The sequence below is a fragment of the Narcine bancroftii genome, chromosome 5 (genome assembly GCF_036971445.1).
Source record: "Narcine bancroftii isolate sNarBan1 chromosome 5, sNarBan1.hap1, whole genome shotgun sequence".
In the NCBI taxonomy this organism is placed as follows: domain Eukaryota; kingdom Metazoa; phylum Chordata; class Chondrichthyes; order Torpediniformes; family Narcinidae; genus Narcine; species Narcine bancroftii.
In genome coordinates this window covers 217853491-217925579 of record NC_091473.1, presented here as the reverse complement: position 1 = coordinate 217925579, position 72089 = coordinate 217853491, and the positions used below count along the sequence as shown (strand labels likewise).

Here is a 72089-nt window from a genome sequence, read left to right as displayed (position 1 = left end):
TGGGGGGGGGGGGTGGTAGGGGTCCTTTTTAAACGATATATGCGCGTATTTACTGTGTAGAGGTGCCGTTTGTCTATGTTTTGCACTGTTCAGCACCATGGACGCTGTCTCTTCCGGTTGTTCTGGTATATTCGGATGACAAATAAACTTGAACATGAACTAGATATTTAAATCTGAACCACTCCTGGGATCTTAAAAAAAACCCCAGGTTTAAAGAGTCAAGAACTGGATTGAATATTCATCACTTGTCTGCAAGAGTGGCGCTCCAGCAATATCCAATCAGTACCACACCCAACTAAACAGCCTTCTCCATTCGCATTCCATCCTATCGTTCTATTACTAGCCTTCCCAAGAAGCATTGGCTACATAACATACATTCATTCATTATTTTAATCTAGGAAAGCAGTTGGAGGATCTGGCCAGCTGCAGGGGTGAAAGGAACCATCTGATCTCCACCTTCGAGGGGCGTTCTAAAAAAACAACAGATTGTTCCTCCTGTTCAATGCATTAGTCTAAGAGAATGCTTCACAATTTTTCTGTCTAACTGTCCAGACGAGATGAATTTCCATCTGTTGCCAATTTTTTTTTATATTTCAGTTCTCATTCTATTTTATTTTGGTCTCCCTGCAGAAGGAAGGAAATCTGTCTAAACTTTTTCATTCTCATATGTAGTAAATAGGATCAAAATCGCCTCTTTTCCTAAAACTGGGTTTCTCTGAATACCCGAATATTTCTTTGATTCTGTAGCACCCATCGTGGTCTACAGATCTGCAGCAAATCGTTGAGAGTGCCAGCTCTCATTATATTGCACGAGTGTTTCCAATCCAATTTCACCAATCTATATGCACTCAATCCAGAGAGGATTTCCAGCTACTCAGGACAATTTTGCCTTCCGCATACTCCGACGTACCTGCAATTATGGGTACAATCACACCTTCGTCTTAATTTATATATACATATATGTATATATATATATATATATATATATATATGTGTGTGTGTGTATATATATATATATATATATACATATATATATATATATATATATAGAATGAGGAGTGTGTGTCTTAAAGTATTGACAAAGGTAGAGAAAGGGCACTTTCCAAACCGTGGAGTTGGTGCTTGATGATTCCTGGAACATTTGCAAGGCTTAGGGACTCCTAGACATATGTTCCAGGGACACAAACATGCCGAATGGAGGAGGGGGGTGGGGTGGGGAAGGAAGGTCGCTGAATGACAGTTAAGGGAGGGAAAGGGATCATTTGGAATATTGTGTTCGATTTGAGTATTCGTGTTATCACAAGTACACTGTTAAGCTGGAGAAGGTTATAGAGAAGGTTGAGCAGGTTGAGAATTTATTCTTCAGAGTACGGGAGGATGAGGTCATCCCATAAAAGAATAGATCAGGTGAAATGCAGAGTGTTTTTCACAGAGTAGGGAACCGAGGGCCAGAGGATGTAGGTTTAGGGTGCGGGAAGAGAGATGTAACAGGAACCTGAGTGTGTTTTTCATGCTGAAGGGAAGGGTTGAATCAAGTACTATTCCAATATTTAAGAAAAAAATTACGGGTACGTGGATAGGATGGGCTTAGAGGGTTTGGGGCCAAATGTAGGCAGGTGGGAAGTATAGAAAATTGCTGGAGAAACTCAGGAATTCCTGCAGCGCCCTTAGGAGGCAGAGATACAACCAATGTTTCGGGCATGAGCCCTTTGACATGATATTTTCATGTACGCATGATGTGAACTACTGGGATAATTGTCTGAGAGAGCACACAAAATCGTTGAGGACCCCTACCCCTAGCACCCCGCACACAGCATCTTCCAGCTTCTCCCGGCGGGAAAGAGATGCAGGAATATCAGAGCCAGAACCATCAGGTTGAGACACAGCTTCTTCCCACCTGCAGTAAGACTGCGGAGTGACTGAGTAAAGTCCGAGACTCTACTATTTATTTAATAATATTTGTTTCGTTATCTCTATGTACTGCTTGCAAATGTGTGTGTTATATCTACATGTGTGTTTGCATATTTTTAACCCCGTGACTGAAGAACGCTCTTTCATCCAGTTGGACTAACATAACGGAACGATAATAATCAACTTGGACTGTTGTGAAGGAGAACAAACACGAGAAATGGGTCGAGCACAATGGTTCAATACAGAGCCAGGGCACGCGAATAAAAGTAACTGTAGACCGACTCGGCGAATTGTGATGAATTCCCTCACGAGGAAATTGATGCTGCGGGAGTTTTCTCAGCGCAATCAAACAAATGCAGATCGTCATCCAATTACAAATATTGCCGAAACCATCGAACACCAATGAGAGGATGTTTGGGCCACGGGAAATCAGCTGGCACTGATCATGGAGGTAGTCGCGGTACGAGTCAAATTCCTGGGTGTCAACATCTCCTAAGATCTGTCCTGGAGCCTCCATGTCAATGCAATCACGAACAAGGCTCGCCAGCGGCTAGATTTAGTGAGGAGATTCTCTATATCACCGAAGACTCTTGAAAACGTCTACAGGTGAACCTGGCTGGTTGCATCACTGTCTGGTACAGAGGTGCCTGCACTCAGGATAAGAAAAAAAAAACTCCAGAGGGTTATTAACTCGGCCAGCGACATCACGGGCTCCAGTCTTCCTTCCATGGAGAATATCTACGACAGGAGAAGGATTCTTGAGGATCGAATAATTCATCACAATTCGCCGAGTGGGTCTACGGATACTTTCATTCGCATGCCCTGTCCTGGCTCTGTATTGAACCATTGTGACCGACCCATTGTGGTCTGTCAATAAAGCTTCAGGTCATTCAGGACGGGAGACGATCAACAGCCAGTCGGCATCCAGAATTGAGTGGTCACATAGCGAGAAATTGATGTGGCGGGTGTGGGGCGAATTTGATCAAGTGACGAACTCGATCTTATAATGCAAAGCTGAAGTTATTGGTACACAATCCTCTTGTGATCAATTAATTGTGGAAGCAGAGTCACGCAGGCGCGAGCAATATCTTCACCCCAGAATGATCTCATTCCGCGGTGAAAATTGTTAATTAAAAAAAAATTCAGCCCACAAGTCCGAGCCGCCCAATTAACCCTTGGAAAGGTGGGAGGAAACCAGAGACCCCCGTGGAAAACACACGTAGACACGGGGAGAACAGACAGACAGCGCGGGATTCGAACCCGGGGTCGCGATCGCAGGCGGCTGTAAAAGTGTCCCGCTCACCGCTTCGCCAACCTTGCCGCCCAACCGTGTTCTGAAAAACTTGATGCATTTTCAACTTGCAGTTAGTACATTTATACAAGCGTGCTACTCCACTGTGAATGGCCAAGTCCAAAAACACACAATCTACCAGCTTCAATCCAGACTGCAATCCATTTAACATTAGAACTCCATTCAACGACGCAAATCTGTTCTGAACTCGCCTGCCCCACAGATCCGATCGGACCAGAGAGCCAAACGATAACCCGTCTGGTCTTCATCTTCAAACCTGTCCTTGACGACGCTAGAGTTGACGGCCAGGTACCATCTGTCATTCCAATTCAATCTACGGCTTCCCATCGCAACGATTCATTTGGTAATCCAGTTCTCTAGTTCCTCCCGCTCTTCGACCATGTTGTCGTCGAGACATGGTTCAATAATCACGTGAACTTCCGCTTCTCACCCTCCAGACTCTATCTTCACCTTTACACACACTTCCCTACATCCACCTCCAGCTGCCCACCTCCCATCCCCAACTCCGCATCCACCTACCACCTCCCTCCCTCTGTCTCACTCCACCATTCCTATCTATTTCCGCTATCTGACCGCTCCAATCTCAGTTGCTGCTTAACCGGTTGAATTTCTCCAAAGGCTAATTTCTGCTCGAGCTTCCAGTATCTACCGTTTCTCCGATCAGCATTTTGTAAACAGTCGGACATATGATTCCAGTACAGTCCATAAAGCAGGTCCAATACAAGCCTCTGGCAGACAAACTCGTCGAATGCACAACTGCCCAAACCACAATATGTAATGTCCATTTTTCAACACAATGTTGACAGTACAGGAGAGGTATGGACTGTCCTGGAGTGGTGAGGACTGTACTAGAGTGGTGGGACCTGTACTGGAGGGGTGTGGTCCAGTAGGTCCCCTTATCCACATCTATCCAGAAGTCTACACATCTCCAGTATAGTCCAAATCTCTCCCAGTCCACACCTCTCCACTACAGTCCCCACCTCTCCAGTACAGTGCACAGATCTCTAGTACAGTCCACACCTCTCCAGTACAGTCTACACTCTACACTAGAGTCCATAACACTCCAGTACAATGCACACCTCTTATACAGTCCTCACCTCTTCCATATAATCCACACCTCTCCACTACAGTTCCCACCTCTCCAGTACAGTTCACAGCTCTTCTTTACAGTCAACACCTCTCTAGTACAGTCTACACTTCTTCAGTAATCCACATCTCTCCACTAGTCCACTCTTCTCCACAACAGTCAACAACACCCAGCACAGTACACAATAGTACAGTCCACACCCCTCCACCTCACTCCATACCTCTTCATTACAGTCTACGCCTCTCTGCTACAGTCGACACCACTACAGAACAATCTGCACCTCTCCAGTACAGTCCTCACCTCTTCAGTACAGTGAACATCACTCGATTGCAGTACACATCTACAATCCCCTCACCTTTGCTGTGCAGTCCACATCCCTCCAGAACAGTCCAAACATCTCTGGTACAGTCCACACCCCTCTAGTACACTCCCCACGTCTCCAGTACAGTCCTCACCTCTTCAGAAGAGTCCACACCTCTCCAGAACAGTCCACCACTCTCTCTAGTTCAATTCATACCTCTCCATGACATCAACACTCCTCCACTGGTCCACACTCCTCGAGTACAGGCCCCACCACTCCAGTACAGTTCATATCCCTCCAGTACAGTGCACACCTCTCCAAAACAGTCTCTCTAGTTCAATTCACACCTTTCCAGAACAGTCCACACCGTCCCACTGGTCCACACCCCTCCAATACAGGTCCCACCACTCTAGTACAGTCCACACCACTCCAGGACAGTCCATACCTCTCCAGTACCGTTCACATCACTCCAGTACAGTCTCCACTTCCCCAGTCTAGTCCACACTTCCACAGGACAGTAAAGTCCAAATTTCTGCAATACAGACTATACCTCTGCAATACAGATCACATCTCTTCACTACAGTAATTCTCTCTCCACTGCAGTCGACACAAATCTGGTACAGTCCACATTTCTACAGCACAGTCCATACCTCTCCAGCACAATTTTCATCACGCCAGTACAGACCTCACTTCTTTAGTACAGTCCACACCACTCTAGTGCAGACCACACTTCTCAAGTACAGTTCACACCTCTGCGCTACAATCCACAGCATTCCAGGACAGTACAAACATCACCAGTACACTCCATACTCTTCCAGTACAGTCTAAACCTATTCACTCCAAACATTACCTCTACACTGGTCCACACATTCTGTACAGTCCACACCTCTCCAGCACTGTCCACACCTCTCGAGGACAGTCCACATTACTCCAATACAGTCCATACTTCTCCATTACAGTCTACATCTCCCCATTTACAATCTACACCACTCTTGTACAGTCCACACCTCTCCAGTATAGGCCACACTATTCCACTGCAATGAATTCCTCACAACTAGACCACTCCACTCTAGTAGTGTCCACACCTGTCGACGAGTACACACCTTCCAGTTCATTCCACACCTCTCCAGTACAATCCACACCTCGTCAGGATAGCCCACAAACCTCTACGACTTTCCACAACTCCTTACTAGTACACACCACTCTGGTGCAGTGCACACCACTCCACTACATTCCACACCTCTTCACTATAGTCCACACCTCCCCACTAGTCCACACCTCCAGTACAATCCACACCTCTCCAGCACAACCCACAAATTTCCAGAACAGTCAACACCAAACGAGTACAGTCCTCACCACTCTAGTACAGTCCACACCTGCTCAGCACTGCTCAAATCTCTCCAGTACAATGCGCACCTCTTCATTACAGTCCCCATCCCTTCAATATAGTTCACATGTCTCCACTACAGTTCCCGCCTCTGCAGTACAGTCTACACCTCTCCTGTACAATTCACACCACTCTAGTTCATTTCACACCTGTTCAGTAGAGTCCACACCTCTCAAGTACAATCTACACTTCTTCAGTAGTCAACTCCCCTCCACTACTGACACACCTCTCCACTATAGTCGACACCACTCCAGCAAATCCAAACATTTTCAGTGCAGACCACACCTCTCTACTACATTCCACACGTCTTCACTGCAGTCCACCTTCTCCATGACCGTCGACACCACTCCTGTACAATCCACACCTCTCCAATACAGTCCACATCTCTCTAGTACAGTCCATTTTTCTCGAGGACAGTCTACACCACTCCAATACAGTCCACACCGCCCCACTGGTGTCCACATCTCCCAAGTACAGTCCATATGTCTCCAGTACATTCCACACCTCTGTAGTGCAGACCACATCTCTCTGGCCCAGTCCACACCTCTCCAGTGCAGTCCATACCACTCCAGCACAGTCCACATTTCCCCAATACAGTCCACATATACACGGGACAGTCCATACCTCTCCAGTAAAGTGTACACTTCTGCAGTACAGTCTACTCTACACCATTCCACTACTGTCCAGACCTCTCCAATACAGTCCATTCCCCTTGGCATTGTCCACACCTCTCGACTACATTCCACACACACCCTGTATATTCCACATCACTCCACCGCAGTCCTCTCCAGTGCAATTCTCTCCTCTTGGCGCACCCTACCCATCTTTGGACAGTCCACGGGGGCAATGCAATAAACAAACTTACCCTATCTACAACACTGTAATGTCTTCAATCCCAGTACCATCGACAACCCCATGGTACCTGTACCATTACCCCAATTTTAACCCCAGTGAAGTCTAACACTTCAGTGTAATTTAGAATTACAGTAAGTCTACAAGCACGTGCGAGCTACAACACCAATAAAATGTCATTTACATCGAGACTACAATCCAGGTGGAGACTATAACCCATCTGAGCTATAATCCTCTGTTTAATCAATCAACCTTATATCCCAATTCTATCCAACAACTCCACTCCGGCCTAATTCTTCAGAAATCTACAAGACAGATCAACCTCAAACTCCATGAAGTTCTGGCTAAATTTCTACCTCTGTTGGTTTGCATGAAGTTGTAACAAGGAAGACCATTTGGCGCTTTCCACCCGTACTCTTTAAGAGCATGACCGATCTTTCACCTCATTACAATTGTTGTGACCCAACACACATCCCCAATTTACGTAACGGCTAAAATAAGAGTCGCTCTTTGCCTTGGATATACTCAACAACTTACTCCTGATGACCAAATTCCAACGATTCAGTAACCACTGGGTAAAAAAAAATCTAATTTTCTCTGTCCAGAACAGCCGTTCCCTTAATTTGAGATTGTTGTGGACATGCCAACGAGGAGAAATATTAATATCGTATTTCCCTTGTCAAACTCCTTGTATACGTTTCAGTCAGATCACTCCTCATTCTTCTGAATTGATTATCACCTGCTCAGTCTCTACTCATTTGTACCCCAGGGATCAATCCAAAGCATCTTAACTGGACTCCTCTACCTCGAGTATCTTTCCTTAGGTGGAGTGGGGGTAGGGGAGGGGTGCAGAACTGCGCACAATATGCGCAAATGCAGTCTCAGCAGGAGCTTACACAATCAGGCAAACAATGAGAGGCTGGAGGGATTCAACGTGTAAGGTGGACAGAAATTATCTGTCAACATTTCGAGTCAGGACCTTTTATGGAGAATAAGAGAATGGAGATACCAAGTAAAGGTGGGGGGTGGGGGGGGGAGAGTTTCCAGGCGGCAGAGATGGAAGGATAGGTAGGGAGTAGAGGGAGGTTGAGAGGGTAAAGTGAGCACGGGAGTAGAAGAGATGGAATGGTACCAGATAGAGGTGGGAGCTATCCTGAAATTAGAAACATCGACGAGCATGCCGCTTTTTAAAAAAAAGTATTTTTCACACTATGAACCATATTAACCAAAATACATACAACCATTTCCCTCTTGAATAGACACAGTGTCATTTTCTCCCCTTTTACCCCCCTCCCTTCCCTCCCCACCCACTAAACATTCAACATATACTATACATTAAACCCATTAAACAATGTCATCACACAATGAAAATAAACAAGAAAATTGTGTCATCTACTTTTACACACTGGGTCAGTTCATTTTGTCTTCTTCTCGTTCTATCATTTTAGGGGGTGGAGGTCTGCGGTAGGCCCTCACTGTTGTGTTCCACGTACGGTTCCCAAATTTGTTCGAATACTGTGACGTTATTTTTTAAATTATATGTTATTTTTTTCCCAATGGAATACATTTATTCATTTCCATGTACCATTGCTGTATACTCAGGCTCTCTTCTGATTTCCAGGTTGACATTATACATTTTTTTTGCTACAGCTAAGGCTATCATAATAAATCTTTTTTGTGCTTCATCCAAATCGAGTCCAAGTTCTTTACTTCTTATATTACTTAGAAGAAAGGACTCTGGATTTTTTGGTATGTTGCTCTTTGTGATTTTATTTAATATCTGATTTAGATATTCTCAAAACTTTTCCACTTTCTCACATGGCCAAATTGCATGTACTGTTGTTCCCATTTCCTTCTTTCAACGAAAACATCTGTCTGATACTGTTGGGTCCCATTTATTTAACTTTTGGGGCGTGATATATAGCCTGTGTGTCCAATTATATTGTATCATGCGTAACCTCGTGTTTAATGTATTTCTCATAGCTTTTCCCATATTTCATTTTTTATCTTTATGTTTAGATCTTGTTCCCACTTTTGTCTGGGTTTACAGCTCATTTCATCGTTCTCTTTCTCTTGCAGCTTGATGTACATGTTTGTTATAAATCTTTTAATTATCATTGATGAGCACGTCGCTTGTTTTCAGGCCGTCCGGAGGGAATATCATGTGAAGTCCCTCGAGTTTACATTTGATCTCATCCTTACGATGGTTGAGCCTAGGACAGACGTATCCGTGCAGGAATAGTTTAGGGAATTAAATTGTCTGGCCACTCGATGTTCTAGCTTGGACCCAACAGAGAGAAGCAGATAGTCCTGTTTTGCTGGTAATACATGGTAATTCGTCTTCCTAATTGCTTGCTCTACCTGCACGTTAATCTTTGGTGATTCATATACAACGCCGCAAGTCTCCCCTAAACACCAGATCCTTTTAATCTCCCACTGTTTTTTTCTTCTTCACTTTTTATTTGTTATGTCCTGTCCATTTCACATAATCTGCTAATATCCTGTTAATGTCCCTTGCTACCACGGCTTCTCCTGTATCAAACTTGGATATGTCTTGGAGGATATAAAGATAGATGGCAATTCGGCGAGGAGAGTGTCGAGGTTCAAATAACATCAACTGCTTAAGTGAAATGGAGTCCAGTAGTTTGGTGTCTTGACAACGATGTGCCCATCAATGTCAGCAAGAAAAAGGAGCTGGTCATAGGCTTCTGGAAGAGGGGTGCACTGCCCTGTCCGCATCAATAGCGCTGTCAGCTTTAAGTTTCTAATATCTTGTTCTTGTCCAACCATGTTGACGTGATGGCCAAGAAACCACACCAATGCCTCTACTGAGGGAATTTGACATGTCCTTTAACAACTTTTACGGGTGTATCATCTTGTCCGGTGCATCTGTGCGTGTGATGCGAACTGCTCTGCCCAGGAAAATATAGAGAGTGGTGAACGCATGTCAGACTATCACACACACATCCCTCTCGTCCATCGACTCCACTCGCTGCCTTAGAAAATCAAGCAACATATTAAAAGACTCATCTTGCCCTGTCCGGACTCTCTTCGACCTCCTTCCATCAGGAAGAAGATACACGAGTGTGAGATCACACGCTACCCGATTCAAGGACATATTCTTTCCCGCTCCTACCAATTGTAAAATCATGTCGCCCCTGCTCTATACTGGCTGATCTATACTGTAGTGTTTTTTTTTGTATTTGCATTATCTCTACTCCTTTTCATGAACAGCGGGACATTTGCAGCCCACCAATCCTTCAGTACTTCTCCTGTCCCTAGGGTCGATGCGAAGATCATCGCCAGTGGCTCTGCAATCTCCTCCGTTACTTTCCAGAGTAGCCATGGATAGATCTCGATTCGCCTTATCTAACCATGTTTTTTCCACACGACCCTTTTCTGCCTGCTTTAAAGTCATGCTTCCAATTGCCAAGGCTCTTGCAGCGAAATTGTTCCTAACGTGCCCTTACAGAGGAAGTTCCAGGCTTCTGAAGGAACACCATTGTGTTCTAAATCAAGGCGGTGTGTTATTTGGAAGGGGGCACTGAGGTAGTGACGTTGCTGGGTCCCGATCATTGCAGGGTGCAGGGAGGGGAGCTTTTATTAAAGAAGGCTTAAAGATTAACTGCATTGCCATCGGCCAGGGTCTAACAGTGGAGAAATGAACAACTGGCAATGTCAAAGAGTGTGATCAACCTTTCGTTCGAACCCTACATTTTCCCATTCTAATTTTCAGCCTTATTTGTACATAGAGAATGCGGCCATTTCACAGACTCGGGGGGCGAACCAAACGCGGTGAAGGTCAACAATGGAGGAGCCAAAGGTGACTGCACTTCGGATATTGCCCTGCTAATGCATGCAGTGACGTCCGACGCCAAGGCGACTCCTCATAACAAACACGTCCATGTTTGAACTAGGTAGGACTTGGGAGCAGGAGGATTTCCACCTAGTTCTTTTTAACCAGTTTTTTTTTACTTAAAAGCTTGGTGCTCTTGTCATTTAATGTTGCCTTAAAGTAGCCGCTGGTTGCAGGCAAAATCTTCGCTAGGATTTTCCTAAATAGAATAATACCTAGTGTCGCCGAAAATGTTCTCCCAGAATCACAGTGCTGCGCAAATAGAGGAACTACTGACATGGTCTTTGCCCTCAGACAGCTCCAAGAAAAGTGCAGAGAACAAAACAAAGGACTCTACATCACCTTTGTTGACCTCACCAAAGCCTTTGACATGTGAGCAGGAAAGGGCTTTGGCAAATACTAGAGGCCTCAGATGCCCCCCAAAGTTCTTCAACATAGTTATTCAACTGCACAAAAATCAACAAGGTCGGGTCAGATACAGCAATGAACTCTCTGAACCCTTCTGCATTAACAATGGCATGAAGCAAGGCTGTGTTCTCGCACCAACCCTCTTTTCAATCTTCTTCAGCATGATGCTGAACCAAGCCATGAAAGACCTCAACAATGAAAACGCTGTTTACGTCCGGTACTGCACGGATGGCAGTCTCTTCAATCTGAGGTGCCTGCAAGCTCACACCAAGACACAAGAGCAACTTGTCCGTGAACTACTCTTTGCAGACGATACCGCTTTAGTTGTCCATTCAGAGCCAGCTCTTCAGCGCTTGACGTCCTGTTTTGCGGAAACTGCCAAAATGTTTGGCCTGGAAGTCAGCCTGAAGAAAACGGAGGTCCTCGATCAGCCAGCCCCCCCACATCTCCATCGGGCACACAAAACTCAAAACAGTCAACCAGTTTACCTATCTCAGCCGCACCATTTCATCAGATGCAAGGATCAACGAGATAGACAACAGACTCGCCAAGGGAAATAGCGCCTTTGGAAGACTACACAAAAGAGTCTGGAAAAACAACCAACTGAAAAACATCACAAAGATTAGCGTATACAGAGCAGTTATCATATCCACACTCCTGTTCGGCTCCGAATCATGGGTCCTTTACCGGCATCACCTATGGCTCCTAGAACGCTTCCACCAGCGTTGTCTCCGCTCCATCGTCAACATTCATTGGAGCGACTTCATCCCTAACATCGAAGTACTCGAGATGGCAGAGGCCGACAGCATTGAATCCACGCTGCTGAAGATCCAACTGCGCTGGGTAGGTCACGTCTCCAGAATGGAGGACCATCGCCTTCCCAAGATCGTGTTATATGGCGAGCTCTCCACTGGCCACCGAGACAGAGGTGCACCAAAGAAGAGGTACAAGGACTGCCTAAAGACATCTCTTGGTGCCTGCCACATTGACCAATGCCAGTGGGCTGATATCGCCTCAAACCGTGCATCTTGGCACCTCACAATTCGGTGGGCAGCAACCTCCTTTGAAGAAGACCACAGAGCCCACCTCACTGACAAAAGACAAAGGAGGAAAAACCCAACACCCAACCCCAACCAACCAATTTTCCCGTGCAACCGCTGCAACAGTGTCTGCCTGTCCCGCATCGGACTTGTCAGCCACAAACGAGCCTGCAGCTGACATGGACATTTACCCCTCTATTAATCTTCGTCCGCGAAGCCAAGCCAAAGAAGAAGAAAGTAGCCGCTGGCATTTTACATCTGGATGTTTGCTGCTTCTACCAGGAATGAAGTCTGGAGCTAAAATTTCCACGTGAAGTTCAAACTGAACACGTGTCCATTGGTTCGACAAAGAATTGTCAGAAGAACATATCGGTAGAAATGGTCTCTGAACGTCTCGCTTCGGAATCCTTTCTCAAGACTGGAGCGAAGGGACATGATTTTGCTTATATAAAGGGAGAAGCGAAGCTGGTGATAGGACTCAGGGATAATGGGACAGAAGGTGTGAGAGGTGGAGAGAGAGGTAGAGGGAGAAGCCACTAGTAAAGGGGGTCCGTGGGAAGGTGAAGGAATAAACTAGAAATGGGAAAACAATGTTACCAGATGGTGATGGGGTTACCAAAGATATCTGTCCTGTTACATCTGGGCACTCCCCCCCCCCTTCCCAGCTTCTTGCCCCATTTTGTGTAGAGGCTTCCCGACATGTGTCCGCACCGGGGATCCACACGATGGTCGTATCTCAGAATGGTCTTGTCAGGAAGTACCTCATCTGTAATTTCACCCCTTCCCCAAAGTCTTGATAAAGGATTTTGACTGACCATTTTTACCCAAGAATGGCGTTTGAACCTCAATTTCTCCCACAATTATTTCCAGCATCAGAAAAAAAATAGTGTTTCTCGCGTCTGTTGGCTCTCGACGAACATGCATCTCTTGAACGGTATCACCTGCTTTTTTCCGTCTCTGATATTTGAAAGTAGGTCAACGGGGTTGTATCAGGAACACTCAGGTATTCTCACGCTGCCGTAGTCCTAACGTCGTTTCTCCGCGGGTGTAGTATTGCAAGAATTGTGGGCCGAAAAGGTTCTTGGTTGCTAAACCTTCAATCGCCACTGAACACGTTCAATCAGTTCTCCATGAAGCCACCACACTGTATTGCTTCCTTGGTTAATCTGTTCCTCCGTGGATCACTTAGTAGTTAATTAGTACGAAGTGAAGCGAGCAGTCGACAGATTCATCAAAAATCGCCAAAAGGAGAGGAGTCACGTGATGGAGTAGTGGCCGGTCAGGGAACTCCAGCCCTCTCCGGAAAAGTTTAAAAAAAATACACAAAACACAAAGGTACAAGAATAAAAATTAAAACAAAGTAAAAGTAAAGGTGGGAAGAAAATGGCAGCGAAGAAAGAAAAGTCGAAAGCAATGGGAAGAAGAGAAGAAGAAAGAACATCAGAAGAAGAAGGTGAAGGCCTTACCTGTCCGAGGAGGCCCACCGCGGAGAGAGAAGCCCACTCCCTAAGGTCAGTGTAAGTCCCGAGCTCGGGTGCGCATGAAAAAAAAACACTGACGGGAGGGGGGAACAGCTGAGGAGTCGATCTCCACAGCTGAGGATGACAACAGGAAAAGAACACAGAAAACAACGAGAACAAGAAAGAAGAGAGTAAAAAGAAAACAAGGAAACAACAGATGACCAACCCAGAGGAAGAAGAAGAAGAAGAAGATAGAGAAATGGAAGAAGAAGGGAAAGGCAAGACAATGGATATATTTTTTTAAAGAATATATTGAATCAGTAAAAGAATGGCAATTACAAGAATTTAGTGAAATAAAAAGAAGAATTAAAAGTGCAGAAGAAAAAATGAATAGATTAGAGATGATCATGTCAGATATAGGAAAAAGAGTGGACAAGGTGGAAGAACGAGAAACAGCCATAGAAATGGAAGTAGAGGACTTAAAAAAGAAATTAGAAGAATCTGATAAAAAAGTTAAAGAGACACAAGAGCTGTTAGCTCAGAAGATAGATATAATGGAAAATTATAGTAGAAGAAACAATATAAAGATAGTGGGCCTTAAGGAAGATGAAGAAGGCAAGAATATGGATCCCCAGGGTCCTAGGAAGACCAGAACTACAGGAAGAAATGGAAATAGAAAGGGCCCCGAAACCACAACCACAACAAAAACCAAGATCCATTCTAGTAAAATTCTTAAGATATACAACAAGAGAAAATATAATGAAGAAAGCAATGAGGAAATTAAGAGAAGACAAAAAAACCACTGGAATACAAAGGTCAAAAATTTTTTTCTATCCAGATATAAGTTTTGAACTCCTGAAGAAGAGGAAGGAGTTTAATGCAGCAAAAACGATCCTATGGAAAAAAGGATATAAATTTATGCTAAAGTATCCAGCAGTACTTAAAATAGTTATTCCAGGGCAGCAAAACAGACTATTCTTGGATCCGGAGGAAGCAAGAAAATTTGCAGAACAACTACAAAACAGACAGAGAGAGGAAGATATGTAACGAGAACAAAAATGACCACAAACTATATGTATGTGTGTATGTAGGTGTATATATATGTGTGTGTGTGTGTGTGTGTGTGTGTGTGTGTGTGTGTGTGTGTGTATATAAAAAAATTAGAATATAAGTAAGAACTAAGAAGGGAAAGAAAGGGAAGAAAGGAAGTATGGGGGGAATTAAGAGAGTGACCTTTGTTGTATATGAAAATTAAAATCTTTTCTGGGGGGTGCTGGGTGACACTTGCGAGTAAATTCGCAAATCCAAAATGGAGAGGGGAGATGTGGTTGCCCGACAAAGGATAAAGGGCAACTCAGGAAGGGGAGGGGATAGTGGGGTTAAAGAAATTTTAGATAGGAGAATAAGGGAAATATTTTATATTTTAGAAATGTTGTCTTATAAAGTGTTCAAAAAAAGAAAGCAGAAATGGATAAGAAGGAAAGGTGATGATGAGGAAACGGAAAGGAAAGATAAACAAAGTATGAAATGGCTATGTTGAACTACATGACTTTAAATATTAATGGAATACATAACCAAATCAAAAGGAAGAAACTGCTAAATTTACTGAAAAAAGAAAAAATTGATATAGCATTCGTACAAGAAACACACTTAACTGAAGTGGAGCACAAGAAATTAAAGAGAGATTGGATAGGACATGTAACAGCAGCATCATATAATCCAAAAGCTAGAGGAGTAGCTATATTAATCAGTAAAAATGTATTCCATTAGAAAAAATAACATATAATTTAAGAAATAACATTACAATATTTGAACAAATATGGGAGCCATACATGAAACACAATAGAGAAAACCTACCAGGGACATCTACCACCTAAAATGACAGAAGGAGAAGAGAATGAAAAGAACGGACGCAGTGGAATTTCTTGTTTGTTTTTATTGAGTGACAACATTGTTTGACGGGTTTAATGTATCTTATTTTCTGAACTTTAAATGAATGGGAGGGGAAGTAGGGAGGGGAGGGGGGGAGAAAACGACACTGTATATGTTCAAGAGGGAAAATGTATGTATCTTGATCAATGTGGTTTATAGTGTGAAAAATAAAAAATTTCAAAAATAAAAAAAAATAGAAAAAGTACTAATTCAATCCCCTCTCTTCAGAGGCTACTAGCTAACAAACAATCCATTAATAATAATTTTTAAAAAAAGAAGGTAAACATTGGGTTCAAAAACGAAAAACGAGTTAATCTTACAAATTATGAAAATAATTAAAAGAACCCCACAAAGAAACAACGTTAAGATCAGGAGTACAATCCTACAGGCAGGAGGTCATAAGTGGGTAAACACACCTGCCAACAAAAGAATAGGGGGGGGGGGGGGCGACCTCTGTGAATGGAGAGGGAATCACTTCTAATTAAAACGCACCTGGATAAATTCATTCTCAAATATTACACTTTAATTATTACCAGCCAAAACGTTCCCAATATATTGCCGGCTTCCCTGAATATTTACATACTGCATGAGGAGTATATCCCTGTCCCGCCTGCCATTATTGGCTCATTATCTCCCATGGATTACTTCCTAGGTGACTTGCCCTTGAATTCTGTCAGGTGTATTCGTGTCTCTGTCAATCCATACTAGTTAATCAATTTGGTATGTCAAACGAGGGCAGTCGGTCGCGGAGAAAGTTCCTACCAAGTGCTCCACAGTCTTGTCACTGTCCCTGGGTCAACATCTTGCAGCCATCCCATTCCAGCAGGAATGTTGAAAAGCATTGGCAAAGGTATTTGTTATTTCATGCATGTTACATTATAAATGTAGTATTGTAGCGTTCATGCTATGCGAGTGTGGAGAAGAAGGACACGCACACCAAAACCTTGTAAAACGAGACTGGTTTATTGCTCTGGCCGTGGCACTTTTATGGACCCCAAGAGCTGGGGGTTCCATGTCATTGGAGCACTGGCCTGGGATTGGCTGACGATCCTGCCAGAGATCCTGCCATGCGGGAGGTCACCTGGGATGACGACTGGTGTTACCCCCAGGTCTGTGAGGTCGCTGCATTCGTTGGCCATTTTGTGGGTGGGCCGCTACAATATTATATGACAATAATGGCACATTTACCTTGACTTGGTTCTCTTTCCTGGCCTCCATCGGTCGGGATCAACCATGGGTAGTTTCACAGGATTGGCTGTGGCTATGGAGGCAGATCCTAGAACGGCAGGCTCGGCCACAGTTGCTGCAAATACAGGGCATCATCGAATTGTTGCCACTGTGCTCTTCGCTTAGCTCTCTGCTCCTCAAACGGACTCAAGATCACTCTTTTACCTTGCTCTAGGTGTTGAAGAAGAGCACTTTGTCGCTGTCATCTGCTGTATCCTCCCAGCACTCTGTTGATTTTTAAGGCTTTCATGTCGCGCTTGCAGAAGTCCTTAAAGCAAAGCTTGGATCTACCAATGTTCTTCTTGCCTATTGCTAGTTCTACGTCGAGGATGTCCTTTGGCGGTCTACCATCCTTCTTATGACAGACTTGGCCCAACCAGGCCAGTCTGCATTGTCTTGAAAATGTAAACATTGTGGGAAGTCCAGCACAGGAGAGGATCTCAGAATTTGGAACTCTTCAGGTGATGCTGAGCATGCAACAAAAGCTGTACAGGTGAAAACCTGTGCAGGTTGAGTTTCCTTTCCGTCTTGGAGTAGGTGGTCCAAGTCTTGCTACCATACAGGAGGGTGCTGAGGGTAGCGAGACTTGAACCACTTACTTGATTATAGCAGAAAAAAGGAAGAGGAGCAATGCCAGTGTTCTGTGGTGGGGGGTTAGCATAAGTGAGAAACACAAAATGAGCTAAGTGGCCAAGGTGCAAGGGTGGTGGGTTACTCCTTTCCGTCCACTTCCTGGGTATAAAGGGGCTTGCCTGCTCAATTTCTCATCCCTTTTGGTGCAGTGGTGGGAATAGCAGGCTAAGAGGAGACAGACAGAGGACTTGCCATGGCTGAGAACCCCAGGGCAGAAGGGGTCGGCGAGGGGGCAGCAGTCACAAAGGAAAGGAGGCCTCCCACCCCACAATGACTGAGCATGTCCTGTCAGCAGCCACCAAGGAGCAGCACAGCCTCTCATTGGCTGCCCTCAAGGTGCTGGCAGCTAAGGGCTACGATATGGTGTGCCCCCTTTTTCCTTACTGCCTCCTTGGATCTTTCCACCCCCTGGAGGGAGCACTGCTCACTTTAGGAATAAGTGATCTATATCAATGATCTGAATGATAATGTGGTAAATTGGATCAGCAAAATTGCAGATAACACCAAGATTTGAAGCATTGTGAAGAGAGGTTTTCAAAACTTGCAGAGGAATCTGGACCAGCTGAAAAAATGGGCTGTAAATGTCAGATGGAACTTAATGCAGACAAGTATGAGGTGTTGTATTTTGGAAGGACAAACCAAGAAAGGACATGCACTCTCTCTCATTTGTACCTCTATACGTTGATTTGGAAAACTTTCCTGAACACATCTGACAAAGTCTAACCCATCCAACTCTTTTACAATATGGAAGTCACAGTCATTATGTGGAAAGTTAAAGTCACCTACTATCACAACTTTGTTTCTTACAGTTGTCTGCTCTCTCTACAGATTTGCTCCTCCAATTCTCACTGACTATTGGGTGGTTAATCATACAATCCCATTAATGTGGTCATATCTTTCCTGATCCTCAGTTCTACCCATATAGCCTCAGCGGATGGGCCATCTGGTATGTCCTGTCTGAGCATTTTTCAATGCCCAACAATGCCATCCTGGAACATTGAGCTACCAGTCCTGTCCATCTGCAATCAAGTTTTACTAAAGGCAATATTGTCAGAATTCGACGTACCCAACCATGCTCTTAGGTCATCTGCCTTTCCTACAATACTCCTTGCACTCCATGCATTGAAACAGATACCTCAGCACATTTTTCCTGCCATCCACAATCATTCAATTCCTGTCTTTCTTCACCCCCCTCCAATATCTGCATTGGTACTCTGGTTCCATGCCCCTGCAAATCTAGTTTAAACCCCTCACAAGATCACTCACAAACCTTCCTGCAAGTATATTAAGACTTCTCCAGTTCAGAAGCAAACCATCCCTCTAGTATGGGTCCTACCTTATCTGGAAACCGAGATTAACAAGCCTGAAATTTGAACTCCTCCCTTCCTGCACATCTTTAGCCATGTATTAAGCTGCATTATCCTCCTATTTCTAATCTCACGAGCACGTGGCACAACAGGGAGCAACCCTGAAATCACAACCCTGGAGGTCCTGTCCTTCAACTCCCTGAACTCTTTTTGCAAGACCTCATCACCCTTCCTCCCCATGTCATTAGTCTGATATGGACCATGGCATCTAACTGCTCACCCTCCCTCTTGAGAATGCTAGGAACATTCTTAATGATGAATGAGTCTTCATTGTTGTAATTGAAGGGTTGCACAGAATACCCAAGTCTAAAGTTAAATTATCTAATTTTTAAAAATCCTGATATGATCCATTATGATGTGTAAAATTTGTGAAACTTGATATGTTTTGAGTGTCTGAACTTAGAACATTTTTGGAAAGAGATTTTCCAAACTTTATCAATGATTCTTAAGACTAAATTAGAACCATGTTCTTTGATTGCTTTATTTGTTTTTTTTTAATCTGGAAAAGGATATATCTCTCTCCTCAAACCCAGAAGAGAATCTTAGCTTTTGCTTCATTGATAGCTCGGGACAAGCAATTTTAATGAAGTGGGAAGACATTGTTTCACCCACTCATATTCAAGGGTTACATATCACACCTTAGTTAAGTTTGGAAAAATACATTAAAGATGCATTAATGGATTATTATCATAATCTGAGGATTTAAGTGGTATGGATGCTCCTCGAATTCCCGCCTGGAGTCTGTTATTTGATTCATATTTACAATATATACAGATAACCTTGTTTACAGGGAGGGGGAATTAGTAGGGAAAACACTTTTTTCCCCTTTTCAATATTAAGACTAACAAGGGGGAGGGGTGTGTTTAACTACAAATGACAGGTCATATCACAGAACAATGTGAGCACATCAGAGAAGTACAAACTATCTTATGTAAGGGAATTTGATGTACATTATTTGTATTCAATATTGATTTTGGACACAAGTTATTATTTAATTGTTTAGTTATTGAATTTGATGCCCTGAACAAAATAAGTTAATGTAATCATTATGGTTATGCTTATATTCAATTGATCTGTGACATATATATGACATGATTTTATTTATGTTATCATTAATATACCTTGTGCAGAAAGTTTTTTGTTAAAACTCAAAAGTATTTTAAAAAAGAAAAAGAATGCTATGAACTGGATCACTGACTCCCTAGGCCACATACCATCTGAGATTCTCAAATCTCTTTCACAGAACCTCTCATCTGTTCCCCTAACACAGCTCGCCTCTTCTCCTCCATTCACTCCTTGGCCACACTCATTGTCAGAGACCTGACTGCTGTTGTTTATCCCACGTTTATCTGACTTGTTCACCTGTGTAATCAACTCTCAGCAAATATGTAAAAGGCATTTTGACAGATATGTGAACAGGCAGTGAATGGAGGGATACAGACCCTGCACAGACAGATAGAATTGGTTTGGACAGGTTTCATGGTTGGTGCAGATATGATAGGCAGAAGGGCCTGTTTTTTTTTTGCTGTAATGTGGTATGCTCCAATCATATCATAATCCATTGGGAACTGATTCAATGGTTTCTAGTAAATCAGGACATTGTAGAGTTCCAGACAAATCTTAAAAAGGTAATTATTCTCTGATTTTCCTGTTCATGACAACCAATCACTGCAGATGTTGAAAATGAGAGAGAGAGAGAGAGAGAGAGAGAGAGAGAGAGAGAGAGAGAGAGAGAGAGAGAGAGAGAGAGAGAGAGCTTCTCGTTGATAAATAATTCACAATACATTTTTGGTTTGCATTAACTGTGGAAGTTTCAAATTAGCTCGAGGAAATCTGTGGCACTGACAACTTCTGCCTCAGCTCTAGGGACCCGGATTCAATCTCAAGATTCCTCCCTCGTGCTAAAGAGATGCAGGATGGCAGGGTGATTGGCTTGTGTAAATTGTCCCAAGAATTTGTAATAGGAATACAGGAGAAACAAAAAGGATTAGTATAGTGTAAACGTGGAGTTTCCTTAGACTTGGTGGGCTCAAGGGCCTGTTTCTAAGTTGTATGATTCTTAAATATTCTTCAGGCATCACCTGAAAGGTGTCACAGAGCTGCAGCATCTCAGGGTTCCTATCCACCATTGCAGCCAAGTTTATTTTCAGATTGCAGTTAGGTGTATCCACAAAGCTGAGTTGTGTTGACATCATTGGATTACCAGGTTTTTCTCAGTGAATCAGTTCCCTGCGTTACACCTTGAATGAATTCATAAATGAATCTCTTCCCAGTAATTTCTCATCACTTAATTTCCTGACTTCCATTCTCAGATCATCAGTTAATCAATTCCCAATGCACAATTTGTTAATTGCTTTTCATGATGCACTAGATCCTTTAGTTACAGCAGCCATGTTGTCTACCTGAGTATTTGGTCTATATCCCTCTGAACCTTTCCCATCCACGTACCTGGCTGTTTTAAAGAAAAACATGCATATTGAGGCAAGGATGACAGTGCTTTTCTCTTTAAGAGAAGAATGAGACACACTGTAGTAGAGGTACAAGATTATGAGGGGTGGACATCAAGCACCTTTTTCCTGGGGTGATTAAAGCAAATACCAGAGGACATCTGGTTAAGATGAGTGGAGGAAAGTTTAAGGGAGATGTCAGAGGATTTCTCTCTCCATTCACAGTGATGGATGTCTGGAATGCATTGCTCAATGTGATGGTAAAGGCTCATATAATAAAGGGTTTCAAAAGACTCTTCAATAGGCACTTCGATGCAAGAAAAAGAGGATTATCAATGTGAGGTTGGGAAGAATAATTATGGAGTAGGTTGACAAAGGTGGGCACAACATCGTGGGCTGAAGGGCCTGCACTTTGCTGTTCAAGCTATGCCTGCTTCTGGCACTTCCTCAGATAACATTCCAGATACCCACCAGCCTGTTTGGAAAAAGTTGCCCCTCAAGCTCCCTTTATCTTTATCCTTTCATCTTGAACCTTCAGTGTTAGACTCTCTTATCCTGGGAATAAAAAGATTGACCTAATCTCATGATTTTACTTCTCTGCCCCCTTCACTTCAGGGAAAACAGTCCCCGCTTATTTACATAATTCATAGCCAGTGAAAACCCCACAAATCTTTTCTGTGCCTTTTCCAGATTAATGACATCCCTTGGGGCAGTCCACTGCTGAACAAGTCCATCACTCAGCGCACCAGTCTTCTTGTGGTTCAGTTTCTGCCGTGTGGCTCCTTAGCAGAAATGAATCACATCCCCAGTGGATCAATCTTCAAAAAAGAGCTTCCAGTAAAAAAAATCCTCTCAATCAAAACTCTTAAAATTACATGGCAAAATCAATTCCCAGTATGACTGCAATGAATGAATCCCAAATTAATCTGTCAGTACCCTGTGGGTCAGTTTGGAATTAATCAGCCCCCAGTGATCCAATGTCAGTTAATGATTCCATCCTGACTCAGTCACTTCCGGAGTCACCAACAGCAAATGAGTTCAGTGACTCAGATCCCCATTAGCCAATCTCCAGTTCACACGTCTCAGCAAGTTGCTGCTTTGCTAATAAACCTCAGCTACTCACACAGGCTAACAGCTGTTGGTGATTTGTGGTTGAAGAATTTGCATTAGTCTGTGGGCTCTGGAGAGTGGCTTATGGGTACCAGGTATCAGAACCAGGATTTGAGAGGGTATCAGGCCAAAAAGGGCACCCAAAGAGCCTTGGACGTTGAAACTTCCTGATCACATTGGAGGTTTGGATCTGGAGCTTGGGTTGCCAATGGAGTCTGTGAGGCTGAAGAAACTCCAGGAGGGCTGGAAGTGAATCAATAGACACTCAGTGTCTCTGAAGTGACTCTTTTGCTTCTCTTTCTCTTATTGTTAGATGAGTCAGGCAATGCTAATGGTGACTTTGTTTGCCTTATGGGAGACAAAAGCAAATATTGTGTATATTACTTTTTTGTATTATTACATGATACTGAAAAGGAATCTAATCTCATAAATACAAGTGCCTGGTTGTCAGAATTAGTACAACATTTGACAATAAATCAGTGGCTTGAATCAGTCTCTTGTAATTCTATCTTCAGCTTCTCAGTTCCCCATGCACCAGTTATAATCAGTTCATGTTAACAGCCTGTGGGGTGAATTTGGACTTGCTCATTTCCATTTGCTCAAGTTTCAAAGATTCCTTTTGTTGTCCCATAATACAATAAAAAAATAACATACATGATATATTTCAACCTTTGTTTGCCATAAGGCAAACAAAGTTGCTGTGAGCATTGCCCAGCACCCATAACAATAGGAAAAACATTACAGACCACCAACGTTTTAACTCTTTCCGGGGACAGTCAGTATTCTGCTGTTTGGTGAAGATGCTGCTCTTGGATCCAAAAGAAATGACATTTTGCTTACTTTATTGCTTGTAGTTCAAAGCTTTTAGGTTCCTTTTCTGTTACACTCCTATCTATTTGAAACAGGCCCTTTGCCAGTGTCTCTTTACAATTTGTATTTGGATCTCCAAGTATTATGACTACCATAAGTTTAAAAAATGTTCCCAGTAATCTCCGGTTTACCCTTTAGAAAAATCTTACCTGATCTTTGTGGTTCCACTGCTCATTCACTGCTTTTCCTGCCAGACATTAACTCTTATTTCTCTGTTCCAGGACATTTTGCATTCAAAATTGGCCTTAGGCATTTTTATATTTAATTTCTCCTTTCCCTTTCTCATTCTGCAGTAAAACTTAGCTTTCCAGATGTTTATCCACTGAAACATGCTCCATCTTCCCAAAAGTTGGTCCAGGACTGCTTAATTCCTCTCTGACATAGAAATATATTCAAAAGGAAATATTTTGAGCATATATGGTATATGTTTTGATATTTAGATATTACATTGACCATTCTCCTAAATAACTGTATTAATGATCTTCATGTCCTGTGTACACAGAAAGAATTCTCTTTTAATTTCAGAAGGAAATAACAATTTAACTAGTTGTTTTTGCATTAAACATAAAACTTTAGAATGGTTTTGCAATTTTACATAAACAAACACCAAATTGCATGCAACCATGATGGGGTTTCAGCCAAGAACCTCATGTGCGTGGTCCTCAACCAGAATGGAGATGTTCTTCACATCTGCACACCAGGCTTCTAGGCGCTGCTTCATACAAGACACCTGAGGATTAAGAATATAGGCACTCTTTCATCTAATTAATGCCAAGAGAAAGACAGCAGATGTTAGATTCTGGAATGAAACAAACCAAACTGCTGAAGGAACTCAAGCTTATGGACTGTTAAGTGAAATGCGGATCATCCTTTCCTCTCCATGGATGCTACTCGACTTATTTAGAAATAACAAATTGCTGGAGGAACTCAACATCAACACTCAGGGACAGCACAGCACTGCTAATAACTGCAGCAAACACAGATCAATGCAGGTCTCAAGAGAAGGATTATTTTTATATGGATTTGCAAATAATTTCATGGCACAGTTAAAATAAAAATTCAATTACTTCCATTAATCTAACATTTGGCAGAAATTCCACCAAAGACCCAGGATGGGGTCCATATGTAGCTCACTCAATACTGATTTAGTCAGAATTAACTGGATCATGAACAGCCCCTTTGGCCCAAGTTATCCACACCAACTAATTGTCAACCTGAGCTTGTCTATTTTCCTCCATTTGGCCTAAACCCCTCCAAACCTTTCCTATCCATGTATAGCTCTAAATGTCATTGGGACATCATAGTTGTGCCCATTTCTACAGATTCCTCTGGCAACTTGTTCCATGAAGACATCAGCCTCTGAGTGGGGAAAAGTTGCCCTTCTTTCCCCAAATCTATGCCATTTAAATTTGGACTCTGCCACTCTGAGACAAAAAGGTGGTGACCTTATTGGTGCCCCTCATGATTTAATAAACTCATTAAGGTCATCCCTCAGCCTTCTACATTCCAGGGAACAGAAGACTCAGCAATATCCTCATTCCCACTGTGCACTATAGAATCCTATAAATATTTAACATCTTACACATTTAATTAGCATTTACGGCTCAATGTGTGAAACTGACCTCCACAAGCATCTGATGCTCCTGAGGAATAATCAGATTGCATCACGAGAAACTTTGATAAAACTTGCATAACCATGACATGCCCAAGATAACAGGTCAACATGAGGACCACAAGAGACCAGGTTTAGTCAAATAAAGAGTATAAAGAACAGATAATATCAAAGATTTTCTCACATGCTTATCAGTCACTTTAAAGATCAACTTTTGCACTGCCTTTTATACAGAGGTTGTTTATACAATGGTATAACTGATAGTTGTTTCTAGTTTGGGGTGTCATAGACCTGCACAATTCTTGGACCCTATTCATTTATGTCGACGCGCCCATCTGAGCCTGTCATGGCTCATATCCCTCTTCCCCCCACCCCCCCCACCCCTGACCCTATCCTGCTGCTTCCTCCCCCCCCTTCCCAGACCCTTTGCTGCTGCTTCCTCCCCCCTCTTCCCAGACCCTCTCCTGTCCATCCCTCTCCCCCCACCCTCACATTGCACAACAAGATGGCACTGCGTTCTGATGTATTTTACCTGTTGTAGGTCCATGACTCGTGGCTGAACCCATGTCATGTGAACTTTGTGGTCTACCTCGTCAATACTGCCTTTCACCAGGCCCGCAGACAGTGCTTTCATAACAAGCATTTCGACCTGAGTAAACAGAAGAGCGAGTAAAATTGAACAGGTGCTATTTCAAATCAAATTCCTGTACCTGGAATCACGCTGGGGTTGATCTTCTCAATCTATAAAGCATCACCCTGTCAGCTCATGGTTTGTGATGGGGAGGGAAGTGACTCGCACTGAATTGCGTGAGAGAGCAGGGCTCCAATTCGATCTTAGTTCGAGTGCAGAGACTCACAGGATACTGTGGAAAATTAAAGGATTAAAGAATCTCCTGGAGGAACTCAGCAGGCCAATGAGAGAAAAACAATGAATGAGGGATTCTGGTCTGAAATGTTGACTGTTCTTTTTACTCCCACTGCTGTTGCTTGACCTGCCAAGTTCCTCCAGCAGGTTCTTCTGTTGCTTCAGCTCAAGTGTTGGTTTGATATTACAAACTGAGTCAGACGACAGATTGTTAACCTTTTAGCTGCAAGTCAGGCATAGCTGACTTAGACATCAAAGAAAGTGAGTAACCAAAGGCCATTCCTTGCAATCCCTAATTTCCTCAATCAAATCAAAACTCGACTGGTTTCCAATTCAGGAAAAGTGCAGCGTGGATTTGGAAGCCTTCTTGCAGTCACAATAACAGCATGTCAGCAATCCACACAAGTGCAGGACAACTCAACAGGTCATGAAGCATCATGGAAGCGGGGAGTCACGTGATGGAGTAGTGGCCGGTAGGGGAACTCCAGCCCTCTCCGGAAAAGTTAAAAAAAAAACACAGAAAACAAAGGTACAAACACAAAAATTAAAATAAAGTGAAAGTAAAGGTGGGAAGAAAATGGCAACGAAGAAAGAAAAGTCGAAAGCAACGGGAAGAAGAGAAGAAGAGAAGACATCGGAGGAAGGAGGTGAAGGCCTTAACTGTCCGAGGAGGCCCGCCACGGAGAGAGAAGCCCGCTCCCTCAGGTCAGTCGAAGTCCCGAGCTCGGGACTACAAAAATGACTCGCGGAGCCAAACAAAAGTGCGCAACCGCGCATGCGCGAGGAGTCGTGCATGCATGATGCGCGTGACAAAAAAAAACACTGACGGGAGGAGGGGTACCAGCTGAGGAGTCAATCTCCACAGTTGAGAATGACAGCTACAACACAACAACAAGAAGAGAACATAGAAAACCACGAGAACAAGAAAGAGAGTAAAAAGAAATCAAGGAAACAACAGATGACCAACCCAGAGGAAGAAGAACATAGGGAAATGGAAGAAGGGAAGGGCAAGACAATGGATTTTTTTTTAAAGAATATATGGAATCAGTAAAAGAATGGCAATCATAAGAATTTAGTGAAATAAAAAGAAGAATTAAAAGTACAGAAGAAAAAATGAATAGATTAGAGATGGTCATGTCAGATATAGGAAAAAGAGTGGACAAGGTGGAAGAACGAGAAACAGCTGTAGAAATGGAAGTAGAGGACTTAAAAAAGTTAGAAGAATCTAATAAAAAAGTTAAAGAGACAAGAGCTGTTAGCTCAGAAGATAGATATAATGGAAAATTATAATAGAATAAATAATATAAAGATAGTGGGCCTTAAGGAAGATGAAGAAGGCAAGAATATGAGAGAATTTATAAAAGATTGGATCCCAGGGTCCTAGGAAGACCAGAATTACAGGAAGAAATGGAAATAGAAAGGGCACATAGAACATTAGCCCCGAAACCACAGCCACAGCAAAAACGAAGATCCATTTTAGTAAAATTCCTAAGATATAGAACAAGAGAAAATATATTGGAGAAAGCAATGAAGAAAATAAGAGAAGACAAAAAGCCACTGGAATACAAAGGTCAAAAATTTTTTTTTCTATCCAGACATAAGTTTTGAAATCCTGAAGAGAAAGGAGTTTAATACAGCAAAAGCGATCCTATGGAAAAAAGGATATAAATTTATGTGAAAGTGCCCAGCGGTACTTAAAATAGTTATTCCAGGGCAGCAAAACAGACTATTCTATGATCCGGAGGAAGCATGAAAATTTGCAGAACAACTACAAAACAGACAGAGAGATGAAGACATGTAATGAGAGCAAAAATGACCACGAAGTATATGTATGTGTGTGTGTGTGTATATATATATACATATATATACATATATATACACATATATATATACACACACATATACATATATATATATATACATATATATATATATACACACATATACATATATATATACATATATATATACATATATATATATACACACACATATACATATATATATATACATATACATATATATACACATATATATATATATACACATATATATACATATATATATATATACATATATATATATATACATATATATATACATATATATATATACATATATATATATACATATATATATATACATATATATATATACATATATATATATACATATATATATATACATATATATATATACATATATATATACATATATATATATATACATATATACATACATATATATATATACATATATACATACATATATATATATACATATACATATATATATATATATACATATACATATATATATGTGTGTGTACATGAGTGTATCCGTATTTAAAAGAAAATATATAGAGTATAGATGAGAATTAATAAGGGAAAGAAAGGGAAGAGAGGAAGTAAGGAGGAAATTAAGAGAGTGACCTTTGTTACATATGAAAATTAAAATCTTTTCTGGGGGGGCTGGGTGGGGCGGAGATATGGTCACTGTGAAATCAGTTGACGCTTGCGAGTGAATTCGCAAATCCAAATGGAGAGGGGAGATGTGGTTGCCCAACAAGGGATAAAGGGCAACTCAGGAAGGGGAGGGGATAATGGGGTTAATGAAATTTTAGATAGGAGAATAAGGGAAATGTTTGATGTTTTAGAAATGTTGTCTTACAAAGTGTTCAAAACAAGAAAGCAGAAATGGATAAGAAGGAAAGGTGATGATGAGGAAACAGAAAGGAAAGAAAAACAAAGTATGAAATGGCTATGTTGAACTATATGACTTTAAATATTAACAGAATACATAACCAAATCAAAAGGAAGAAACTGTTAAATTTACTGAAAAAAGAAAAAAATTGAGATAGCATTCGTGCAAGAAACACATTTAACTGAAATGGAGCACAAGAAATTAAAGAGAGATTGGGTAGGACATGTAACAGCAGCGTCATATAATTCAAAAGCTAGAGAAGTAGCTATATTAATCAGTAAAAATGTACCAATTAAAATAGAAGAGGAAATAATAGATCCAGCAGGGACATATGTAATGATAAAATGTCAGATATATTCAGAGTTTTGGAATTTACTCAATGTATATTCACCTAACGAAGAAGATCAAAAATTTATGCAAGATATTTTTTTTGAAGATAGCAGACACGCAAGGGAACATACTAATAGGAGGGGATTTCAACCTTAATTTGGATTCAAACATGGATAAAACTGGAAAAAAAATTAACAGAAAGAACAAAGTAATCAAATTTATAATTAAATCGATGCAAGAAATGCAACTTTTGGATATATGGACGAAACAACACCCAAAGGAAAAGGAATATTCATATTATTCGGGTAGACATAAAACATACTCAAGAATAGACCTATTCCTGTTATCAGCTCGCATGCAAGACAGAGTAAGAAAAACAGAATACAAAGCTAGAATATTATCGGACCACTCACCCCTGATATTGACAATAGAGTTAGAGGACATCCCTCCAAGAATGTATAGATGGAGATTAAACTCCATGCTACTTAAAAGGCAGGATTTTAGAGAATTAATTGAAAGACAAATTAAAATGTACTTTGAAATAAATACGGAATCAGTGAAAGATAAGTTTATACTATGGGATGCAATGAAAGCGTTCATCAGAGGGCAAATAATAAGTTATGTAACCAAGATGAAGAAGGACTACAATCAGGAAACAGAGCAGTTGGAAAGGGAAATAGCAAATATAGAAAAAGAATTAGCAATGAAGGAAGACACAACTAAAAGATGAGAACTGGCAGATAAAAAAATAAAATATGAAACACTACAAACATATAAGGTGGAGAAGAACATAATGAAGACAAAACAGAAATATTATGAACCAGGAGAAAAAACGCACAAAATTCTAGCGTGGCAGCTTAAGTCAGAACAAATTAAGAGAATGGTATTGGCATCAAGGAAAAAAGACAAACAAATCACATATAATCCAACGGAGATTAATGAAAACTTCAGAGAATTCTATGAACAATTATACCAAACTGAAAATGAAGGGAAAGAAGACAAAATAGATGAATTTTTAACTAAAATTGAACTACCAAAATTACAAATAGAGGAACAAAATAAATTAACAGAACCATTTCAAATAGTAGAAATACAAGAGATAATAAAAAAAACTACCGAATAATAAAACACCAGGAGAGGATGGATTCCCAATAGAATTCTATAAAACATTTAAAGATTTATTAATTCCTCCCCTCCTGGAAGTAATCAACCAGATTGATAAAACACAAAGCTTACCAGATTCATGCAAAACAGCAATAATTTCAGAAATACCAAAGGCAGGGAAAGATCCACTCGCACCAGCGTCATATAGACCAATATCTTTACTTAACACAGATTATAAGATAATAGCTAAACTATTAGCAAACAGATTAGCCGACTATGTACCAAAAATAGTAAATCTAGACCAATCTGGATTTGTTAAAAAAAGACGAACAACAGACAACATTTGTAAATTTATTAACTTAATTCATGCAGTAGAAGGAAATAAAGCTCCAACAGTAGCAGTTGCTTTAGACGCAGAGAAGGCCTTTGACAGAGTAGAATGGAATTATTTATTCAAAGTACTACAAAAATTCAGTTTACCAGAGAAATATATTAATTGGATTAAAGCATTATATAAGGGGCCATTGGCGAAAGTGATAGTAAATGGATATATATCAAAACAATTTAACTTGAGCAGATCAACAAGGCAGGGATGCCCACTATCGCCCTTATTGTTCGCGTTAGCCATATAACCACTAGCAGAATTGATAAGAACAGAAAATAAAATAAAAGGGATAAAAATAAAAGACAAGGAATATAAAATCAGTTTATTTGCAGATGACGTTATAGTATACTTAACAGAACCTCATAAGAATTACATAAGAAATTGAAGGAATATGGAGAAGTGTCGGGATACAAGATTAACGCAAATAAAAGTGAAGCAATGCCAATGAATAATGCGGATTTCTCAAAATTTAAGAAAGAATCACCATTCAGATGGCAAATGCAAGCAATACAATACCTAGGTATACAAATAAATAAAAACCTCAGCCATCTATATAAACTCAATTATTATCCACTAATGAATAAATTACAGGACGACTTAGAGCATTGGAAAGACTTACCACTCACACTAATAGGAAGGATAAACTGTATTAAAATGAACATTTTCCCAAGGATACAATACCTATTTCAGACATTGCCAATACACTTGACGGAGAAATTCTTCAAGGAGTTAAAGAAAATAATAAGGAAATTTTTATGGAAAGGGGGAAACCGAGGATAGCACTCGATAAATTAATAGAATGGTATAAACAAGAAGGCTTACAACTGCCAAACTTTAAATGGGAGAGAAAAGAGATCAAAAAAATAGAAAATTTCTTTTCAGGAAATAAATTATTATCCTTTGAACAAATGAAGGATAAATATAATATAACTCACGATACAGTGTTGGCATACTACCAACAGAAATCCTACTTGAAGGTCAAATTGGGAAGCAGTCTGAAGTTACCAGAGGGAAGTAATTTTGAATATGTGATTACAGACAATGATAATCAAAAAATTTATAACAAACATGTATATTAAACTGCAAGAAAAGGAGAATGAGGAAACAAATGGTAAAACTAAACAAAAATGGGAGTAAGATCTAAACATAAAGATAAAGAAGGAAACATGGGAGAAGTTATGCTCAGGAACTATGAGAAATACAATAAATACGAGGTTACGTATGATACAATATAACTGGATACACAGGCTATATATTACACCTCAAAAGTTAAATAAATGGGACCCAACAGTATCTGACAGATGTTTTCGCTGTAAAAAGGAAATGGGAACAACAATTCATGCAATCTGGACATGTGAGAAAGTGAAAAAATTTTGGGAAGATCTAAACCAGATATTAAATAAAATCACAAAAAGCAATATACCAAAAAACCCAGAGATCTTCCTCCTAAGTAACATAAAAAACAAAGAATTTGGACTTGATTTGGATGGTGCACAAAAAAGATTTGTTAGGATAGGCCTAGCTGAAGCAAAAAAATGTATTATGTCAGCCTGGAAATTAGAAGACAACTTGAGAATACAACAATGGTATATAGAAATGAATAAATGTATTCCATTAGAAAAAATAACATACAATTTAAGAAATAATATTACAATATTTGAACAAATATGGGAGCCATACATGAAACACAATAGAGGAAACCTACCGGGGACATCTACCACCTAAAATGACAGAAGGAGAAGGGAATGAAAAGAATTGACTCAGTGAAATTTCTTGTTTATTTTTATTGAGTGACAACATTGTTTGACGGGTTTAATGTATCTTAGATTCTGAACTTTAAATGAATGGGAGGGGAAGTAGGGAGGGTGGGATGGGAAGGGGGGGGGAGAAAAATACACTGTATATATTTGAAAAGGAAAATGTATGTATCTTGATCAATGTGGTGTATAGTGTGAAAAAAAAAATAAAAAAAAGCATCATGGAAGCAAAGGGTAACCAACGATTTTGGCCTGAGCCTTTTGTCAGGAATAAACAAAAACAGGCAGATGGGGAGCAGGGGAAGTTGGAAGAAAGGCTAATAGAGTTCATAGGTATATACATGTGGGAGGGTAAGAGAGTTAAAAAAAGCTAAGTGATAGGGAGAAGGTTGAGGGCAGCTCTTTGATAGAAGGAAGGGTTGGAGAGCTGGAGGAAAGGAGACAGAGATAGGGAAAAAGAGAGATGGAGGGGAGGGGTTTAACAGAAATTGGAGAAGACTATGATGATGCCACCTGGTTCACGAGTGCCAAGATGAAGTTTTTCTCCATTTTGCGATGGCCTCGGATTGACAGTGCACGAGCCATGGACAGACATGACACTGTGGGGAATTAAAATGGTTGACAAATGGGAAGTCCTTGTTTTTGGAGCAGACAGATAGAAGGTGCTAAATGAAGCAATTTCCCAATCTGCATCCAATCTCCCCAATGTAGAGGAGGCTGTATTGGGAGCACAGGTTGTAAACAACCCTTACAGATTAAGATGAAGCGCCGCAGCAACTCTTTCATTGATATTCTATCAATGAATTTATAGTTGGGAAAGTACTAATCACATTAGGGCATGCAAGTTAGCAATGTGCAAGAAGAGACACCACAGTGTGGTTCTGTCCTCAAAAGGCTGGAGTCTTCCTGCAAACCACGTTCATCACATTGCCACATGGTCTCATTCTACAAACTTACAGCAGTGCTTAAGGGAAGAATCAAATGAAAGTACAAATTTGTGTGCAGTGTTAGAATGATACATTCCAAAAATAGAGCTAAACAGAATTGGGGGTGTTTCCTGCTGCGGTGATGGACTGGGAGATGTGACCATCAAAAATAACAAACACTGAGGATTCATTAAACAGAAGCCAACGTGATGGCCAAAAGGGCTTTTTCCTGTGCTGAACCATTCTATGCTCTCATAATCCTCCCCGAAGCTCACCTCGTCGACCGGCACCTTGGCCTGATGGGAGATTTGCTGGAACGTCATCTGCCGATGATTGGCTGGTCTTGCAAACACCATCTCAGAAACAGAAAAAGAATTTTAGTAAGAACTGAAATCATGCTTGACCACGTGGGAATGAATTGGAGGTAGTTTGGCCAAGTGAGTGGAAGCTGGCAGTTGGGGAACTGACCACTTTCATGCCAGTTAAGTAAGCAGAGAAATTCAACTGAAAGGAGAATTTGGATGTCAAACATGGTGTAGAACACAGTGGAGTTGTGAAGAGGCAAAGACAGTTACCTGCAACCACCATTTCTCCCTTCAATCCTCCTTCAAGTTTTATACACTTATTTCACAAATAATTTAGATTTAGTGAAAGTATGGACATAAATCATAAAATCCATTAAAATAACAGAAATCCACATCACAGTATAGGCCCTTCACCCTAATATTGTGCTGACCCAATAACCTACTCTAACAAATGCCTAGAACATCCTCACTGCTTAACTGTCCATTTTTCTCAGTTCCTTGTGCCTATCTAATAGTATTTTAAAAGATCCTATTGTACCTGCCTCATCATTGTTTCTGGCAGTGCATACCATCTGTAATGGAGAGGCAGCGTCCATCTGGTGGTGCCACTGTGCTCCTGTTCTGTGGATACACTGCCTGCCAATCAAGGTCAAAGACTCATCCCAAGCCATCAAGGTTACCCTTCCGATTCGCCTACCTAAAATGCCAGGTGCTCTAGTCCAGGCAGCCCACCCAAACTCAGCCCTGACCTTCACCCAATTGGCCTAGGTGAATCACCTCAGCTGATCCCTGCTCTTGGCCTCGAGCCCCCCAGTACTGCTTGCAGACTATAAAAGACTATGTGCCCCTTTGTTCTGCCTCTTTGAACTCCTCGTGGCACCTTAGTAGCACCTTTCACATTGGGTTGGGGCAAGTCTTGAGGTCAGGTAGGAAGAGCCGTGGATGGGTGGGTGTGTGGGTGTGTGTGTGTATATATAGAGATTTACCTAACATATCAACCCCATTGTCCAGTTTCCATCTCTGAAATTAACATATGCTTTGTACCTCAACTTTGGTTCTTATCCTGTGGGACCCACACAAACCTGAACGACACCATTCACCCACCACTCTGTGAAAAATGTACCCCCTGAACTTGCTCCCAAACACTTTAAAATCATGTCCCCTCACTAGCCATTGCCATAGGAAAAAGCCTCTGGCCACCCACACTATTAATGTCCCTCATCGTCCAAAATGCCACCGCTCATTCTCCATTGCTCCAAGGAGAAAGGGCCAGGCTCACTCAACCCACTTTCATAAGGCATGCTCTCCAATCTAGGAAAAATCCTTGTACGCCCTCTCTAAACCATTCACAACCTTTCTGTAGCGAGATGACCAGAATTGAACACAATATTCCATAGCTGCACAGAACCTCCCACCTTTCAACAGCTAATCCTTTTATGACAAGGTGATTACTCAAAGTAAAAGGAAGACTCCCACATTTAACTGGAAAATAATCCCAGGATGACTCAAATGTACCTTACAGGCAAACTCTTTCAGAAGTAGCAAGAGAATTTTAATGAAAGAAGTGAAGGAATTTACAAACAGCAAAATCCCACAGAGAAATGACATGGAGAACGAGGTGAATTAAGCAATTCCCTACTCTTTCTTGAAGGAACATATGTTTAATTCCTTGGTTGAAGGATGCCAGTAAATTTACTTGGTCCTCCTGTATTAGTAAATTCAGAGAGGATAATATGGGAGACCTTGAGCTCACTCAACTCAGAGGAGAATGTAGCTGAAATTACAAACTTCTTCCTGCAGGCTGTGAGATTAATGAGCAAATTATATTTTTATATATAGATTGATAGAGTGAGCGAGCGAGAGTGAGAGATTATATCTTTAAGTATATGTGATAATATGCTATGCATTGTGTGAATATATGTGTGCACCGTGGTCCAGAGAAATGCTGTTTCGGCTTGTTGTACATGTACAGTCAGATAATAATAAAACTGAACTTGAAGCCTTTCATTATTCACAGGATTAATCTATACAGAACTATATTAAATCACAGATGTGATTACATTGTATAAAGTATTGCAGAACTTTATGGGTTGCTTAGGTAATGCAACTCTGAGCGACTGGCTGACCTCATTGATCAGCACATTTATCCGTAGACAATTTTTCTTAAGTCCTCAAAGCAACATACATGTTCACAATACCTCTACTTTTTTGTAACTGCTTTCTAAACCAAGTGCACAGAAAGCTAGACAGCACTGAAATAGGCCCTATGGCCCAATCCAGGTTGTCCATTCAACCAGTCCAATATTCTATCAACCCCTTATCCAACTGTCTAAATACCTTTTAAAAATCACATGTATACCTGACTAAACAGCTTCTTTTGGAAGTTCATCCCATAAACCCACTACACTCTATGTGGGGGAAAAAAAACATTGTCCCTCCGTTCTCTTTTAAATCTTTTCAGTCTCACTTCAGACCCATGATCCTTAGTTTTAGACTCTTATTATATATCTTATTATATTAATATTATATTAAGATATTATATATCTTGGGTAAAACATGGTCTATTCATTATCTTCATCCCTTAAGATTTTGTACATCTCTACAAAGTTACCCTTTTTTCACATCCCCAGCTTATTCAGCTTCTATTTGTAACTCAAAATATTTTGTAGCATTTTAAAATATATACTGTTATAAACAAGACACAAGAAATAGGAACAGGAATCAACCATCAGGCCCGTTGAGCATACTGTCATTTAATATGATTGATCTAGCCATGAACTCCTCTCCATCTACCCTCCCCGCTCCCATAACTCAGAATTACCCTACTATGAAAAAAATCTAACTGCTTCTCAAATATATTTAATGTAGCAGTCTTTCCTGTTTCCCCGGGCAGAGAATTCCAGATGCACTGTTCTCTGGGAAAAGCAGTTCCTCCTCATCTCTGTTCCAAGTCTACTCCCCGAATCTTGAGGTGATGGGAACTAAGTTTCCGGTTAAATGGATTAATTCCTCCAACACTCTGTATAAAACTCTTACCACTCTAACAAAATTTCTAAATCCTCTTGATTTAACGTATTTACAGCCATTATATTTTTATAACCTCTTACTTCAGATCCATTTGTACATGGAAGCATTTCCCTCTGATCTGTCTTTTTCAGTTTCTCACTAATTTACAAAGTACCTTCATCCATTTTTAATTCCTCAATGACAATCTGGGTCCCTCTCTAATACCCAGTCCTTTTGTAATGGCATCTTCCACTCCAACTGCAGGAGAATCAATGCCCTCCTTTTACCTTTTAAATTGCTATTCTTCAGGGCCCCAAACATTTCTCCAGGTTAAACATCACTTCAAACAGGAATGGGAATGGAGCCACATAGAATGGTCTATGGAAGAATGGGCTATTTCCTTCTCCAAAAGGAAATTTTGCAACCAGGTGGGTTCTTAAAAATCTCAAATCTGATGGCTCGATGCTCACTTTTACTGATATCAACTGTGTTTTTTCAAAAACACAGTTCAAATTGCCTAAATGCCACATTGGGATTTCAATGCCAAAACCTCCAGATGAACTGATTCGGCCTTAGAGTAACCGACACAGTATAGTAACACAATATCTGCACTAACATTCAGTTTGACTGCACCGATTGGAATGGAAATATTTGTCAGGCATTTCTCAGTTTGGACCATTCTGAAGCAATGATCCTACAAGTGGTAACTTGAACTTAACTATCCCTGCACTCTCCGAGTCCTGTGCGCCTCTCATGGCACGTTGTCACAGCAGGACTTACCTCCATTAAGCAGAGCATCTGGAGTTTTTCCTTCAGTCGCTGTTCATTACTGGCCAGGTCTGACTGTCAGAGAGAAGCAAGACAACAGGTTAGTTCCTGCATTTATTCCTGTTAGTATTTCCATTGGGCTGAATTGGCATAGTTCTCTGTAATTCAAACACTCATTCTGCTTTTATTTGTTAATGAAAGAGAAGCAGCTGCTACTCTCTCTAATGTCAGTTGCAATCCTCTATGTCCTACAATGACACAGCTGCTGGCCTCTGTACCAAAATATCACTTTAACACCCAAACCTTTCCAGAAAATCATTTTCACTGGGACAATCATTTTACATACAAATTTCAGAATGCAACCACGTTTTATGTTGCCCCCTCATTTCTTTGAGTAATGAAGGAAAAACTTTAAAAGTATGCTTTATGTTTATCTAACATCCAAAAGATATGTGGGTTGAAGTTAATTGGCCATTGTAAATTATCCCTGGTGTATAGGTAGATTATGAAGGTCTGGGGTAGGGGAAAGTATATAGAATTAGTGTAAATTGGTGGTTGACACTCAGCATGGACTTAGTGGGCCAAAGGGTGCGTGTGGAGATAAAACAAAGTGCTGGTGAATGACTTGGGCTGCTGTAAATTTTCCCTAATGTTGCTGGATGGCAGGAGTATTGAGGTGCAATTGAAGAATGGGACTGATGGGAATGTACTGATTTGGTAGAAGGTTGATGAGCTGAATGGTCTCTTTCTACATCACAAAAATAAATGAAAGATTTATGAAGACATTGGGACAAGGAATTACACAGTTATATAGCATGGAAACAACTGTTTTGGCCAAACACATCCATGTTGATCAAGCTGTCTCCCCAAGTTAGTTCCATTTGCCTTAATTTGGCCCACATCACTTTCAACATTCCGTATCCATGTACACACCCAAATCCATATTGTAATTGTACACACCTTCTGGCAACTTGTTTCACATATACACCATCATCTGAGTGGAAAAAAAAGTTACCCTTTAACTCTTTTCCCTCTCACCTTAAATCTCGGCCCTTTAGTTTTAGTCGCCACTACTCTGGGGAAAAGCATACGACTATTCACCATAATCAATGCTCCTCATTTTATATACCTCGACAAGGTCACTTTCCTCCAGGGGGGGGAAAAAGCCTCAGCCTTTCCAATCTCTCCTTAAAACTTAAGCTCTCCAGTCATCGCACTATTCTTGTGGATCTTTTTTGCACCGATCTGAAGGGCATCTTTCTTATCCAGAACTTCACACAATTAATCCCAAAATACCAAGTATATCCCAGAAATGCAGAACCTTAGGAGTTACAGCATGACAGCCACTGGTAGAAGCTCATTAAAGACCAGAAAACAAAAAAAATTCAGGTATTTCTTTGAGGTAAAGAATGGGGAGATTACAGAAAATGTATTGGCAAGAATGTGAAAATAATAATTAAGATTGTAAGGGCAAAAATATGCAGATGCTAGAAATCCAAGGTTCGTTTAATTTTCATTAAATTTTAATTTAGACATATAGCATGGAAATAAGCCTTTTCGACCCTCAAGCCCGTGCTGGCCAATTACACCCAAATGACCAACAACCCAGTATATTTTGAATAATGGAAGGAAACTAGAGCATCTATCTAGAGGAAATCCTCGCAAACATGGGGAGAACGTGCAAACTCCTTACAGTATCGGATATGAATGCCAGTCGCTGGTTCTGTACCAACCACTACATTAACCACGTCATCCCCAAAATATGTAAAATATGTGATATACTTCAACTTTTGCCTATCATAAGGCAATCAAAAGAGGATTCCTTCAGAGAGTGTCCATGGATTTGTTGTCAGTATTTCCACAGCCACACAGACTCCTGTTTAATCCACACCCGAGCTCCAATACAAAAAGAAAATGCTGAAAATATTCAGCTGTTCAGACAGCACCTCTGAAGTAATGAGTTAGAACTCTAGGATGATAGCCTGACATGGGCTTGTACTCAACACTGCCTTTCTAGTGAATTATAATCCAGTGATTCAGGTTGTGAATGGAATTGCATCTAAATGAACCTTAACCAAGTTTCTGAAACCATCTGCCCAAGTGTGTTTTAAAACAAAAACTAGAATCTTATGGAACACATTATTGCTACAAAACTTGAGTTAGTGTCAAAAGCATTCAACTTGCCTGTGATCCCCAGTAGGTTTTCAAACAGAAGAAGGTCTCCACATCCCCACCGTTGAAAGCATACAGGGTATCAATCAGCCACTGGTTCTCTGTATTGCGCAATGATTCCAAGATTGGGTGCATTAGCTGCAAAGAAAGAAGCTTCATTACCAACAGCACATGGAGGAGTAAGAATTCCCCCAACATCCATTGATCCCTCTGCTTTCACTCCACGGTGCCTTTGGGGCTGCAGATGGCAACAACTTGGAGGAAAAAAAAATTGCATAAAACAAACCCTGTTTTGTTGATGTGGGGAAAAAAAGCATTTTTGACTGTATTTTTGTTCTCAAGCCATTTTTGCTCTGCTAAACATTGCCAAAATTGGATTCTTCGATGCTTTTGTTTGCCATCCATCTCTATTTATTCCACTGACATTAGGAGAGCTCAAAACAAGAGAACATGGGTTAAAGATGTAACGTTTAAAGGGAATATTTGAGGAGAATTTCTTCAGTGTGGTGGGTGTGTGGAATGAGCTGCCATCTGAATTAGTGAATTAGCCTCAGTTTTGACATTTAAGAAAAATTTGGATGGGTACATGGTTGGGAGGGATATAGACCTAGTGCAGGCCAGAGGGATTAGGTAGAATACAAGTACTGAAGGGCCCATTTCTGTGCTGTAGTGTTCTTAGATTTGGAGTATTATCTACAACAATATTGTGGGGAGCAGGGAGGGAGGCTATTTGGGTTTGATTATCCATGGGACACTCTGACATGTATCCATCTGTTCCGTGACTCAGCTGGAACACGAAATGAAATCTTGGACCCCAACTACCGCGTTCTAACGAGGTTTTACTGCACTGGAAGAATAGCGCTCCACATTTTCCTCTAGTCTTCAAGGTATCAACTTTTCATCATTCCCTTCAGTTTCTTAGATAATCTTGCACTTATAAAACAATTAATCCCAATCCTTTCATCTCATGGACTACCACTGTATTGAGATATTTATCAAATATCTTCTATATGGACCACATCAACTCCACTGCTTTAATCCATTCTGACCTCCCTCAATCAACAACTTCAAACCATTCCAATATGAATCATCTTCACAACCCCATACCTATCCTCTCGCCAATTCATTCCATTCTCACTGAGTTCACAAATCACAATGGGGAAAGTAAATTCAGGATGGAAAGACAGATGCATAGAAATACATTTTAAATGAAATATGAAACTAACTTTGAAAAGAGCAAGAAAGAGACAGATTACACATGATACAATTCAATTGAAAAGCTCAAATGGAGTGCATAAAGTGAGCATGCACACAATGTATTATTGAATTCAAATTCCAAAAAAAAATCAAACAGTTCACATGACTGTTAAAATAATTCTGCAGGTTTTAAATAACTGTCAGAATGAAATTTTTACTGCGATTCAGAAGAACTGCACATAACCAAATGTGTTTTCTACAAATTGAAAATCGCTTTTGGACAGTGAATAATTTTGACATTTCTAAATCTGGCAGACGTTCTGCAATCAAAGTCAGAACTAGTTTCACAAATTATTTAATGTTGAACTTACCAGTTCACCAAAGTTATAAATCCCCTCCCCCAGTAGTGCAGCCAGGCCCAGGGTGAATGCTCTCTGCTGCTGTGAGCCCACTAGTGAGAATGAAAAGTGAAAAAAAGAAATTAGTCTGGAAAGTTTCAATGTGCAAGCTTCAGACATACCTCACAACCCAGGTTGAGTGCAACACGTCCAAATCAACGAATACAAATGAACAGAAACAGCCACATCCAAGTTTTACCAAAGGACTGGAGCAAAAAGTATAATTTAAAAAAAGAGAAAGTGAGAGAAAAAAGTGGAAGAACTAAAATGTCTAATTCTTTCCAGACAAAAATACGTCATCCAGGCACAATGAGATGGATCACAAATTCTGAGTAAAGAGGTGGGGAAAGCTAGAGGTTAGAGAAAAATATCTAGGGCAAAGAGATAGCTCTGACACCTAACAGGGACTCAATAGGCCAACTGGCATCCTCCGATACTGTACTGAAATAGGAAACATTGGTCACCATTTTCCATTCCTCCTTGGATATTGGAATATTCCCATAGAATTATAGAAGGGCAAATATTCCTCCCTTGTTTAAAAAGAACAAGCAATACAAACCAAAATACAAACTGAGTATTTTAATGGGAGGCAATGGAAGCTTTTAGAAGTAATAACCTTGGTTCATGCTTGTCCAAATGGCTATTAAATAGCTCCAAAAAAAAAAAAAGAGCCAACAATTATAGGTCAAGAATAAACTTTTAATTAACTTAAATACTTGAACAGAAATTATGGATATAGTAATTCTACATCAGTACTTTAAAAATGTTTTTGATAAATTAGGTCACATGGAGCTCATTAGAGAAATTATAAGATCAGGAAATAAAACTTGCAGCCTAGATAGAAATCGGTGAAGTGATGGATTACAGAGTGGTGCTGAACGTTTGCTCTTTTTTCAGGTGAGGAGGAGGCATTCCCTGAGCTTTAATTGGAGCACTGTTCTGCTGCTATTGAATATATAACTTGGATTTGGGTTAAAGGTTATCACTTCAAAGTATGTAACAACACAAAGCACAAAATGAAGTAAACTGCAATTTTGACCATGACTATCTTCAAGGAGGCTGTTGGAAGGGACAGATAAAGCTCAATGTTGAGAAGTGTGGGGCATTATACTTGGTGATGTAGAATGGAGCGAGATAATACAAACTAAATGATTTAAAAATATATATATATATATATATATGCACAGTGGCAGATTAACCATTAGGATGAAGCCTCGGGGCCTAAAAGATAAGGGGGCCTGTGGCGTCACAACCACAGTACACCAATGTAACCACTTGTCAATATGGGCTCGCGCTAGTCCTAGGTCGATCCATCAATCAAGGCTCCAAAATGCCAAACCAGACTCCAGAAATCTGTGGCGCTGGGTCTTTTCATAAATGGCTATGGTGAACATCACAGAACACCAAATAGCGCAGTAGCCAGTTTCATAGCCGCTAGAAATACCCAGAAACCCCATGGCGAGAATGTACTTTATCTCTACTGAAGGAGTCAAGGTGGCAGTCACAATTCAGAATTGATTTAAAGAGCATGCGTAGTGTTCTCCAACACCCAGATTCTGTGAGGGTGAAGCAGTGAATGTGGGCGTGACTGTGTCTGTGTCGTGCTGTTGCCTGGGTGACGTGTGGCAGTTTCTGGGAGCTGGTAGCAGCAGCATAAAAATTTGCAGCATGTGTGAGGAGGGAGCTCAGAAATACCAGTCACCTGCATTAAGTGAACTACAAGAAGGGCGCACGGCCAGAGGCAAGTATTACTAAAGGAGAGAGCAGTCGCAAATGATGCCCAGGTGGCCAGGCCTTCGCTGGAGAGTGAGGGTCAGTGGGGGTGGCCTCGGCACCATGGCGGGGAGTGAAGGGTGATGGCTTGGCCAGTGGCGGGGAGCAAGGGTAGCCAGTCCTGTGGAGGGGGTAGTCTGGGCTGAGGCAGGGGGTGACGGGGGTAGCTAATGCGCTCCTGCAGACTGCAAGTAAAGGCCTCAAATAAATATACAGTAGCAATTAGATCTTGGTAGATAAACTTAAAATAATTTGGTAACAGATACCAAGAAACCAGCATTAAATTATAAAGCTGTATAGAATTAATCAGTAGCTTCTTTTTGCGAAGACATTTAAGTAAAATGACAGATCACTATGGTCTCCTGCCTGCTATCTTTATCAGGTGGATACTCCAAGAGAATTCACGAGTCGTGAAGAAGCTACCTACTTTGGATGAGGCCCCTGTAGTGTAGGAGTACTTTCACAAGAAGGCCGCAGCAGTTTAAGGTGCAATACACAAATGTGCTGAAGGAACTCAGCAGGTCACACAGTACAGGTGTAAAAGGTTAATCCATGTTTTAGGCCTGGACCCTTCATCAGGTAAAAAGGCAGCTCAAGGTGTTGGCTTTACCTTCAAGGGGACTGAAAGATGGGCAACTCATTCTGGTCTTGTCCACGATAAACAGATTCCAAGAAAATTAATATTTCAAATAAAGCATTTGTGCAGACACCCTTGAAGACTGATGAACCAGCAAAGGAAGCCGTAAATAAAGCTATCTGGGTCCAGGTTTTACAAATAATGACGCAGGATACAAAAGTCATAAGACTAAGCAAAACCAGAGAACTATACAGGTTTGACTTCATCTTGGCAACACATTTTTGGTCAGCATTGGAGGAGGCAGAGTTCTGGACGAGTTCTAAAGGTGTGAATAGAGATCAGAAGTTGGAGGGTATATTTTCTTTGAAAAGGCCAAAGATATTTGATTACATAAAATGAACCTTCTTAGAATGGGCTATGTAAAAGCAGGACTCTGTAGAATCATTTTGCGGGTCAGCTAGCATGTTTGAAAAGAGAAACAGAATTAAGGTTTCAGGTCAAAGACTTCAGTTTTTCTTTCCACAGGTGCTGTCTAATCTTTCCATGCTTCTGGCATTTCATGCTTTTATTTCAGATTTCTAACATCTACACTTCTTTTGATTTTTGAATGGGTTAAGACCAAATAGCACAGGGGATGAGAAATGACTGGAAAAATTGCAACAAAGTCACAGCAACCAGAACAATGCTCAATTCTACACAAACTAGTCAATGTAGAATCTCCATTTCTTATACAACCAGAGTTACAAAGCTGAACTTTCAAACTCAAGGTACAGTAAAACCACTTGTATCCGGAAGTCAAGCAACTGGCAGCCTTAAGCAAACGGCAAAAAAAGGAAATTTTGAAAATTAACATAAATAAGAATAAAATAATAGGTAAAATATGCAAGTTTAAAATTATAAAAGTGAATATTCTCTGAAATAACACATAAACCTTTGGTAAAGATGGGAGCAAAAATTCCGCCATTGGAGTGCCTTGATTGTGCTTTGCTTGTAGCAACTGTTTGAACGTAGTTGTGTGCAACAGCAGTGGCATCGTCCAGGATGAAGACCTGGTTGATGCCACTTGCCGTAAGGGTAACTCTCTTAAAGTGTCTCCTTATCCCTGCTGAGTAAAAGTGGCGCCTGTCAGAAGATTTGTCTGTAAACTTAGGGGAGGGGGTTAATTATCTATGATGTTATTGTTCATCTTTCGGGCGACTCCATGGAGGGGGAAGGAATCAGCATATGGAGTGACAGTTAAATGTTTTCAAAGAATGTGATTGAAGTAAAATGCTTTAAGATTTATAGTATATATGTATGCAAGTGATGTTTGATCAGTGTAAGTACAGTATAGTATTTTTGTCTTTTAAACTGTTTGTTCTTAATACAGGTGTATTAGTTAGGCATTGTAGGAGCAAGTCTCAAGCAACTAGAAAGTACACTTATCCCCAGGTGCCGGATACCAGGAATAATCAAAATGGTATTGGACTGAAAATTCATTCAATACACAAGAGCAAAGGATAATGATCTAGAGCACCGACTGATGATCTGTGTGGAGTGGGACTTTGCAGCTTTATCTGATATAGTTGGATTTAAATTTAGGGGCCATGTGCACATTTTTAGACAAAAACTGGCAGTGCAATTGAGTGTGGAAGGTTGCTAAGTCGCAGGAACATATTAATTGTACAGATGTTGTGCATGGAATTCAATCTCAAGAAGTGCAAGGTACTGCTTGGATGAGGATAAACAAGACATGGGAACACACAATAAATACCACATATTGAGATGCAAAGTAATGAGGAGAGGCCTTGTAGCCGACATCCACAGATCTTTGAAGATATCAAAACAGGTAAGGCATATGTGTTGCTTATTTTTATGGTCTGATAGGAGCAGGGAGTCATGTCAGGATTGTTTCAAACAAAAGAGGTATACAATGTGCAGTTCAGGTCATAAGCTACAAAAAGCATATAACAGAAAGATGAGATTTATGATGACATCCCGAGGAATGAGGAATTATGTATTTTCAATGATGCGAGCTTATACAAAGAAAGCCTCCCCCCCCCCCCCCACCCCAAACTAATTACACCTTCTATCACTTTGTCCATAGCCTAACAAGCATCAAGTGCATTTTTGGTTACCACCCTTTCAGGTGTCAAGTTCCAAACTCTGACCTTTAGATTAAAAACATTGCCCCTCTAATTCTTTTGCCAAATACTGGTACATTGAATGCACATCTCCTAGTTTTTTTTAAAACCCATCTGCTGAAGGTTCTTATTTACTCTGTCTAGGTCCTTCATAATTAAATGTCTCCTCAGTTTCCAAGGAAAATATCCTATCCTACCTCATCTGCCTTCTGCGTCAAAACAAATCATTCTTGGCAAAATCCCCCTAAATCTCTCCACTCAGTCTAATTAGTGTCATGTTCAGTTCCAGAAAAACCCCTCTGTTCATGTATGCCATGACTTAAAAAACAAAGAACATCATCCAGTGTGCCTTTCTCACCAACTCATTAAGATTTCATTTTGCAATGAAATCTGGAATCATGTTTGGATGGGGTGAAAAATATCTAGCATTCAGTAACATGCAAAGCCTCATCGCTGTTGGTTTTCAGGCCACTCTGCTGAAATGAAAACTCCTTGCTCCACACTCAGAAGTAGGCAATGTTGGTGCCACTTGCACCTGTCTGCAACATAGGTTGCAAACTTGTTTGATAATTGGACAGAAGATCAAGATTGATTCAACACACATTCAGGAAAGAGTGAATATGTACATTGTACCTTTCAAACACGGTTGTGATGGAATGTGAAGCAACTGTCTCACTTCAGACAATAAATTATTCAATAGAGATTGAGATCACATTCATACAAACTCACAAGTATCAATCTTGCAGCAAAGCTCATTTGAAACCCTTCCTGAAGACAATGAACTGGTTCACTGGTTCAGATACAAAGAAAGTATTGCATGTGGTTCTGGTCAGCACATTTTGGGAAAGATATTTGATTGCTGGAAAAAAATAGAGAAGATTGACCAGAATGGTCCCAGATAGAGAGGGACTTTAGTTCCAGTGTTACTTTAAGAAGTTGGGATTGTTCTCCTTGGAGCAAAGGAGGCTGTGAGGGGGAGGAGAGCTCACAGAGGTGTGCATGGTAATGGCAAGTTCAACATATAAATCAAAGCTGTTCCCATCAGCTGATAGTTGGAAGATGAGGGAACCAGTGTTTACAACCATGGGGCTTGGAGAGACGTGTGGGGAAAAGCTAGTTTTTAAATGCAGTGTGGTAATGAGTTGGAAATTGCAGCCATTGGAGGGTAGTAGAGGTCTGGGAAATAATTTCAAAAGGAGTTTGGATAAGCACTGATGGCTTTACATTTGCAGGGATAAAAAGGGCAATGGGACTAATTGGGTTGCTCTGCAGAGAGCTATCATTCAGATGACTAGCCTCGATGTTTCAATGATCGTAACTATAGAGAACAATTTTCCAATGCAGTGGTAAAAACATTTTAAAATTAATGGCAGATTTCTGAAGATTTCAGTTATTCAAAACTGTAGAATCAAAGGATGGGAAGAAATTCTGTTCCTTAACAATCTTTCCCTTCTCCCTTGGTTCTTTATGGTGGTTATACTGACAAGGGGGAATCTTTTTATCTTTAATTTACCTTCAACTAAAGCACAAGGACAAACCACAAATAAAATATAAAAAGACCATTTGGACAATTTGCCTATCCTGGCACTTTGTAAGTATCAATCAATTAATTTGTCAAGTACAAATCAAATTCTGTTTTGAAAGAATTCTAGTGTAAAACACAAGTCTGCAGATGTTGTGATTGTAGTTAAAAACACAGAAATACTGGAGGAACTCAGCAGGTCTTGCAGCACCCAAAGGACAAAGATATATTACCAATATTTTGGGCCTGAGCCCTTCAAGGTCTCAGGCTCGAAATGTTGGTAATGCAGAGGCTGCGAGACCTGCTGAGTTCCTCCAGCATTTCTGCATGTTTTTACTGAAAAGAGAATTCTCTCTATTTTGGCAAAGATGTACAACAGTGGAGAGGGGGCTCACTTAATTTCTGAAATGTTATGTTAATGAAGCTATATTGCCTTCAGAAACTCTTTGTAGAGGAGAGGTTTAAGAAGACCTTGCAGAGAGATGCAAAATTATAAAGCAACTTTGGAGTGGGAGCTAAATCTTGGGAAAAAATTAAAAAGGGAAACAAGCAAAGTGTGAGAAACTACAGATATTTCCAACCAACTCCCCAACGACGGATACAGAGTTATCGTTACATTTGTAAAAGGAGGGCACCAGTGATTACTTGACAGGTCAGAGAGTTCGGTACAGCCGAGATACCGCAGAGCCTCCCTGTAGTAAGCAGCGTGGTCGCCCACCACCTGATAGTAACTGCTGGAAGTGTCGTAAAACCGGCCATGCACAGACGTCACTCCCGGCAACTTCTCCAGCATCTCGTCAACTTCTTCAATGAGTTTCTGATAAGTGGAAGGATCATGCAGATTAGATAGGGAAAAATAGCTTCTAGCAATTACTGGCAAACAAAGTGATGGGAGAAATAAATATTATTGGATCCTTATACTATAGACAGAAGATCAACCCTCCCATGGCGGCATCATCCATCACTAACTGATACTCTGAGAAATCTAAATTACAAACACCTTCAGGGCATCCAGCAGCTGGTGTTCTCATTTTCAACACAAGCATTTGTGTAGACAGCAAACATAAGTATTTTCCTGGGATAAAACCTTATAAACACTCAATCCCAGTGACTGTGGTTCAAGTTTTTTACTGCAGCAATTAGGGAGGACTGGAATGGCATGCAAGCAGGGCACCATGCAATTTAGTCACACAGACATTCAATTGCACCCACAGCCAAATTTCAGGTGCTGCAAGGTTCTTGGAAGCAAAAATATATGTGCTTAACTTTTCCAGTGCCCACCATTTAGATTTAGAGATACAGCCCTTCTGGCCCACGAACCTGTGACACCTAAATATATCAATTAATTTTCAAAGCCCATATGTTTTTGGAGGGTGGGAGGAAACCCAGACAGGGAGAACATACAAATTCTTTACAGAAAGCACCAGATTCAAACCCAGGATGCTGGTAATGTATTGCATTAACTGCTATGCTATCTGTGTTACCCTAATTTATGGGTTGTTGGAGGGGAAATAAGGGTTGGGTTAGGAGACAAGACAGGTAGATACCGTAGCTTTGGTGGGGAAGAGAGAGATTTATTGCGTAGATGGGGTAAGGACTGGAAGATTGTCTGGGGAGATGTCAGCAAACAACAGACTAGTTCAGGAGGTGGGAAGGGCAGAGAGTGCAATAATTGTGTGAAATGGTGGAAGAAGGATGCCAGGACCTGCAGTAAGTCAGGGAGGAGGAATTGTGTATGGATTGGAATTGGAGGGGTATTTGGATTGGTGACATTATTTTAGTAGGGAGAGGAAAATATGCAAAAGAATGTAGAAGGGTAAAATATTCCCTAGAAGGCCTTGAAGTTCAATGTTGAAAATGGAAGACCATATTGCCACAGGAGGCCCAGTGACTTGCACCCGAGGATAGCATGATCCAGGTTCCCCAGCAATGCTCCAATTGAGATGAACGGCACCATCCCAGGTGACACAAAAATTATGTTGGGATCAGAAGGATGACTATTGGCAGGAAGTGCCAGATTGCAGTTTTAGAATGATGCAAAATGACCATCATTCTGTGTCAGTCCCAGTATAAAAGAAGATTTCAATTCATTAAATAAAGCAGCATTGTACAAATGAATATCCAGGGCACAGTGTTTGCTCTTCTGCTTTGAATGCTGGACAAAGACCTTCTTTCATAAAAAACATTGCCATTTCACTTGTCCTGCTGTATCCCCTGTTTTACATCAAGAAATACTTGGTGAGTTGAAGTTTAGTCACACTTCATAACTTGGCAGACTTTGTGATATCAAAATACCAATTGTATATTTTCAGTCTCTATATTTGCACTTGAGCATAAAATCTAGATAGACTCTCTACTGCAAGAATTGAGCAAGTCTTATACCTTGTTTTGGATCAGATATTGAGCAATGGCTCCATGAAATCAAGCATCCTTCACTAGTGTCCTGAGCAATATTTATCCCACCATCAATGTTACAAGAACATATGTTCTAGTTATTATCACAATGCTGTTGTGGGATCTTGCAGTGGACAAATCGGTCACCATGTTTCCTTCAACAGTAACTACATGTAAAAATAGTACTTCATTTGCTGCAAAGCATTTTTGGATGTTCTGAAACAAATGTGAAAGATGATATACCAATGCGGTTTATTTTTGTGTGTTTTTTTTCTAAAAAGCAGGTTTTGCTTAGAAAAGTTTCACATGCAGAGATACAAAGCCTGCTCTTGTAACAAGACTAAAATCATTTGCGTATTTTTAGCTTAATTCACTGCCATTAATTTTTAGGTTGTGGCAGTGCACTCTCTCGTGGCGAACCAGCCCCGCAAGTAACACCACACTCCCTGCCTCAAGTCTCCTGCCCAGCGCATGCCTGGGGCAGCGATTATGTCACAATGCACGAGGTGACTGAGCTCGTGCTGCCCTTAAAAGGGAGCGCGCTGAATTTGAATAAAAAGTCATTAACAACTTTCAACGTGGTGGCTGAGTCTTTCTTGGCTGTGTCCAGCACTACATTGGTGATCCCATTGAGCCCAGACCCCTCTCTGGTCTCAAGAACATGGATCCGGCAGAGATCAATGCCGTTGCCATCAAACTGCCCCCCTTCTGGACCCATCGCCTGCGTACGTGGTTCGGGCAGCCGGAGGTGCAGTTTCAACTGAGGAACATTTCAGCAGATGCCACGATGTTCTACCATGTCGTGAGCGTGCTGGATGAAGAAACGGCAGCCAGGGTGGACAATCTAACACACAACCCACTGGCCAAGGGTAAATATCCTGCCCTCAAGAACCTGCTCCTTGGCACTTGTGGGCTCTCCCCTCAGCAGCGTGCCACCAGGCTCCAGCACCTTGACGGGCTTGGGGACCGCACACCATGGCCCCTAATGGACAAGATGGTGGCGCTGGCAGAGAGGATCACAAACCTTGTTTCCTATTCCATCAGATCTTCCTCAAGCAGATGCCTGGGGATATCCAACTACTCCTGGCGGATGAGGACATCATGAATCCACGCCAAGTCACAGCCCAAGCGGACACCGTCTGGCGCACCAAGAGGGAGAATGAAGCAGCCCCCAGTCAGGTTGCGTGACCAAAAGCCAGCCGGCCACAATACTCCCCCAAGCATAAGCAAGAGGAGCACCATTCCACCTGGTGCTTTTACCATCAGCGCTGGGGAGCACAAGCTCGTAAGTGCCGACAACCGTGTGACTACCAGGGGAAACGACCCAGCCAGTCACCGTTGATGGCTGCGACAATTGGCCACGTGGACAGCCTCCTTCATGTTACCCACAAGTCCACTGGCCGACGTTTCCTGGTTGACACAGGAGCGGAGCTGAGCGTCCTGCCCCCCACTGCCCTCGAGATACGCACCCGATCTCGTGGTCCCACCCTGCAGGCAACCAACGGTTCCGCCATCAAGATCTTCAGTACCCGCAGGGTGCAGATCCAGATCGGGAAAGAGAAATTCCACTGGAAGTTCGTGTTAGCTTCAGTGGGTACTGCGTTGTTAGGGACCGACTTCCTGAGGGCACACGGACTGTTGGTCAACATGAAGGGCAAGAGGCTGGTAAACGCTCACACCTTCCATTCGGTGTACCTGGACACCATGAATGCCTGCAGGCCCAAGATCGCCACCATCGCCACTTCCAGGGATCAGTATATGAACATACTCCATGAGATTCCTGCCATCCTTCAACCACGAATCAATGCCACCTTACCCCAGCACAGGGTGTACCGCCAAATCTCCATGTAGGGTCCCCCACTGCACACCAAGCCCAGATGACTTCTGCCCAAGAAGCTGCAGCTGGCAAAGGAGGAGTTTTCCCAACTGCAGGAGTTGGGGATCATCTGTCACTCGGAGAGCGCCTGGGCATCCCCTCTCCACATGGTACCCAAATCCTCCGGGGGCTGGAGACCCTGCGGCGATTTCCGGCATTTGAACAATGCGACCACACCGGACAAGTACCCAATTCCAAACATTCAAGACTTCTTGGCCAATCTCCACGGCGCACAAGTCTTCTCCAAGGTCGATCTGGTGTGAGGGTATCATCAGATCCCGGTCCACCCCGAGGACATCGGCAAGAAGGCGACCATTACCCCCTTTGGCCTCTTTGCATTCCTGAATATGCCTTACGGCCTCAAGAACGTGGCCCAGACTTTTCAGCGCCTCGTGGACGCAGTAGGTAGGGACTTGGACTTTGTGTTTATCGACATGGATGATATCCTTATTGCCAGCCACAACTGCGAAGAGCACAAGGCCTACCCCATAGCCTGTTTGCCTGACTGGCGGAGCTTGGCCTCACGGTCAACATGGCTAAGAGCCAGTTCGGTAAGCGGACGCTACAGCTCCTGGGGCACACCATCTCGGCAGCAAGTGTTGCCTCGGCCCCCAGAGAAGGTCACGGCCATCCAGCGGTTCCCCAAGCCAACCACCCTCAAGGACCTGCAGGAGTTCGTGGGGATGGTGAATTTTTATCATCAGTTCATCCCCGGCACCGACTGCACCATGTGACCGCTTTTGCCGCAATAAAGGAGCCCCTCGCCAACGCAACTCTATTGGTGCGCCCACACCTGGAGGCGCACACAGCGCTCTTGGTGGATGCCCCAGCCACGGTGGTATGGGGCGTACTCGAGGAGTGGCTTGATGGACAGTGGCGCCTGCTGGCCTTCTTCAGCAAACAGCTGTGCCCGCCGGAGATCAAGTACAGTGCTTTCGACCGGGAGCTCCTGGGGCTATACTTGGCCATCCAGCACTTTCGATACTTTCTGGAGGGCAGGTCCTTCACAGTGCTCACGGACGACAAGCCCCTCACACAGGCACTCGTGATGGCTAAATATCCGTGGCTGGCTTGCCAGCAACGCCACCTCTCTCCAATGTGTCTGAGTTCACCACCAACGTCCAGCACAAGGAAGGCAAAGACAACGTCGTGGCGGATGTGCTCTCTCGTCTGGCAATCAGCGCTCTCTCATCCGGCGATCAACATTCTCGCCCCCAGCCTTGACTACACACAGTTGGCACAGGCCCAGAAGCTGGACACAGAAACGCAGGCTCTCTGGACCACCATCTCTGGCCTCGATCTCCAGGACATTCAGTTGACCAACAGCCCGGACACGCTACTCTGTGACTCGGCGCGCCTGGTAGTCCCACCTCAGTGGAGGTCGAGGGTTTCAGCTTAGTCCACGACTTAGCCCAGCCCTTGGTGAAGACTTCGGTGCAAATGGTGGCAGAGCAGTTTGTGTGGCACGGGCTCAAAAAGGAGGTGGCCGAGATGGCGAGGAACTGCACCAGGTGCCAGGCCTCCAAGGTCCACTGGCATTCGCAGGCCCCAATCCAGCAATTCGACCCAGTCATGCGGAGATTTCAGCACATCCACATTGACATCGTACGCCCCCTGCCGATGTCCAGAGAAGCACGCTACCTTTTCACAGCAGTCAATCGGACCACGAGATGGATAGAGGCCGTTCCCATCAAAGACGCTTCTGCAGAGATGTGCGCCAGGAACCCAGTCAGTCAACGGATCGCTAGGTTCGGAGTTCCAGCGCACATCACCAGTGGCAGGGGCTCCCAGTTCACCTCCGTAGTCTAGGCTCAGCTGGCGAACCTCCTGGGGGTTAAACTCCACCACACCACAGCCTACCACCCACAAGCAAATGGTTTGGTGGAGAGGTTTCATCGTCATATGAAATCCGCCCTCGTGGCTCGGCTCACCGGCCCAGGCTGGGGAGATGAACTGCCCTGGGTCCTCTTCGGCATCAGAACAGCACCCAAGGAAGAGCTACAGCCATCTTCTACGGAACTGGTCTACAACGCGCCGCTCTCGCTGCCCGGTGTGTTCTTTGGCCCGGAGCCCAATGTCACGTCCAAGCACACGAACCTTTTGGCAGATCTCAGTAAGAAACTATCCTCGCTAGCCCCCAGCATCATGGCGTCCAGCTGACACATCGTCCCAAAGAGCTGGACTCGACAGAATTCATATTTGTTCGTCGCGGCCCACACACGGCACCTTTACAACGCCTGTATGAAGGTCCATACAAGGTTCTCCAGCGGACCGGCAGGAGTTTCATTTTGGACATAGGGGGTAAAGATGAACTTTTCACCGTGGATGGTTTGAAGCCAGCGCACTTAAACCTATCACTGCTGGTGCAGACGGCCACGCCCAAATGCTGGGGCCGCCCACCCAAGCGGCGGGACGCGTAGCCGGTTCTGGGGGGGGGTTTGTGTGCCAGCGTACTCTCTCATGGCAAACCAGCCCTGCATGTAACACCACGTGGCGGGGCAGCCATGGAAAGATGGTGCTGTCAGGGTTTTCTCCCTGCCTCATGTCTCCTGACCAGAGCGCCATGGACAGCGATTATGATGTCACAATGCACGAGGTGACTGAGCTCATGCTGCCCTTAAAAGGGCGCGTGCTGAATTTGAATGAAAGTCATTAACGACTGTTTTTAATGTGGTAGCGGAGTCTTTCTTGGCCATGTCCAGCACTACAAGGTGAACATTTCCACACTGCAACTCCAATTTCCAGTTTAAAAGAAATCAGGAACAACTTTGTCAAGAATTCAAGAAAGTTGTAACACTAACATTATCCAGGCCATTTCGCAAGAACGTTGTAGTGTAATCACTTCCAGGTGATTACTGATTAGCGATATTAAAGGAAGAAAAAAAAGTATTTCTGTTAAACCTTTCTCATCCCAAAGCCCTTCCAAATAGCTCAGCACTGAATTACTTATGAAATGCAGTCAGTAACTGTTTAGCAGGTTTATTCACACAAGTGCAAGTAGATGTAAATAATATACAAAGGAATAAGGTTAGACTACTTAACTGCTCGTGGATGGGGATAAATATTTGCTCTAACAGGAGAATTCTTTTTGCAAAAGCTTTTTGACAACAAAGGTCTTGACTGAAAGTCAGTACAGTAAAGCAACCTTGGTATCCCATTAGACCCTAACCTTCTATCCCTGAGATTGCAAAAACACAAATCTCTATTCTTGGTTCAGGAGGTGCACTGCATCTACATTCTTGATATGCAATTGACAATTATTTCTTTGCTGGATCAATCACTGACTTGTTAGAATAAATTTAATCAAACTCTGCTGTTCATAACTTTGTTACACCAAGTTTGATTCACTCATTACCCTTTTGTACTCGAAGAATCATAACTTCCAAGGCTACAAAACAAATGCTGGAATGTGACTTTTTTTGAGCAGTACACACATGACTTCCCACATCATAATCTTTCTAAAACCCTTTGACACCTGTCCTGGCATCCAGTTTGATAGAACCTACAACTAGAAACGTTTGGAATCATAGAATGAATAAAAAAGTTTGAGGTCAGTATCTACTGGGTTCCTTATAGGGCAATCCCGTCTCAGCAGTTTTATTTGCTCACTCTTTTCCTCCAAGTGCCTGTCCAATTCACATTTCACTTGTAGAGTTAACAATTATGACTACTTTTTCACCTGATGTTTTTCTCATCTCTGTCAACATTCTTCTCAAGCTGCCTTACACCAAGGAGAACAATCTCAATTTCTCTAATCTCACCCTCATGTCGAGAATCAATTCCACTGAGACCTTCACATCTTTCCTAAAATGAGGTAACCAGAATTCAATGCAACACTTGTGATGTGGCCTACCCAATGTTTCATACAGGTTCAACACAAACTATCTGCTTTTGATTCTTGCCTCCATTTATAAATCCAAGGAACTTGTGTTTTACCACCTGCTGGTAGATTTAAGTATCCGCACACCCTTGCCTCTGTTCTTGTGTGCTTTTTTTAAAATGGAGCCATTTAATCTATCTTCCCTCCCCTAACCTCTTCCAGGGTGCATAATTTCAGACTTCAGTGCTACATTTCATCTGCCCATTCTACTCATCCGCTTTCTTGCACTCCATTACAAGACACTTAATTGACCACAATCCAAGGAATGCATCAGCTGCAAAATTGTAACGTTTATCGTGCGCACTCACATTCCCAGAGCAGGTTCTTGGGATCACCATAGCCTATCACCAGCCAGTCTGCACAACAGTTTTTCCATCTCTTGGGTTTTTGGGCAGAAGGTGACGTTATCCATGCCCTTTAATTTTGGTCTCCTTTCCTAACTCGCCTTTTGTGTGGATCTCTTATTCAAAACAGCTTCTGAAAACGTTCACTGCACTTCTTGCATCAAACCTCCCGATAGCGTGTCAAAAAAGTTCATACTGCCACTCTCGTTCACAAAGCTATTCATCCCTCACCCTTGACCTTCACTATGGCAAAGTCAGACCAATTTTCAACTTTCTATCCATTACATACCAAGCTTGAATTTGGTCATAAACCTCGCTGCTCTCTCTCCCCTCAAAACTTACCGCAGAGTCCAAACTTTTAGTCATCTTCCCCAATATTTATTTCATATTAATTATTGTTCACGAATGCTTCGGCAATTACCTTGGAATGTTTTACTTCATCGAAGACATTACAATCCCTTCTTGGCACTGAATTTCTAGCATAGATTATATGCCCAAGTCTCTGAAGTGGGGCTTGACTCCACAGCATGTTGACTCAAGAATTTTCCAAGAGCCAACATTGTTAAATTTTTCATGCAAACTGCAACTCAAAGGGAACGCAGTCTTTTGATTCTCAGACATGACAGTGCATGATCAAAGGCCAAAGTGCCACTAAAGCTTCAGCTCACATAGGAAAAGGAAGAAGCACTTACTAGTGCACCAACAATCCCCAAAACACAGTCTCTGAGGTAAAAGCAAGTTTTCTCTTTTGACTGTGCTCTTCTACACACAACCATACATTAATTCAAGAGTTCAGCAGAAATCCAATAGTGATCTTCCATTAGAAACCCTATACATTTTCCTTCTTGCAAAAAGGCCATCATTAGTTCTGAACCAACCCTCCTGTTCCCTTGTTGAATCCTCAAATCCCTTATTACCTTGGTTTCCTGGAGGTCTCCAAGTTTGATTTTAATGGCAGCGATGGCAGTCTTGCAAAGAATTAAAGCTTCATCGTCACCTTTTACCTGACAGATTAAAGTAAAAGTAGCATGTAGTAGGGACCCATTGTGATCAGGACATTTCACATTTTGAAGCATGCTTCATTTTCACCAAAAGGGTTTTCTCAAATAATGTCAAACAAAACATGCTGGAAATACTCAGCTGGACAAGCCACATCTGTGGGAAGACTGCATGTTCAGTTTCAGGTTGACCCAAGAAATTAACTCTCAACAAAGTTTGCCACATATACAAGAACAACGTACAGATGCAGTGAAAGTCTTGCTGTAGCTACATACAACACACGAGAAAAAGATGAGAGGTATAAAATGTATGAAAAAACTCTCTTCCCATAGTGAATGCTTGACCTGGCTGCACATTGCCATTACTTTTTTAAAAAATATAGATTTCTATCATCTGGAGTTTAAAAACAAATTGTGTCTTTTTTCTGAAAGAATTTAAACCAGTGTATACACATGCTCAGGAACTTAAATGAGTTGAAGCTGGTAGAAAGGTTGTGCATATTATTGTATCATTTGTAGGATTCAGTACAAGTGTTGATAGGAGATTAGCTTAAAGCCAGGAAACAAAGTGCAGATTTATATCCTCGCTTTTCTACTCAACTTTAACAAGATGGCACAGTGCAGATATTGAATCCTCTGATATGCAAACTAATAAGCCTTGTTGGAAACTACCTCTGCGACTCACCTGCCTTGGTTAGCCATCCACTAATTCAATTTCTGTTTGATCCGAAAAGCTCTATGCACCTGGTGGTTTGTGTTCCTTATCAACTCACACCATGCACTCTCGTGTACCCCAAACAGAACTCCCTCACTGCTGCATCTTTTTCCCCAACCCAAGTTCACATGCAAGGCACTGAACAAACTCTGTCATGGCTGAAATAACATCCAAATATAACCCACTTCTAATCTCAATTAAACATGACCAATTTATTAGAATTCTCTGAAGCAGTATGGGCATAAACAAGGGGGAAACCAGTGGATGCACTGTAACTAGATTTCACAGATGGCACTCACAAGGTGCCACAAAGATGATTGTACAAAATAAAAACTCATGGTGTCGGAGGCAATATGTTGGCATGAAAAACTGACTGGCCAACTGGAAATAGTGGGCATAAACTAGTCTCCTTTGGTTTTGCAGATTGTAACAGTGTCGCACAGAAATTTGTGCAGGAAAAATAAAGGACACCAGTTTCTGTTCACCATATTCAAGCTATACTGTCCCTGATCCTACCAGAAATATACCCAGGCACTGATAAACCTTAAACTGTGACCTGCTGATAATCTCTCCTTCCCCCCACCCCCCCCCCCCCACTCACCCCGCCCCCACCCCAAAGTCTCTGTCCTCTAAAGCACACATGTCAAACTCTGGCCCACGGGCCAAATTTGGCCCGCGATATAATTATATTTGGCCCGCAAGATCATATCAAAAATGTATTAGAGGTAGCCCACTGGCCGCCGTGCCAGTATAGAACATGCACAGTAACTGCTGTGTCCCAGGGTGAGAGAGAGAGAAAAATCCTGGTCCTTGAAAATTAGTGGTGGGTGGTTTTATAAACATGCTGTCGTGTCCCCCCGCCCATCCCCCCACTGCAGCGAGGCCTGGCTGGTGTCAGGGGAAGCCAAGGCCGCTTCCCAGCGCCCGGAACCTCAGTGGCACAGCGTTTCTTGGAGCTGCAGATGGAGTCAGGACACCGGAGGGAAGATTGGGGCTCCCCGCCGGGCGATGGGGACACCGGCCGCTGGCCGCCCTGCGCCTTTCCACCGGACCAGCGGCGGATGCCCGGAGTACATGTGGAGAGCGAGGCTGGTCGGGCAGGTAGGGTGGAACCCCCCACCAATCTCGGGAGAGGCGTGGGCTGGATCGGGATTAGCCGCGCTCATCTGCTCCTCCACCGCTGACCAGGATCCCAGCGCGGTCCTGAGCGCGGAGACTGCCCTGGAAAGGTCCTGGGACACTGGCACGGAAAGAAGAGCAGGGTTCATAGAACATTACAGATCAGAAACAGGCCCTTCGGCCCTTTGACTCTACCTCGTGAAAACCCAACACTGGAGAAACTCAGCGGGTTAAACCGTATCCTTTATCCAGCAGAGAGGTACCTGACAATGTTTGGCCCTTGATCCTCCTCATCAATGTATGAGCGAAAGTCTGTGGTTCTCGTAAAAACACCAGAAGGGAGAAACTCAGCAGGTCAAAGGGGGTCCGGGAGAAACTCAGCAGATCAAAGGGGGGTCCGAGAGAAACTCAGCAGGTCAAGGGGGAGGGGTCGGGAGAAATTCAGCAGGTCAAGGGGGGTCCGGCAGAAACTCAGCAGGTTTAGGGGGGTCCGGCAGAAACTCAGCAGGTCAAGGGGGGTCCGGGAGAAACTCAGCAGGTCAAGGCGGGTCCAGCAGAAACTCAGGGGGGGCCTGACCTCGCCAGGACCGTTGCCCACTCCCCCTCCCTGCCGCAGGCTGACCCGCGACTCACGGTGACGGGGCCGCTGATCCGCCGAGATACCGCCCTGCAGCGAGAGCCGATGCCCCCGCACTGTCGTTGTCCAACCCGATCGCCCGCAAACCCCGCCCTCCCGCACACAGGCCTGAGTAAGTATTATGAACTTTAATCTCAGGATAAAACGATCTTCCAATAGTTTCATGTCACAGTGATAAATATATTCCTGGTTAAAAATGGTCCTGCACCTGGATACAAGCTCATTAGGCATAAAACTTGAAAAGTGTGTAAATCAAAGGATATCTGTACCAATGGAAAAAGGGCATGGCAAATAACCCTGCTAGAGTTCATGCCCACAATCAGTCACCCATTTGATTGTTTCAGGAATCATGTTATTCTCCCACATTCTCAATAGCCCTCAGATTTTACTATTCGACAGCACACTAGCAACATTTGACAAATCCTCTATAGAGAAATATTATTTATTGAATATTTTATTTCTCATTTGTTAATGCTTCTGGAAAGAGTTTATCCAAAACTATTATGAAACATTTATTTTAATAAGAAAAAGTTTAACATTACATATGTTGAAAGAAGAGAAAACATGCAGATGTTGTTGAAAATTTTCAATAAATATTTAGTTCGGCCCTCGACTTAGTCCAAGTTTTTAATTTTGGCCCTCCGTGAATTTGAGTTTGACTCCCCTGCTCTAAAGCATTACACTGCCTACTTCCACAGAACCATCACCAATAAATATATGATCATGGTTCTGTGAAACCAAGTTTGCATTTGGTACAGTCTCAATAAAATTGAATTTATAGCGAAAACATTCTTGGAACCCTTTCCAACAAGAATTTCTCCTGATCCCTGCTGAAGCACTCAAGTATGATTTGCTCCATTTTCCAATGAAATTGCATCAAAGCAATGATCATTTCTGATCATGATGGAGACCCACCAACACCTCTGCAATACACAAATATGCTGGAAAGCAGGTCACACAGCATCCTGAGGAAGAAAAAGATAACTAATGTTTCGTGCTGGGGTATGAGCAAAAATAGGCAGATGCCTGAATAAAAAAGGTAGGAGAGAAGGGAGGAAGGGGCAAGGACGAAGGTGCACATGGAAGAGATCAAAGGTGGATGCAGGTGGGAAGATAGAAAACAAAAAAAAGTTGAGAAGTGATGAGGAAGCAGGTAGTTGCCTGACAGAAGAGGGAAGGGGTGGAGGAACTGGAGGGAGGGAGGCTCAGGGCGGCGGTTTATAGAAATTTCAGAAGTTGATTTTGATGCAGTCTGGACAGAGAGTGGCCAGACAGAATGCAAGGTTTTGTTCCCGCATACTCCATTCAGCTGCTCTACTGCAGTCGCTTCAAGGGATGCCTGATGTGAAGACTTTCCCCTCTCTTCGAAAGGAGTTCAGCAAGAGCTTCTCTCTCTACCCCCACCTTTGTTATCCTTGCTGACCTAGTTGTCACTCGGACTTGCTTTTTTCTCTTCTACCCTCCCACCTGTATGCATCTATGATGTGGCAACCAGTGCTCCTTGCCATGCCCCTTTCTTCCTCCCTCCCCCCACCTCCTGATTCAGAAGCCTCCCTCATTTTTCCCTATACATTCTCAATATTTGTTAAAGATTACTACAGCATCTGCAATTCTTGCATTTCCCGTCTACATGGTTCCTGATCCCCATGAACCATACACAAAGTTGCCAGACTATTATTTGGTTCTGGAAACTCGAAGTAAATAAGTGTACAGTTCACAATGGACATTCAAATATACAAGCTATTTAGTACCCCTCCTCCTCCAGTTTACCTTCTCCCATGTTTTTTCCAGTAGAGACAGTGCCATTTGTGCATCTGAGAAAACAACAAAATGTGAAGTCAAGATACACATTTCCAGTTTAGGAAGGTGGGCACAAATAAAGCCATTTATTATTTAAATACTCCATTCTTTAGCAACACTGATGTGAGCAGAACTATTCAACATTACCATGCTATGACTCAATTCATATTCCACTGCAAACTTTCCTTCCATCAAAAAACTGACCATCGGCCATCACGAGCATACCACCACTTTTCGCTTGTTGTTTAATTAACCTTCACCACACATAACAGGATGCAAAACTGCATGTTTTGATCTGAGATCAGTCACGATCTTAAGGAATGACAGAGCATAATTGAGAGATCAACTGAATCCAATTCCCCCAATTCAAATGATCAATTGATCGTGGTATTTCATTATGTAAAAAAAGTATAAAATCGCAGTTGGCAGGAAATCCCAAATACAACAGCAGGAGGGCAGTGGTTAGTAATGTTCCACAGCAAAAAAAAGACCCAGGCTCAAATCTGACTTCCAGGGCCATCCCTGTCACCACTTGCTTTCCTCCAGATTCCTCTCACAGCTTCCAGGTGTTCTGGTTGCTATGATAATTAGCTGCTGTAAATCACCACTGGTGTGTAAGCCGTCCAGGGGAATCAGGGTGGAGGCAAGCTGAAGAAGACACGGGGGGTGGGGATAAAATGGGTTTAGTGCAGTTAAATAGTTGATGATAGTTATGAGTGTGTCAACCCAAGGACTTGTTTTTACACTGTAATGACTTTAAGAATTTAAAACCTTATAATTCCTTCATATTCCCAAAACATTGGAATTAATGCTCACGAGTCATTTGCTGCACTGTGGCCTCTCCCAGTCCATTACAACCCGCATACAAAAAAATTCAACACCGCAAAGCTCAGCCAAAATTCTGTAAAATAATGATTTTTCACATTACATTTTAAAAGCTCTGTATAACATGTGGACTTGCTTTTGCAAAATATAAACTAACAGGTGAAATTGATACACCGCAATGGAGTTCAGAAACATACCATTCATCTGTCGAACCACACGAAGAATAATTTCCACCAAGGATAATGGGTTAATTCTGTGTGAGAAAGCATTGATCCCAGCATCAGTGAACCTTCTGTGTTGAATAATGCGACTACAATTTTTAAAAAATACACATCCAAATCAAGCTCATGTCTTTTTTGCTAAATGTACTCAGGTGACACCCAACCCCAACCAACCAATTTTCCCCTGCAGCCGCTGCAACCGTGTCTGCCTGTCCCGCATCGGACTTGTCAGCCACAAACGAGCCTGCAGCTGACGTGGACTTTTACCCCCTCCATAAATCTTCGTCCGCGAAGCCAAGCCAAAGAAGAAGACTCAGGTGAAGGATAGCTGTCATATCCACTGCTATCACTTAGGATTTCGGAGAACAGTTCCAATGTAGAATGCTGAATGTTATTATCTACTGCAAAAGGTATGGGATAGAAGATGGAGGAGGAATGGTGGAGAAATTGAGAAAAAAGCACAAGGTAAAATAAGAGATGGAAACGGTGGATCCAGATAGAGGTGGGGGTTATCTAGGCAAAGAGTGATATCAGCTATATCAAGGAGATAAAAGAGGTGGGGGTAAAAGAAACTGGGGAGGGCCTAAGAGGTGATAGGGAATTGGAACAATGAGAAGCTGGAGGAACTAGTTTGTTGTGGGCTGACATTAGATGAAATCATATCAACTTGTGGAGTGGAACACATCACCCTATTCATTTATTTATTGCCTAAATCTTCGTCCGCGAAGCCAAGCCAAAGAGATTCCTAATTACCATTGGGGTATTTAGATTCATTCAACTTATGGAAGGATAATATGTTTAAGTTGGGCTGAAAAGCCATTGAATCACAGAAAATAAGAACAGGAGGCCATTCAGCCATTCAAGCCTGTACCACCATCAATATAATCATGGCTGGTCACATCACTTCAGTCCTCTATTCCTCCTGTTTCTTCATACCCCTTGGTCCCTTCAGCCATTATGGCCACATCCAACCTAGCCTCAAGCAACTTTCTATGGGAGGAAGTTCCACAAGTTCATAACTGGGTGAAGAGGTTTCTCCTTATCGGAGTCCTAAATGGCCATCTCTTTATCCTTAAGACTGTTGAGTCATGTCAAAACTTTATGCATTTCAATGAGATCCTCTCTCATTCTTCAAAGCTGCAATGAATAGGGCGATGTGTTCCACTCCACAAGTTGATATGATTTCATCTGATGTCAGCCCACAACAAACTAGTTCCACCAGCTTCTCATTGTTCCAATTCCCTATCACCTCTTAGGCCCTCCCCAGTTTCTTTTACCCCCACCTCTTTTATCCCCTTGATATAGCTGATATCACTCTTTGCCTAGATAACCCCCACCTCTATCTGGATCCACCATTTCCATCTCTTATTTTACCTTGTGCTTTTTTCTCAATTTCTCCACCATTCCTCCTCCATCTTCTATCCCATACCTTTTGGTTCCTCTCCAGCTTGTCCTCCCCTTAATATGAACCACCATGGATACTTCCAGCTTATCATTATTTGCTCAAGGCTTCAGCATCTGCAGCATTTCTTCTCAGCCCTAAACATGGTGCGACTCGACTTAAAATCATAAAAATCAATGCTTTCCATTGATACAACAGGGAATCAAAACACTGGACAAATTGCTGGATTCTTCCCGAGAAATAAGCACCTCTCAGTCAGTTCCACGCAAGATTATACGGTTCAGCATGTTGCAAGATAAAAACGGGATCAAAAATCATGTCCTCCATGCATCAGACCAGCTACCTGTGCACAACAGAACGCTTAAATCAAAGCGCCTACACACACCTGTGTTGCAAAGATACGAGAGTGGATGATGGATGCAACAGGAGGGAAATGGTTAAAAAAAAGACAAGACAACATGAATTTAAACAGTCCAGGGGGAAAATAAGTATTCAAAGGCAAGAACACCTTTATTATTAAACATCCTGCCTTCGGTGTAAAATGTTGCTTTTTCTTACACAAGCAATCAGAGGAAATCAGCCAGCACTAGTGGGCTTTGTGTTCCTGCTTACCAACCTCCATCAGCCGTCTCCACCCTACTTGATTCCATCTGCCTGATTTTTTCTTCACTTTTTCCATTTATTACTCACCTGCCTCCATCTCCAAATTCCATTCTTGCCACCTTCAGTCCTTCATTCACTTTCTGTTCCTGTCTCACTCCACTGCTCTATATTGGTCCTCTTCTCTCTTTGCCTGCATGCAAGGTCCTAATCTGAAATGTTCACTCACCATTTTCCTCCATGAATGCTGTATTCCGATAACAACTCTTTTGCTCCTGATTGATCATCTGCAGTCCGCTTTCTCTGGCCTTTAGCTGCATCTATTCATTTTACCTTACTGACTGCATTGTCAGCGCCTTTATATGTATGCTCTGTTCTGTCCTGATATACATTGGTTACAGGAGAGCAGGATGCAAATCTACACTGTGTCTCTCTGAAAGAATACTCTTCTGTTTCTCTTTCTCTATTGTTTGGAGCACCAGGCTAGTGCATCTGTGTGCCTCTATGACAGGCAAAAGTTAACAAATTTTGTGTTTTATGTACATGACAATAAAGTAATATTGAATCTTATCATTACCAGTTTTAAATCATTATCTTTACTCAGAGTAGTGATGCCTGGAATGTATTGCCAGAGGTGGTGGGGGAGGTTGGTGAAATCAGGACATTCAAAAGACTTAGATAAGGGTATGGATGTAAGAAAATAGGAGAATATGGGTGCTAGGTCAGGAAAAATTAGATTGTTCTGGGAGTAGGTTTCCATAGGTCAGCACATCTTGTTTGACGGGCTGGTACTGTGCTATTCCTTTCATTGTTCTGTTCTCTTTATTTTCCTCAAAACACTTCAGCAGAACCCCTTTCTATTTCCAGACAATATTTCCCTCTTCTGATTTGACCTACCAGTCCTCATCTCCCCTCCAAGCTAGATTAACCATGGGAGGCACAGTTAATGTAGCGGCTAGTGAAACACTTTTACAATGCCAGCAACTCAGGTTCAAATCTAGGCATGGTCTCCTAAAATGTACAGGGGTTGGTCAGTTAATTGGGCAGTAGAGTTCCAATGGCTGGAATCAACTTCCACCATGCTGTATCATCAATATTTAAAATAAACCCATCCTCAATTACACTGCAAACCTTTACTTAAACCTCCCCACCCCCCCACCCCACAACCAATACAAGGTTATTTGTCCCATTCCTGTTGAGATGCAAACTTTCTCGTTTGTAGCAGTTGCAATCCCAGACCCATCAAACCAAAACGTTCATTGCTTGGTCTCAACTGTTTTAAGGGAAAGTTCCCCTCAACTTTCTCAAGTGAACAAAGAACAGGCAATAAATTTCAGTTTTTTGAGTCAAATTTGTATCTTAAGAATAGATTGAAAAAGGAGTTAGGAGATAGAGAGATGGTTGTCTACCAGAAGAACAAGATTCCCTTCAATGCCTGTGCTCAATTTTGGAACACTTTCAGGTTACATATTAAAGATGCACAATGTTGTCAATTGAATGCATTTACTCATTTCCCTTCTTCTAACACTTTTATTATTTACTTTCTTTTCTTCATCTTTTCTTGGGATTGTAGGGGGTGGGGGGAGGGGGTGTTGGGGGTATTATCATCATGTATTTGGTATTTTTTATATATATATATATATATATATATAAAAATATATATATATAAATAAATATATATGTATGTATATATATATATATATTTAGTGTGTGTGTATTTTGAAATATATTTGAATGCATGGAAGGTTAAAAAATTTAAATAAAATATTCCAAAAAATTGCATCCATTTATTGTGTCCAGATGCCTCGACTTTTGATTTCCAGGAGTTGGTCCTGTCCTGTTGAATCTCAAGAAAAAAAAAATCTCATCTAAACATCCACCCTACTACATAAAAAACAAATAAATTCATCATTACATTTGCACGTGACATTTTTCATCTGGCTGAGTACTTACCTATGCTCAAAATCACTTATGAAGTTTTCATACAACTGCAATGCAAAAATGATATTGTATTATGTGGAGCTTTGTATTTGCAATAAATTTATCTGTTCCAACAACATATTTACACAGCACATTGCCATTTTATATTGAGTTACTAACCACTATTTTAAAGCAGAAGCAGTTTATAATTATTCAGGAGATAAAGTGTAATTATCACAACAAACTTTATTTTCATTTACTCAAACCTTAACATCAAATTTTATGGCCTCCTATAAACAACAAAAAAAACTCATCATCAAAGATCAAAATATTTTAACAAATGCATTTGATTATCTATTGCCATTAATGCACCAAAAAAATCCCAAACCTCTTCGCAGAAACTTTTTGAAATTGGGATAGTCAAGCCCAACAAAAATATACAGTGCGTTCCATAATGTTTAGGACAAAGGCACTATTCCTTTTCCTTTATTTGCACCTTTGCTCCAATTCACATGTGATTAAAGTACACATTCCAGATTTTATTAAAAGAGTATTTGTATACATTTTGGTTTGGCCATGTAGAAATTACAGCACTTTTTATTCATTTCATTCTCATTTCAGGACACCATAATATTTAAGACACAATATATTAATACAGTCATGTTTAATACTTTGTCGCATATCCCTTAATGACTGCTTGAAGTCTGTGATTCAGAGACATCACCAGGTGCTGAGCATCTTCTCTGCTGATGCTCTGCCAGGCTTCTACTGCAGTCATCTTCAGCTCCCAGTTGTTTTGGGGGGCTGTCTACTTAAGTTTTCTCTGCAGCACATGGAAGTCATGCTCACTTGGATTTAGATTGGGTGACCGACTTGGCCATTCAAGAGTTTTCAAGTTTTTAACTATGAAAAACTCCTTTGTTGGCTTAGCTATAGGTTTGGGATCATCGTCATGCTGTTGGATGAAGTGCTGTCCAGTGAGTTTGGAGGCATTTGCTTGAACTTGAGCAGATGTTTCTATACACCTCAAAGTTCATTTCACTTCTGCCATCAGCAGTTACATCATCAATGAAGATGAGTGTGCCAGTATCTGTGGCAGCCATACATGCCTAGGCCATAACATCCCGACCACCATGTTTCCCAGAGGAGGTGGTATGCTTTAGATTTTGGGTAATTCCTTTATGCCTCCATACTTTGCTTTTGCCATCACTCTGATAAAGGGTCATCTTCATCTCATCTGTCACAAGACCTTTTTTCCAGAATTCTACAGGCTCTTAAACACTTCTTGGCAAACTTCAATCTGGCCATCCTGTTTCTGTGGCTAACCAGTAGTCTGCATCTTGCAGTGTCACCTTTGTATTTCTGTTCATAAAGTCTTCTGTGGATAGCAGTCATTCACAACTACACCTGCCTCCTGAAGAGTATTTCAGATCTGTTGGACAACCATTTGGGGATTTTTTTTCATTATGATGAGAATTCTTCTGTCATCAGCAGTGGAGGGTCTTCCTTGGAATAACCAGTCCCTTTGCGATTACTGAGCTCACCAGTACGCTCTTTCTTCTTAATGATGATCCAAACAGTGGAATTTGGTAATTCTAAGATTTAGAGCCAAAAATTCAAGGCATTTACAAAACTATTGAAAACATCCGCAAATTAAGCTAACTCTCCTGTCAAACATGTTGTCAGCAGAAGTCACATTTAGTGTTTACCACCAGTCATATTCACAAGGATGATCATACCAAGGTTGGTTCACGCAGGAGACTGAGAGGTGATGTGCAAAACTAGCTGTCACTGGAGCAGGAAGAGGAGGAAACATCCCAACCACAGTGGTGCAACTAGAAATGGAGTTAAACAGGAAAGTCTTCAAACACTGATTGTAGTGCAATACAAGCATACAAAATTGCTGGAGAACCTCAGCAGGTTACACAGCATCCAGAGGAAGCATCTCCCAACCCCGGCTCACCTCACTCTTTTCCCACCATCCTCCCCTGGTCTCTTACACCCCACCATCCCAACCCCTCCCCAATCACTCTCCACTCCCCCCCCCCCAGGTCATTGCTCTCAACCTGTTTGTCAGTGGTACTGCTACTCTATTCTTGATGATCGACAATCAAGTCCCCTAGACTAATGGCTCTCAACCTTTTTTCCACTTACATACCACCTTAAATAATCCCTCACTAAACACAAAGCATCTTATGGTTAGTGAAGGATTTCTTAAGATGGTATGGGCGCAGTGGGGATGATTGAAAACCACTGCCCGAGAGCTACTAATTCAGCTGGGAAAGCAACATGGGGTAATTGGGTGTTTTCCTTGCCTATGTTTAACAAAGAAAGTTTTTTTTTAATAAAAAAATTACACCTCCTACCTGCAAGAGATTGTCCCCAGATGGGAAACAAGGAATGAGTGTGAATTCCAGCAGCTCCACTGTGAGTTGATGCCAAAGCCTGCGTTAAAGAAAGAGTTAATGCTTGTCTCATCTCCCAAGGCAGTGCTCATATACCAAATGGAAGAGGATGACGATGCAATTTGTCTTTCTGAACTGGACCACAAGAGAGTACAATGAAAAGAGCCACACTGATGGAATGTGGGCCAGTGAAGGGGCATTGCTCCATCCCACTGGTAACCCTTGACAAACATTCACTGCACTTTTCTCCTTCAACAGAAAGCCAGGGCTGACTACATTTCAAAGGGAACAGACCTCCGCCCTTGCACGCAGATCCTGAACCAGCCCTACCCTCCAACTCAGGAGGAGGAGTCACCCGAATCCATTCTCATGGATGATAAAGCAGGAAAGGGTCCCAGTATCCCTGCCAGGCCTGCTCCGGATGAGGTCGCCTAAATTAACTCCAGGAGAGGAGGTGGGATGACAATGTGAGGGGGTGACCCTGATCCTCAGTCCGTCCCCCCGCCGAGGAGCAGAGTCTTTTCACGTCGACCTCGTGAGGCCGAGGCCTACACCGGCTGCAGCAGGGACCGTGGTCGCGGCTCTGCGCCATTCCGCCCGGCTCCGGCTGCGACGGCCACAGCCTCACCTCCTGTTGTAGAAGTTCTCCATCCTCTGCCAACGCTCGGCCCCATCCCCGCTCTCGGCCTCCTGCTGCCGCCGCAGGAAGCCCACCGGGTCCTTCATTCCTGTGGCTCGTCACGGTCACACTGCGACTGCTGACCCCCCCCTGGCGACTGTCAGTCCACCCTGATCTCGTCCCGCCTCGCTACCTGCTGGACCAGTCCCCTGGTGCCCCGCCCCCCTGTGGCCACGGCAACCGTCTGGCCCCGCCCCCCGCGGCATCAGCGACCGTTTGGCCCCGCCTCCTGAGGCATCAGCAAACGTTTGGCCCCGCCCCCGGTGACCCGGACGATCGTCAGCCAACTCCTGCCCGCCCGCCCGCTGTGGCCCCGCCCCTTGCGCTCCCGGCAATGACGTCAGTCTACTTTGGCTCCGCCCCCGCAGCCACCCACGTCTCATCCCGCCTCTGCTGCTCCGGCAACCGACGTCTCGTCCCGCTTCGGCAACCATCAGTCAACTGTGACCCCGCCTACTGTGGCCTCGGCAACCATCAGTCTCCTCTGGCTCCGCCCTCGCGGCCACCCTCGTCTCGTCCCGCCCCTGCGCTCCCGGCAACCGTCAGTCAACTCCGGCCCGCCCACTGTGACGTCGACAACCACTAGTCTACTCTGGCCTCACCCCCCTGCTGCCCCAGTCTACCCAGGCCACGCCCACCGATGATGCACCGGGAACTGTCAAATGTCGACCTTTATCCACCCCCTGCTTGTCCCGGGGATCCGTTCACATGCTCTCGGCTCGCCCTCTACTGCCCCGGATCCGCCAGTACACCCTGCCATGTACTACACTGCTGCCCTGGGAACAGTCGTTTCAACCTCATTCCGCCAATTGTTGACTTGGGAACCCTTAGTCGGCGGCTGTGCCCCGCAATTACCCCACTCGGCCCCATCCTCGTCACTCATTCCCGCCCACCTCATGCTCTCTTGGCAACTGTCGATCAGCACCGCGCTCTCCGCTGCCATGGCAACCGTCAAGCCGGATGTGGGTCTGTTTTGCGGCCTGCAGCCCTGGCAACTGTAACAATAAAAAGAGACCCGCAGACTCGGGAAAATGTGCAATGAAACGGAAAATCGAACGGATCGGTAAAAAGAGAGGTTCCTGCGGGGGAATCATCTCCCCTGTCAATCAACATCGGGGCCGCACCCCGCACGTGGTTCCGGAGGTCACATGGGCCCTGAGGTGTGCAGGTCACCACGTGGGGCAACTCTCGCCCTTTGACTTCAGGTATTGGCCCTGAGCCCCCCTTCAGGTTGTGAAACTGTGGGCGAGGCAGGAGTGGGCTGTGCGGTGTTTGCACGTAAATTCTTGTCATGAATGTGACACCAGGGATGGGGGACAGTGGTGGTGATGGTGGCCCATACCCTTGAGAAACTCTCCAATCTCATTTACCACAGGGATTAGATAGCCCTCTGTCATGAGCATTTCGTGAAGTCTGTTGTTTTGCCGCACCATCACAGTGCAAATATTTATATAAATCATCTGACCGAATAAATAAAAATGCCAAAAGAAAAGGTGGTGTCTGTGGAAGCTGACGGCAGCCGGGAAAGAAGCTGTCCTTGTGCCGCTGACTGCTTGTCTTCAGGTTTCACGATGGTGGCAGAATGAGGAGGGCATGGCCTGGGTAGTGGGGTTCCTTGAGTGTAGAGGCTGGTTTCTTAAGGTGCCGTCTCTTGTAGGTGCCCTTGATGGAGTGAAGACTGGCACTCGTGATGTCACAGGGTGAGTTAACAGCCCTCTGGAGTTTATTTTTGTCCTGAGTTGGTGCTTCCATACCAGGCAGTGATGCAACTGGCCAGAATGCTCTCCACAGTACATCTGTAGAAGTTTCTGACCATCTTCGGTGACATACAGAATCTCCTCAAACTCCTTACATAGCCATTGGCAAGCCTTTTTTGTGATTGCATCAACATGCGGGTTCCAGGACAGATCCTCAAAGATGTTGGCAACCCAGGAATTTGAGGTTCTCGATCCTCTCCATTGCTGACCCCTTGATGAGTTTGTCCTCCTAATTTCCTCCTGAAATCCACAATCCTCTCCCTTGTTTTCTTCACGTTGAGTGCAAAGATGTTGTTGTGACACCACACAACTAGCTGATCTGTCTCCCTCCTGTGCATTCCCTCATTCCCAACTGTGATTCTACCAAAAACCATGGTTTCATCAACAAATATTGTAGATAGCATTTGAATTGTTCCTAGCTATATAGTCATGGGTGTAGAGTGAGTAGAGCATTGGGCAAAATATGCATCCTTGAGATGCCCCTGTGTTGATTGTCAGTGAGGAGGAGATGTTTCCAATTTGAACTGACTATGATCTTCCATTGAGGCATTCAAGAATCCAGTTGCAGAGGCCCAGGGTTTGGAGCTTGTTGACCAACACTGAGAGAATAATGGTGTTAAAGGCTGAGCGGTAGACCATGAAGAGCAGCTGCATGTGTGAGTTGTTGACTAGGTGATCTATAGCTGAGTGGAAAGGCAGTGATATTGTGTCTTCTGTGGGGCGATTGTGCTGGTAGGTGAATTGCAGTGAATCCAGTCCTTTATGTACATGTTAATTCTGGCTATGACCAATCTCTCAAAGCATTTCATCACAGTAGCTGAAAGTGCTACTGGACGACAGTCATTGCAACTTGCTCTGCTCTTGTGCACTGGGAAGACTAATGATTTTAAAGCAGGTGGGAAGTGATGTACTGTATCCACTGTAGAGGGGTGGTAGGTATTGTTTGTTAATCCTTGTATTACTATCAGGAGTTGCGATTGTAAGTGGAAAACTTGTGCCAGATGCGTATGGTTCCACTATTATGATGTGTGAGTGAGTGTGTTCCCTGTAATAATTTCCCCTGCATGTGAATAAAAGCTATTGCTTGCTTCCAATCTGTGTACAGCCTTGACTCTCTGGTCCTGTCAAAACCTAATCCCTCAGTACAATTAGCGTGAGCAGGGTTCGAGGAATATCATTTGGACACGTGCAGTTGCAATGTTCTGGAATAGGGTTAACAAGAAGGGCTTCACAGGTAGTGGGATGGAATCCTGGGGTTGACTGATGATAGTGGTGGGTTGGCAGTTTGGCCAGCCTGCTGGCAGACCTTGGCAAACCAGGCAGATGGTATGGACCCATGAGGGGAGCACCACATTGTGTCTCTCCTCAAGACATTGGGCTTCCCAGGAAGTTGGGAGCAGAGAAGTGCCTTTTGGCTGCTGTCACCCATCCTGAGGCACCAGCTCGAGGCCCTATGAAGAGGAGAACACCCAGCTGAAAGGTGAGCTGGAGATGTTGCAGCAGCGTTGCTCCACCATGGAGGAGGTGGTCCGGGTCTGAAAGCCTGGGCCAGAAAGATGGAACTGTCATGTAAGCTAGTTAAAAATGCAGTAACTTGAAGTGGCCTTGCTGGGCCAGCTGGCAGCTGGGACCCATGTTGCTGCAGGGTTATGATGCCGACATGTGATCGGGAGATGGGAACATCTAGGTGGACAGCAAGGATATTGAGGATGTAGAGCAGCATTGCACACGTCCTCTCCCCTATGTGCCTGAGGCCCTGCAGACCCAACTAGTGATCATATTCTCCTTGTGAAA

At 42.7% G+C, this 72089-nt stretch overlaps 1 protein-coding gene across 4 annotated transcripts; it reads right to left on the bottom strand.

Annotated features, from left to right (window-relative positions):
* Nucleotides 1-20957: 20957 nt before the first annotated feature.
* On the bottom strand, nucleotides 20958-69656 carry LOC138764861 (26S proteasome non-ATPase regulatory subunit 13-like). Of its 4 annotated transcripts, XR_011358331.1 has the most exons (14): nucleotides 68488-68690; nucleotides 67821-67899; nucleotides 65488-65522; nucleotides 61509-61564; nucleotides 60457-60500; nucleotides 56135-56221; nucleotides 47369-47540; nucleotides 40702-40781; nucleotides 39142-39271; nucleotides 36974-37032; nucleotides 33158-33238; nucleotides 25345-25461; nucleotides 23350-23575; nucleotides 20958-21225 (listed from the first exon to the last, which is right to left on the bottom strand). XR_011358331.1 is itself a non-coding variant. In XM_069941238.1 (13 exons), the coding sequence occupies exons 1-13, from the start codon at nucleotides 69479-69481 to the stop codon at nucleotides 23835-23837; spliced, it is 1086 nt and encodes a 361-aa protein (XP_069797339.1). In that variant the 5' UTR covers nucleotides 69482-69656; the 3' UTR covers nucleotides 23696-23834. The 4 variants fall into 4 exon arrangements, 3 of the variants coding, with proteins under 3 accessions (XP_069797339.1, XP_069797338.1, XP_069797340.1); XM_069941238.1 differs by lacking the exons at nucleotides 20958-21225; nucleotides 23350-23575; nucleotides 68488-68690 and adding exons at nucleotides 23696-23930; nucleotides 69432-69656; XM_069941237.1 differs by lacking the exons at nucleotides 20958-21225; nucleotides 23350-23575 and adding an exon at nucleotides 23696-23930 and having other exon boundaries at nucleotides 68488-68688.
* Nucleotides 69657-72089: the final 2433 nt, after the last annotated feature.

Bases quoted from the DNA above. Each gene is read 5' to 3' on its own strand.
- LOC138764861 (XM_069941237.1), bottom strand. From the start codon at position 68,585: ATGAAGGACCCGGTGGGCTTCCTGCGGCGGCAGCAGGAGGCCGAGAGC. The intron at 40,782-47,368 runs GTAATCACTGGT...CATTCTCACTAG, and splicing joins CGAACTCTCTGACCTGTCAA to TGGGCTCACAGCAGCAGAGA. The intron at 23,931-25,344 runs GTAAAATACATC...CTTAATCCTCAG, and splicing joins GAGTCATGGACCTACAACAG to GTGTCTTGTATGAAGCAGCG.